General features: G+C 33.4%; 2 protein-coding genes and 2 pseudogenes across 4 annotated transcripts; all 4 read left to right on the top strand.

Annotated features, from left to right (window-relative positions):
• The first annotated feature begins 16,197 nt into the window (after nt 1–16,197).
• LOC107929437 (DNA (cytosine-5)-methyltransferase CMT2) lies at nt 16,198–27,528 on the top strand. 3 transcript variants are annotated; one of them, XM_041074411.1, is made up of 23 exons: nt 16,198–17,055; nt 17,656–17,690; nt 17,815–18,562; nt 18,943–18,977; nt 19,113–19,224; nt 19,421–19,525; nt 19,613–19,732; nt 19,902–19,995; nt 20,178–20,374; nt 20,466–20,531; nt 20,621–20,869; nt 21,042–21,100; nt 21,172–21,238; nt 21,344–21,673; nt 21,861–21,929; nt 22,036–22,122; nt 22,211–22,298; nt 25,106–25,224; nt 25,328–25,432; nt 26,612–26,655; nt 26,756–26,825; nt 26,908–27,011; nt 27,124–27,528. In XM_041074411.1, the coding sequence occupies exons 1-23, from the start codon at nt 16,606–16,608 to the stop codon at nt 27,299–27,301; spliced, it is 3,531 nt and encodes a 1,176-aa protein (XP_040930345.1). In that variant the 5' UTR covers nt 16,198–16,605; the 3' UTR covers nt 27,302–27,528. The 3 variants fall into 3 exon arrangements, with proteins under 3 accessions (XP_040930345.1, XP_040930344.1, XP_040930346.1); XM_041074410.1 differs by having other exon boundaries at nt 19,421–19,732; XM_041074412.1 differs by lacking the exons at nt 26,756–26,825; nt 26,908–27,011; nt 27,124–27,528 and adding an exon at nt 26,482–26,508 and having other exon boundaries at nt 16,253–17,055; nt 19,421–19,732; nt 26,612–26,648.
• Nucleotides 27,529–29,773: 2,245 nt separating this feature from the next.
• Nucleotides 29,774–33,340, top strand: LOC121205071 (uncharacterized). The gene is made up of 3 exons (XM_041075997.1): nt 29,774–30,075; nt 30,212–30,949; nt 33,241–33,340. The coding sequence occupies exons 1-3, from the start codon at nt 30,050–30,052 to the stop codon at nt 33,338–33,340; spliced, it is 864 nt and encodes a 287-aa protein (XP_040931931.1). The 5' UTR covers nt 29,774–30,049.
• On the top strand, nt 33,025–44,720 carry LOC107929439 (DNA (cytosine-5)-methyltransferase CMT2-like; annotated as a pseudogene).
• Nucleotides 44,721–49,834: 5,114 nt separating this feature from the next.
• On the top strand, nt 49,835–50,506 carry LOC121205070 (DNA (cytosine-5)-methyltransferase CMT2-like; annotated as a pseudogene).
• Nucleotides 50,507–72,089: the final 21,583 nt, after the last annotated feature.

Raw genomic sequence — 72,089 nt, 5'->3', positions numbered from 1 at the left:
GGGCTTGTTATTTGCCGATGAAGCCTAACAATTTCACATTTACTTTTTACGAATAACAGTTTCTTATTTTTTTAAGCTCGCAAGTCTAAGACTAGTAAGGTTAAGGATATTTTTCGACAGTATGACGAGGCTTCTGGACATGCAATTAATTTTTTGAAATCAGGTATTATGTACAATTCCAACACTAAGTAACATACTAGGTAAGTCATCTATAATGTTCTTGGTGTTACTACACCCCTACATCATGGTAGAAATTTAGGTTTGCCTTCTCTCATTTGTCGAAAGAAAAATAAGTTTTTGCTTTTATTAAAGAATGTTTGTGCAAGTGTGTCATTAGTTGGAAGAATAAATTTCTTTCAAGGGCAAGGAAGGAAGTAGTGATCAAGATGGTCACTCAGGCGGTTCCTGTTTATAGTATGAATGTTTTTATGTTGCCTCACAACTTATGTGATGACCAACATATGATGATGAATTCTTTTTTATAGGGTTCTGATGGTTATTGTAGGAGAATCCATTGGGCTATTTGGGATAGGATTTGTGTTCCTAAGAAGTTTGGCAGTATAGGGTTTCACCCTTTATTTTATTTTAATTTAGATTTTCTCGGAAAGCAAGGGATATTCATTACTTTGCCTAAGTCTCTTTCGTGCAAAATTTTTAAAGCTCGATATTTCCTGGAGGGTGGATTTCTTGAGTCATTGGAAGGGTGTAATCCTTCTTTTATTTGGAAGAGTATTCATAAGGCTAAAGCATAGCTAGTGAAGTTAATATTTTTAAAGATCATTGGACTAACTATGATAGCAATTTTTATGTAGATATCGTTCCAATTTAGGGGTGTGCTCATTTAAATGTTTGTGAGTTATTTCATCCTAGTGGAGGTTCTTGGGATACTGATCTGATGGAAAGGCTTTTTGTGTCGTATGATGCGAATTGGGTCATTAACATGCCAAATCACTTTATATGACATTTTGCTTCTAATGGATGTTATTTTGTGAGGTCTAAATATCAAGTGACTCTTCGCATAACGACTAATATTGTTGAGTATCATGTTGTAAGTTATTGGAAATATTTTTGAATGAGTTTTTACCCCTTAAGATTAAATTTTTTTTTGGCGATTACTATGAGCTTTTGTACCTGTTAAAAGTAACTTTATTGCATATGGAATTTATATTGATAGTGTTTACCAAAGATGTTGACAAACCGATGAGGATCTTAATCATATGTTCATTTATTGTCCGTTTGTCGTTGTTGTTTGGCAGGAAGTGGGCATTGTGCTATCTTTAGTTTCAGTGGAGGAGTTTGTTTCTAGTTTGCTTGTCGGGAAGCAAGATAACAGAGGGAGGCAGGCGTTGGGCATGCTTTGGGGGATTTGTTTCAGTAGGAACATGTTGCTTTGGAAGTATAAATCTATTACTACGAATAAACTTGTGAGTTATGTGGATGAATTTCTACAAGGATGGTCGAGGACAAGGATGGTTCATGGCTCTCAGATGATGGCTAAGAGGTTGGATGAGGGTGGTTGTGATTGTTAGAGACGACCACCAGGGGGTAAGCTCAAATGCAATTTTGTTTGAGCTGTTTTTATTGATACTAGGTATATGGGATGGGCAACGATTGTACGTAATGAGGAGGGGGATTTTGTGCGTTGTATATTCGATTTTATGAAGAGTAAGATGGACCTTTTCATGGTGGAAATCTTGGCTGCTCGTGAGGCTCTATCTTGGCTCTAATCTTGTTACATAGATGACATTATTATTGAAATTGATAGTCAAAGGCTGTGGTAACCTCTCTCTTTTGGTGCTATAGATGTTTCTACTTCTGGGATTTTATTATTGGATTGTCGTCATATCGTTACATATTTCCATTCGTTATCTGTCCATTAAATCCGCAAGGATGCTAATAAAGTAACTCATACCTTGGCACTAGCGACTTTATTTAAAATGAACTGCTTAGAGTATGTGTTAGTTGTCTTTCTTCTATTGTTTGTATTAACAATGCTGATAAGTTGGATCAATTGGGTGAAACTAAGGGGTTTAGGTAATGATGTATGGAGTAAGCTTATCAGCTTGGGTTTAGTTGAGTCCTTTATTATTTTCACCTCTCTTTGTCCCTCCAATTTCTCTGATTTTTAATGATTATGTTTTCTTTTAAAAAAATACATTAAATAAGTAATAGCCCGTTTTTCAGTGGTGTTAGAAATAGTGGTTTTAGGACCACAAAACTGACATGATAGCCCGTAAATATTAATTATTTAACATTTATGAGTCAAGTAGAGTATTAGATTGAATTTTTAATTTAACAATTTTTGCTAATAGAATAAATAGTTAAGTAAGTGGTTTGCCCCTAAAGTCAAGTAATTTTAGAAAATGAGGTATCGAGATCTCATTTCTGTAAACCAAGTCTATAAATATTTTTTAATAAATATTATGAATTTATTATATAAGTGTATTGAAATTTGGTCTAATAATTTTGATGTTTGTCTAATTAATTAAAGAAAAATGACTAAATTTTAAAGAGAGCAAAAATCAACTATTATTAGTTATTTGAGTTAAATGGTATGGAAAACATCATCGCATGGTTTTAAATGATAATTAAACCATTCTTAAAATTTAGTGGGCGGCCATGTGTTGTTAATGGATTATTTTTAGTTAAAATATTATTAAAATTAATGTTTAAATAGTAAAAACAAAAGAAAAGTTCCAATCGTCTTCTTTCTTCTTCATTTGGCAAACCGAATACCATTTTTAACATCTTTGAGCTTCGGTTTTTCTATTTCCTTGCATGGGTATATAATTTTAGCCCGTTTAGTAATTTTTATATTTTTGAGATCGTTGCAATTAAATCCAACTAATCCGTACATCTATTTTTCAAATTTTTAAATATTTTAAAAATGTGTCTTGGATGAGTTTGAGTTATTTGTGAAAAATTGTGATAGATTACTAAGCTTGCTTGTTTAATAGGATTATTTTGTAAGTATTTTTTGTTGATTTCATATTAAATGACTAAATTGTTTAAATGTCAAAATCTCAAGGTAATATTGTGAAATTATGGTGTATAGAAGGCTATATAAGGTCCTTAAATATTCGGATAGAATGGGTTATGTTCAAATAAGGTTAAATTTGCAAATTCGAGTTTAGGGTCTAAATTGAGATAAATGTAAAAATTTAGGGAAAATATGTAAATAATAAAAATTTAAGGGTCATATGCATAAAATTGAGTTGGGATGTGTATTTGATAAGATTGAATTTAATTATTATATATTAAATTTTGATTCATACGAAGGATAATCATGGAAAAACTAAATTAATGGATCAGTCGTCGACCTTGTTTTTACAACCGTTTTAGTCTAGGCAAGTTCATATAATATTGTTTTGAGTACTTTTAGTATGTTATTATTTTGAATTATACAATTTGATGAAATTGGTCATATTTGAAATATTGTGATTGTAACACCTCCTGAAAATCAGAACTTTAGCACGAGACCGTAATTCCAAACTCTTTCATAATTAAGTCCTAAAATCAATTTCCATCAATTTTACTTGATAAAATCATCATACATCAAAATTAAAACTTCAATTCTATATTTATTTATCATATGCTTCCAGCACTCATCCATAGCAACTTTAAAAATTAGCCATGGAATCAAAAACTAATGACATAGTAAGTTGGACCCAATTGTAAAAGTTCAAAATCTTAGAAAATTCAAGGAGAAAGCAAGAATTAAACTTACATTAAGCTAGAGTATGAAAAACAGCTTGAACCATCTTCAATGGCTATTTTTCAGCTGATGAAAATGAAGAGAAATGAAGAGGATTCTAGATATTCCATTCTAGCCCCCTTTTATTTAGTAAATTTTGTTATTTTTCCATTTTGCCCTTATTTCCTCAATTTTCCTGATTTTTCTCTGCTTGTGCCGCCCAAAGTATCTCCTTTAGGCTTATTTACAATTTAGGTCCTTCCTCATTTTACAATTGAGCTATTTAATCCTTCTCGCAACATTTACACATTTTTCAATTTAGTCCTTTTTATTTAATTAATCATCCAAACGTCAAAATTTTCTAACAAAATTTTAATACTACCCTATTGATACTCCATAAATATTTATAAAAATATTTATCGCTCAGTTTATAACATCGAGATCTCGGTACTTTTTTTTCTTAATTTCTTGACCAAATAAATCTTTATAAAACATAATTTACTATTTCAAAAATCTTTTAAAAGCTACATTTGGCTCATAAATATTAAATAAAATAATCTACGAGTTCATTTTTTGGATTTAGTGGTCTCCAACCACTATTTTCGACATCACTGAAATTTGGGCTATTACAACTCTCCTCCCTTTTTAGAATTTTCATCCTCGAAAATTCCTTCAGAAGAGAGGTTCAAATATTTTTCACTAATTAATAGTATCACCAATTTTCAAAGCTGAAACATTAACTGCCACTTCTAACTCATATATCAGGTAATTCTTTTCATACAATTTTTAATTGTTTAAAAGTGCAGACTATTACTTTGTCTTACTGCATCAAAACACAGTTTACCCATTCAATGATATATTACTGTACCGATTTAGGCTGAACCAGAACTGATACTTCGATCAACAGAACTTTTATCTGGTCAAAATTTTGCTAACATTTATTAAACCATTCAAATCTTACATCTTTCTGTAATAATTGTATCATCAATATAACTATCAATTATTAACACCGAAGCTTTAAATTTTCCGAAGTTGTAATCATCATACCAATTGAAACCATAGTACCATAATAAGGTCAGCGTCTCAACCTTAGAAATAAAATAATACTTCAATATCAATAGTACTTCCAAAACAGAAAAGAAAATACTAAAAATAGTTCCAATAACAACCAAAGCAATAACATGATATCCACAATCTGTGATTTATATTACTAAACTTCCATATTCGAATCAAGAATTATAACAGTAAATGTAATGGTCTCCAACTAATAAATATCTTTCTCGAATATATATATTATATTATATTTACAATTCAGAGCTTCAATAAATAGAAGTAGAAAACAACATCATATGAATCTTTTTATCAAATCTTCTCCCAAGTATAATTTATTAGAAAATCAGAGAAAAGATAAGCAGTACCACTCATATTTTAATCAGACTTTCAACAATTCCATTTAACATCATGATCAACCAACCTTTCTATAAAATAGTAATCACATTTGAAAATAAACAATTACATAGATAATACTTTACCTTGTAACGAAAATTGTTTACCTTTTTAACAGAGGCCAAATAGACTAAACAGAACATTTAGAATATACAGAACTGATATAGAGGTGCATTATTATGCACTATTAAACAGAGAGCACTAAAGTGTTATACAGATAGCATAGATGTGCTAAACGGAGAGCACTAATGTGCTAATAATCAAAGAGCGCGCTAGAGTTCCTTAATGGCATGCCACTAATATTCTAGTAGTTGTAAATTCCGTCTACTTGAGCATTAAAATTGAATTTCATACATTTAAATACTTTACGATTTAATCCTTGTACCAATAATCCGTATATTTATATATTCTCTATCTTTAATTCATGTAATATATTTCAAAATTCACTAGTCATTCGTAATTTACTAATAATTCTTATCATGTACTTCATATATCACTATCCAATTCCAATTTCACTTTCAATTCATTCGCAACTCAATTTAATTTCTCTTTCTCATCAATATACAATTCAATACTAATATTTATCCATCACTCAATTCAATTTCCATTCAATTCAACAATAACACTTACCTCATACTTCACTTACCATGCACATAATTTAAATTTAACATTTAACAATAAATCATTTGAATTATAGTAATATAACCGTATATTGGGTATGTCGATACTCAGTGGTATTACCATAATTCAAATTATAAAAACTATAATAAATAATAGACATTAAACATGTAACATTATAAGTCATATGTGTTAATTTATATTTAATTTCATATCTCAACAATAGTCTTCCATCAAAGGGCACCACATATCATCTATATTATCTTTAATCAATTCATGAACCTTTAGTTCAAGCTTTCAATCTCATATCTCAATTTCAATTCACATTTCAATTCATAATTCCACTTTTTCATACTTTCAATAATTCAATCGATCAAATTCATTTGATTTTCTCATTTCATTTATTCAACCCTATTAACAAAACTCGGACTCAGATAGATATACGGATCCAACCAAACACACCAGTACGGCACATTGTGCCTAAAACGGTATATAGTACCTGATCAGTATACGACAAATAAGTGTTTGAAACGACACACGAGGTGCTTGATACGATACAGAAGGTGCCTGATACGTCACACAAGGTGCTTGAAATACGACACATAAAGTGCTTGATATACGACATATAAAGTGCCTAATATTCCGTACTCTTCCAAATCTTATGGCATGCCAATTATATCCGACTAGCCCGACAAGTTAATAGATTATTAAATTCTCATTTCAATTTCACCTAATATTCATATTTACCCCTATTAACAAGACTCAAATTTTGGCGGATACACGGATCCAACCAACACACCAGTATGACACTCAGTGCCTCATCGGCTTTGCTGAAGTATAACAGTAACAGTACGGTACTCAGTACCTCATCGGATTAAACCGAAGTAACAGTAGCAATACGACACACAAGGTGCCTCATCGACTCGAAGTCAAAGTAACAGTGCGACACTTATAGTGCCTCATCGACTCAAGGTCGAAGTATCCCTAAACACTTCCAATCCTATGGCATGCCAACTATATCCGACTCAGCCCGACTAGTTAATAGGGTATTCGATTCACTTTCTAGTTTCCAATCAATACACATTTCAATTAATCACATATATTCTCAATTCAATACAGTTCAATTTATTTTTCAATAACAAATATTCAAATTTCGTAATAATCACATATTCATATCAATTTCATCACATTCCCAATCAATAAATTTTTTAAATATAACATATATCCAATATTCTATTTCCACATCAATCACATATATCCATACAAATTCAATTCAATATTGATACTTACCTTAAAATTTTACTTACTATACACATAAATTTAAATATAACATTTATTCATACCTTTATGAGTTACGACTCATCATAATAAACTTTTACTCATACATTTGAGTATCACTTTCAACATAACCGGAATTAGCCGGTTAGGAAAGCATATCTATCTTTAACTAAAACAAATCTTATCAGAGTGAGAATATATCACATTATCACAGGTTATATAATGGCATGTATTTCTAGACTTCACATATGCTATGTTTGGTCTGAGAACTAACTAAACCGTAGCTCTGATACTAATAAATATAATACCCCTTGAAAATTAGAACTTTAGCACTAGACCTTAATTCCAAACTCTTTCATAATTAGGTCCTAAAATCAGTTTCCATCAATTTTACTTGATAAAATCACCATACATCAAAATTAAAGCTTCAATTCTTTATTTATTCATCATATGCTTCTAGCACTCATCCATAGCAACTTTGAAAATTACATGGAATCAAAAACTAATGACATAGTAAGTTGGACCCAATTATAAAAGTCCAAAATCTTAGAAATTTCAAGGAGAAAGCAAGAATTAAACTTACATGAAGCTAGAGTATGAAAATCAGCTTGAACCATCTTCCATGGCAGTTTTTCAGCTGATGAAAATGAAGAGAAATGAAGAGAATTCTAGATATTCCATTCTAGTCCCCTTTTTATTTAGTAAATTTTGTTATTTTCCCATTTTGCCCTTATTTCCTCAATTTTCCTAATTTTTCTCTTGTTGTGCTGTCCAAAGTATCTCCTTTAGGCTTATTTACACTTTAGGTCCTTCCTCATTTGAAAATTGAGCTATTTAATCCTTCTCGCAACATTTATACATTTTTCAATTTAGTCCTTTTTATTTAATTAATCACCCAAACGTCAAAATTTTCTAACAAAGTTTTAATACTACCTTATTGATACTCCGTAAATATTTATAAAAATATTTATAGCTTGGTTTATAACATCGAGATCTCGATACTTTTTTTCTTAATTTCTTGACCAAATAAATCTTTATTAAACACAATTTACTATTTCAAAAATCTTTTAAAAGCTACATTTAGCTCATAAATATTAGATAATATAATATACAAGTTCATTTTTTTAGATTTGGTGGTCTCGAACCACTATTTCCGATATCACTGAAATTTGAGCTATTATAGTGATTGAATTGGTGAGAAATGGATTGAATTGGAAACAGTTATATGGTTATGTGTATTGAACCCGGATGAACATAAGATAAGATACAATGGCATGCCAATAGGTTATATTACGCGATGTGCGGGTCTGACTTGAGATGGGATGATGATTCTTGATTTATTCCTGTTCATTGAATATACCGGAGTCTAGCATTTGTTGCAGACTATTGTGTTATATTTAAGTGTTTTTGGCATGTTATTGGAAGCGGATGTAAAGCCTTCAGGCTTGACACTTGCTAAGGTGTGTTTCTGGAGCGATGTTAGCCTACAGGCTAGGCACTTGGTGCGAAGGCTTGTTCTTGGTTGGTTAGGCTCGTTATAGCATTTTGGTGTGTTTCAGTGGATAATCACGTATCCATATATGTTATATCATTCATCGAGCAGATTTAAAATAATTAAATGACTTGCGTATTGAATTGTACAAATATTTGCTTGATTTTTTATAGTATATCGTAAATTGATATTGATTGAATTAGTATGATTGAACGGATTATGTAACTTGTATATTTGTATAACTTACCATTTACTGATTGTGGTTGGAAGGACTAATGTTTATTGATTTTTATTAAATGATTTTTTTATTCGGTAAGTTTTATCATTTTAACCTGTGAACTTACTAAGCATATTTGTAACAGCCCGATTTTGGGCTTGGTCAGAATAGTGGTTTTAGAACCATTAACCCGAGGTCAGAGAAATTATTTTTAATATTATTTTATGTGTTATAACATGTTTATATGAGTGCATGAAAATTTTGGTAAAATAATGTTAGCGATTTCATGCTCAATTGCGAAAAAGGACTAAAATCGCATAAGGGACAAAAGTTTTATTTCATTAGCTAAAGGTGTCAAATAGCTATGAAACATTAAATTAGAGGTATTTATTGAGAAAATAGACCATAAATTTGTTAATAGCTGATCATAGGGACAAAGAAATTATAAGGTCAAAGTTAAGTGAAATTGGGTGACTAAATTGACTAGATTTATAATAAAATCAAGAAAAAGATATCACCTTTCATCTTTCTCCTATCCACCGAAAATACCAGAAAAAATAGAGGTTTTGGAGCTTCAAAATTTCAGCCACTCTTTACCCATACAAGTAAGTGATTTTGATTTCTCGATAATTTTTGAACTTTTGGGACCCTTATAGCATAATCTAGCTAATGAGGGGACTATTTTGCAAAATGTTTGAACGTCTAGGGTTTTTCCATGAGATTTTTCATGTTGTTTTCTGAATTTTTATGGAAGAAAATGAATCATGGTTGTTAAACAAACAATTTTTGTGAAGTAGTTTTCATGGAAACCCTAACTAAAGACCATTTTGCATAAGTTATAAATTATGAGGTAAATATGTGAAATAATGGGAATTTTGGGCTACTTTTAGTATAAAAATAATTCAGCTAGGCTTGAGTAGTGAGAAAATTTGATAAAAATCGATTTACGAGCCTAGGGGTAAAATAGTAATTTTGTGAAAGTCTAGGGGCAAAATGGTCATTTTTCCAAAATATGAATTATGAAATGCACTAATTAATATGATGATTAAATTAGTGAATTTTTATCATTTTAGATCAAGAAATACGAAATTTAGACCTAGACCGAAGAAAGGCCAAGCTAGTAGACTAAAGCCAATTAGTTGTCCACTTTTTGTATACCGAGGTAAGTTGTATGTAAATAAGGTAACTTTATCATTATTATGTGTTGAATGATCAATTTTGCATAATATGGTTGAAACTGCTTATGAATAATGCATGATGAAATTCAATGTAGTAGATTCTCAGTTGAACTTAGGAATAGATTGGATATCCATGCCATGCCATTTGGGTGATATGTGTGCTAGTGTAAGACCATGCCTGGGACATGGCATCAGCCATAATATGAGAGCCAGTGTAAGACCATGTTTGGAACATGGCATAGGCGACGTTGTGAGAGCCAGTGTAAGACCATGTTTGGGACATGGCATCGACACTGATATGTGCGCTAGTGTAAGACAATGTTTGGAACATGGCATCGACCAAGGTATGAGAGCCAATGTAAGACTATGTCTAGGACATGGCATTGGCCTCGACATGTGAGCCAGTGTAAGACCATGTTTGGAACATAGGATCGGCAATTCACCGTCTTATGTGAAGCTTGTCAGATATCCTTTAGTATTCCAAATGGTTTCATGGGTTATTTTAAAAGTTTATAACAATGATATAGAATGATATAATCATGTTATGAGTGGTACATGTTCTTATTTGAAAGTCATGAGATATGAGTCTACTTAGGTTGCCTTGATGGTAAGAATGACATGAGTAAGTTCTAGCTAAGATAATAGTTTTGGGACGATATTGAAATCTTTGGTTTATACTTGCGATATATATATATATTTATATAAGCATGTAGTGATATTTACCCATGTTCACTCAAGAATGTTGTGGATTTATAATATGCATGGTTGATGTAGTTACTTATTTATATGCAACTTACTAAGCTTTATGCTACTAAACTTTATGCTTACTCCCTCTCATTTCCATTTTCTTATAGTGCCGCCAAACTAGCATCAGGGATTCAGAAATGTCGGAGGCATCGATCACATTATCACCTAAAGCTTTGGTATAGCTAGTTTAATATTTTGATTTTGGCATGTATAGGGACTTGACTCTTTTGTTTAGTGTCTTATTAGTTTGACCATAAGAATTGGCTCATATGATGGATGTGATATTCATTTTGTATAGGCTATTAATGTTGGCTAATATTTATTATTATTAAATGAATTTGATGCAAATTTCTCATGGTTGTGGTTGATTTGGTTATATGTGTTATGCTTGGGTTGGTTTTGGTTGATATTGTGTAGGTTGGTGCAAGTAAGGGTGGCAAAAAGGGCTTGGTAAATAGCATTATTTTTGTCCACACGAGCAGACACACGGGCGTGTGTCTAGGCCTTGTGTGACACATGGTCTACTCTGCACCTCAATTTTTACAAGTCAGTATGCATGGTAGTAAATACAAGGGCAGAGACACAGCCGTGTGTCTCAACTGTGTGGATGACATGGCCTAACACAAGGGTGTGTGCCTTGGCCGTGTGCCATTAATTGGTTGTTGACGTCAGAAACAGAATGTCAAGGTTTTTGTACACAAGCGTGTCATGGCCGTGTGAAGAATACGGGCCACAGACACTAGCATGTGCCAGGCCGTGTGAAAACCCCTGTAGGTTCAAATTAAAAAATAAATTCGCACGGGTTAGGGACACGGGCGTATCCCGATATGTTTAGGTTGTGTGTGTCACGCGGGCCTTTAACATGGCCATGTTAAGAAGACACACGGGCGTGTCGCCCTTTCACACGGGCGTGTGCCCCTATCAGCTTGAAATTTTACAAAGTTTTCTAGATTGCATAGATTAGTCCTGAATTAATTCCAAGGTGTGTCTGGGGCCTTGTAAGCCTATAGTAAGGACACTAAGGTATTATGAAAAGTTTTAATTTGGAGCAAAATTTCATATCTAGAAAACGTATATTTGTATGTGTTTAAGTCCGGTAACACATCGTATCTTGTACCGGCATCGAACTCGGGTAAGGGGTGTTACAATATTAAAGCTTACTTGTGTTATTTTCCTGTTTCATTGTAGACAATATTTTGCAGAATTGAGCGATTGGATCAACGCGAATATCACACTATCCAGATTCTTTTTGGTAGATTTTGAAAACGTTAATTTTGGTATATGTGGCATGTAATAGGAGTATGTACTGAATACAAGTGGTATTTTCTATACTTGTGTGATAAATATATATATTAGTTACTAATTCATGATTTGGTATGAAATTTAAATATAGTAAGGAACTTGTCATGTAATAGATGTCGTGTAAATATTTTGCATATATTATTAATTGTGGTGCTTGTTATACTTGAAAGATGTTGCCTTAGATAGATTTTTGGTGCTTGTATATGTATGCTTTTAAGGTTTAGCTTGTAAAGGCTCATAAGTACATATTTTGGTTATATTGTTCTATAATATAGCGAATGATGTCCCATGGTGAAATGGTATAAATGAATGTAAATGCACAAATAGAGAAATGTTAAGGTTTGTCTTGATTGTAAGATGATTTAGGTGGTCAAGTATAATTGGTTGATATATGTGTGTGACTTGAGAATCTAGCATTGGTTTTGGGTTATTTTGATGTTTGAATTGTGGTGTCAATGGAGGCACATTGGTTAGGCACATAAGTTGATTGTTTTTTTTGATGTTTTGAGTGTATTTGATTGTGTTTTGAAGGCTTGTAAACATGTGTTTTTGGTATGTCATGGTACCTAAACAATTGGGTTGAAAATGGCTTGTTTTAGGGGCAAACTTTGTAGCACACGGTCGTGTGTCTTTATTATTTTAGGTGCAAGTTTCATACGATTTGAGACACAACTTGCGTCACAGCTATGTGTCTCAAGTCAGTATGTAACACTGTCTGGCACATGACCTATGATATGGTCGTGTATCTCAACATCAATGCACACACAGTTTGGCACAGGACCGTGTAGCCCTATTTCAGATATTTACACGAGTGGAAGCATGAGCTGAGACACGGTCGCATGTCCATATTTTGAATGTCCACACGATCTGGGCTATGTCACACGGCTTGACGATATGGCCGTGTGACCTCTGTTTTTAGAATTTTCAAGTTTTTCTAAAATTTTTTGATTTGTTTCGAATTGATCCCAGAATGTTCCCAAACTGTTTTTAGGGCCCCTTAAACTCAATTTAAGGCCCGTAATTGTATTTTTACTCTGATTTATATGAAATTATTAATTATTATGAGATAATTTGTATAATTGTTTTGGTTTGAATTTAAATGTTCTAAAATGTATGAAAATACTCTGTAACCCTAATTCAGTGACGAAGACGAACTAGGGATGTTATAAAATATATCACTTAAAAAGAAAACAAATATTTAACCTTTTTTTTAATGAAACATGCAACCTAATTATTTTAAAGACTCGTTTGCAATTAAAATTGAAATTAAAACGATTTTGTAAACTTAGTTCTAGAGACTCGTTTACAATTAAAATTGAAATTAAAATGATTTTTTCAAACTTAGTTCTAAATATGAATTCTAAGTTGACTAATCAGTCATCACCTGAACTAACTATTTTAAAACAAGTTTATTATGAATCTTAAAAATAAAATTACATTTTCACACTTAAAATATTAAAATATTAATTTAATTGTTTAAAATTTATAAAAGCATAGCCTATTAAAATGATAAATTTATTTTTTTAATATCTTACTAATATACAATTTAATTTTAACTCCTTTAAAAAAATTCAAACTTGAAAATTAATAAAAATTAAAAAAAATACATATTTAGCAAACAGCTGGGCATATGTCACATAGAGAATCGCTTGAGGATATTTTTAATGTATAGAATAGATTTTCAAATGTGATAAAATAAATTTAATTGATTCAAATATGACGGCCAAAAGAAATTATTTGAACATTAAATTATAAAGCTCACTTTGAATTTTGAACATTCAAGATCCCGCCAAAAGTATAAAGCCAACATTTATATTAGGTTGATGTTATTAATAAATTTAATTACTTTTGATTGTAAAAATAGGGGAGAGATTTTACACTTTTCCCATGAATTTATTGGTTATAATTGTAAAATTAAAGTGATTTTATATTTTTCTTTATTTTTATTGATATTTTATATTTTATATTCTATTTATATAGATTTTTTATGTTAAGTTTGACAAAAATTAAAATTTCAATCTACTTTTTATGTAAAAAATTTTAACCGTTAAATGTATATACTAATATAAATAATATTTTAGATCAATATGATAAAATATTGATTTGATTTAAAAATTTATGTGCAAGTCAAGTATAATTATACTGATAAATTTAACGATTGGATCGTTAAAATATTAATGGTATGAAAAAAGATACTTTTTTGGTACCATGCAAGTCCGTTTTATGGTCAATATTTGGAGTTTGTGACTGTCTCTCTCAACAATATCATCTCCTAAGATCAAACCTATTCAACCAAACTGTATGGAAAAATATAAAAAGGCGTAAAACAATTTTAATTTTATTTATAAATATTTCAACAAAGTATCATATTGAAATTTATTATTCATATAATTTGTTATTGATGTAGAAAAATTATAAATTTATATTATGCGTATATACAATTATTAATTGATTTGTTTGAGTTGGTTTTATAAATTAATTAGATATTAATTCAATTAGTAAATATTATTTTGAGTGATTTTATTTTTATATAAAATTTATGAAAAATAATTTAAACCCATAGTTAATTTAGAAAAACTCATATGTTAGAGACTTGAGAGTAGAAAATATAGATATTTATAGATATAATTTTTATCATTCTAAATAAAAATTATATTTATACCATTTATAAAGTAATTTATTAATTTGGTGTGATCTATTCGGATCTCAATTCAATTAATAAATTATATAAAAAATATTTGTAAAGTAATTTATATAGTTTTGTGAATATTTTTGACTTTTTATAAAAAAAATTGTCCATAATGAGGTTTTTTTAAAAAATAAAGTCCATAATGATATTTGAACCAATGACACATGCATATAATTTTTTTTGTAGAAAAGGACAATATTAAGCGGTTACACTAGATAAAACTATAATCAATAGTAAATAGACATATCGCAATCTCTTTTCAACAAGTTTATAACCGAAGCCCGTGGGGATCTAAATAAACGTATCAAAGAGCTACTTGTATCAACACATTTAATCATGTGATCAGCAATACCATTAAGAGTTCTTGGGATATGTCGGATACGAATCTCCCATTTCTGACGCAAAACTTGATGTAACAGCCGCAGTTCCACTAAACTACTACTAGCTCCCCCACTAAACAAAAGTATATGAAACTTTAGTAAGTATATTTGTTATATAAAATTGTTAAATATTTGTATATGTCGTACATATTTCATATATTATTAATTGTGGTTTCCACCTACATCCACATGTGATTAGGGGTGAACAAAACTTAATTCGATTTAAAAAAATTTGAATTTTGAGTTAATTGAATCGAGTTATTTAAATTATTAGAGTAAACTCAAATTAATAATTTGAGTTTCGAGTTTGAATCAAGTTGAATTTTAAAATTTAAATAACTCAAATAATTCAAATAACAAATTGGTCTAAATACCCTTATGGTCCCTGTCAAGTTTTAAAACGAGAAAATTGGTCTCTCTTGACAAAAATTACAAAAAAATTTAAAATAATTTTTAAAATTCAAAATATTTATAAAAATTCCAAAATTTATATTTATTAAAATATTTTAAAAATTCTAGAATAATAATTTTAAGGACCTAAATAAGTAAATTAATGATTCAAGTTTATGATACTAAAATATTTTTTTTATTTTGCTTTGAAAAAAGTTTTTAAATATATATTGTTTCAAATTTATGTGCTATAACATGAAATTAGTTATACTATAACAATATTTTAATTTGACATGTTCAATTTTCTAATTCAACTTGAACAATTTCACTTGATTCGATTCGACTCGAAAAAATTTCAAATAAAGTTAGAATGATAAAATAAGAATCGTTAACTCAATTAACTCAAATTTTTTTTACTCAATTCGGTCAAACATTCACCTCTACATATTATAGGATTTTTAATTATTATTTAAATGACTGATTTAATTGATATCACTCATTAACTAAATTCTAATTCAATTGATGAACTATCAAAAATTATTTTTTTATAAAGTACCAAACATTACTATAAATATATTTTATTCATTTTATATTTTTACCTAAAATCTTAAAAAATTAAAATTAAAATTAATACATCATAGTTTTTTATACTTACCTTCACCATTTCAACAAAATCTTAATTTTTATAAAAAAATTTAAATATTTTTATTATATAATTTTTTTGTCGTAAATATTATATAATTTATTTTTTCTATTTATCATAAATGGCGTAACGTAGTTAAAAATAAATTCGATCATATCTAAAGTGACCAATGCGTGCTTGCTTTTCATAATTGTGCGCTCTGATTGATCTGATAACCCATTCTCAAAACGTACAAGCCTTCAACAGCACAGATTTAAACACATCAATCCCGTAATTTATCTTTTTCAAATAAAAGAAACAACGTTTTTCCTTGTCTGAACTCCCAAAAGCTGGAGTGCAGTGTAGATCGTATGGAGTGAGGAAAAGTGAAGTCAGTTTCTGCACTTATCGATGCAGTGGCCTCCCGCGGTTCCCCTTATGCTCCACCATCACTCCTCCATCCACATTTGAATTTTTTTTGTTTTTCTGTTTGGTTTCAAATATTGTTTTATCTTCGAAATTATCGAAATTGCCTTTTTTTTTGTTGCATTTATGGAGCCAACAGAAAATTCCGACTCTGATTCCAAATCTCAGTCTCTTACTTTGGTCACAACCGGAGACGATAATGTGGAGCAGCCATTGCCTCTAGAGATTTGCGTCCCGGAAGAAATTGCCGCCGGCGCCGATGATAACAAGCTTCTACCGAGAAGATCCCCCAGTATCTTTCAGTTATTTCCAATTCGGAGTGTTTTTTCGAGGAAATCCGATATAGAAACGGTGCTTAAGAGATGCCTGAGAAGGTCCCCCAGAAATTCAGCGTTGGTCGTTAGGGAGAGCGCAAATGTGAGGCCCAAGGCCATTGTGAGTTTAGAAACTGAAGGTTATAAAAGGAAAATTAAGGAAAGTACGACTGTAGAGGGTAAGAATCTTAGAAGGTCGCCAAGATTTACTACCATTTCAGCTGCCGCTGAAAATAAAAAAGTCCTCTCTCTTTCCTCGAAGGTAACGCCGTTGCTTTTTTGTTTTTCCACTAACTTTAGAATTTAATTTTCCGTCGAGATTTTCTAAATTTATTCTGAAAATAAAGAAGAAATATATTTAACACATTGGGCTGTAAATTACGGTAAGCTAGGAGGTCTGCCATAGTTGTTGCCTTAAGGGATTATGCGTCCAGTCTCCTTTGGTTGGGTTCGGTAAACAGGCACTAGATATTTCGGCGTAGTAAGTTTAGCAGCTAGGTGTGTTGGCCCCTATTCATCGAGCTAAAGCAGTAGTCTTTTTTTTTTCCCCGGTAATCAAATCTTCCTCTATATTTTTTGGAAGGATTTCTCTATTTTTATATTATCTAAGAAGACGGTTTCAGTTGTAATTAAGGCTTTAATTGTAGTTCTATTTCGGTCAACGTAAATTAAAAAATAATACATGTAAACGTGGGTCACATTTATGGCTTCTTAATTCGTCTAATAAATGGCTTTGATTTTCTGCTGCTATATTTCTTGTGGTTTTTTTTTCAAATGCTTTACAAGTCAAAGATGAGGCTTTTTTAGAGGTATGCAACTTACCTGTTTCATTTGTGTGGATTCTTGTTTATGGGTTATGCAGAGTCGAAGCTCAAAAAGTCAACGGTTCAAGTTAAAGTGAGTAGCAATTGCTAATTTCTTTCATTGTTGCATTTTAGTAATATATTGCAGACATGGTCAACCTTGCTCTACATTGTGTGTTCCTGATCTTTCTTTTTATGCTATTTTTTTGTGTCGGTAGAAATAAAGGGGCAAAAATCATGAATATTGAAAGAACCAATGGAATGGGGTTGAGGAGATCTCCACGATTGACTTCGGCCCCACCTGAAACCAAAGGTCGCTCATCAAAAACTATTTTTAAATCCTCTGACAAAGGTTCCTACTCTGAAACAAGATCTTCTGGAAAGTTGAACGGCAAGCGATTATGTCTCTCAAAGACCGAGGAAGCGGATAAAGGAACTTTTCCTTTAAGGCGTAATGAGACAAACTTAAGGCTTATTATTGAAAGGCAGTTAAGAAGATCTCTGAAATTTAGCCAGGCTACTAAAAATGGTAGCAGTGATATCCCTGTTAGAAGATTGGATATGGATGAAGTGGTCTTTTCTGAAGAGAAGCTCTTGGGAATTTCTCCCAGTTCCATGCACGCAACAGAAAATGGCGGCAGTAATGCATCTTTTAGAGAACATAGGAGGGAAATTTCTGATGAAAAGCAGTTTTCTACATTATTGGCTGAAGGTGATAGTGCCGAAGTAAACTCTTCTTCCAATAGATTATCCAATTCATGTGATGAACAGCCTTCCAAGAAATTTAAGATCTCATCAGCAGAATCAGATATTGGAACCTCAGATGAAACATTCTCAAAGAAAGCCAAGGGCTCGTCTCTTTCAGGAAAGAAGAAGAGCCAATCCAAGACTGATGTTATATTTATAGGCAATCCAATCCCGGATGACAAAGCTCAAGAAAGGTGGCGTTGGCGATATGAAATGAAGGTGGTTGATATGAACTACACTGTCAAATGCTATTTCTTTGATTGATTAGGCTGATTGAAGCAGTGACCATAAGTTTTTACTTTATTTTGCCTCTCTTTCCTTTTCTGTCCATTCTGATATCCCTTTATCTTGTTTGAGCATTATCTGGCATGCATTAAAGCATCTTCAGTATTCAACATTGATACATCGGTAAGTAACTATGCATCTAGCTTTTGCTCCTTTGGAGTCTGGACTATAGTGCATGTAGTTTGCTGCTATAGTGTTCATAAGCACTTAGTTTTAATTTTTAAAGAGAATGGTTTGGGGATGAGCTGGAATAATAGTAATTTGAGCGCACTAGTATTTTTCAATGCTGATTGTGAATATCTTGTACTTTGCAGAATGCAAAATCTAACAGAAAACTCATCTCATCGGAGTAAGTAACCTCTTATGAGCTCTGCCTGCTTAGTGGTTTAGTTATCTTGATTTAGCTTTTATCTCAAAATTGCTATTAACCTTTTTATCTTCATATTCTTTCTTGGGCTCATAACCCCTGTTCCTATTGTGATAGTGATGATGATGATGATGATGAAGACAAGGTAGTTTGGAATGTGGAATGCCATTATGCTCAAGCTGAAATTGATGGATGTACCATAAATCTTGGTGATTGTGTTTATATTAAGGTAAATATGATCAACACATGGTATGTTTTAAAATTTGTATATATACATTTAGGTTCTCTTAATTAATGTTGAGCAAATCAAGTTTACGTGGTCTCTCATCTAATCCTTTTCTTCTTGTCTGCCTATGGCACTTCTAAATTTCAATAATATGGCAATTGAAGCAAGCAAATTCTCATGGGATAAAAATTTTTTGCAGGGTGAAGAAGCAAAACACCACATTGGCAAGATATTAGAATTTTTTAAAACAACAGATGGAGAAAATTATTTTAGAGTCCAGTGGTTTTATAGAGCTGAAGATACAGTAAGTACAGAAATTAAGATTTCTTTTAGATCATGCACTATTTCTTATCCTGACCTTTGTTGCTTCTGTTCTGCACATCATGCAAAGGTTATGAAACAAGAGGCTGCTTTTCATGATGAAAGACGTCTATTTTATTCAACTGTAATGAATGATAATCCCATAGATTGCATTATTTCAAAAGTTAGTGTTACTCAAATATCACCTAAGGTAAGCTTCTTGTGATCTTAATTTACTCCTGTTTTTGGCCTTTTTACTATTCTAACTGTTTATGAATAGCTTTTATATATGTATTTTTTTATATTTTGTCTACTTCATTTGATATTCTCAGAACTCTGTTGTTGGAAAATTTGAATTTATGTATTCTAACTTGTTGCAGTTAGGTTTAAAATCAAATTCTCTTCCCCGATCTGATTTCTATTTTGACATGGAGTATTGTGTGGATTATTCAACATTCCGCAACTTGCCACCAGGTAAGCTTCTTTTTGTGCTGAGAATGGAGTTTAACTGCTGTATTAACTCTATTTGTGTTCCCTAAGAGAGGAGAGGGATGGTGATCATGGAAACTTAACCTGGTAAGTGAAAGGTTAAATATTCTGATAAATTAATAATAGTGCTAATATATCTGTCTTTATACATATAAATATATATTCAGATAATTCTTTCAAGAGCTACAGTTCCTCAAATTGCTGCAAGGAAGTTTTCCCTTCGACTCCTGCCTTTTCAGCTAATATTCCTAGTTTTGGAACTTACCAGGCAGCACTCACACTACTAGATCTTTACTCTGGTTGTGGCGGAATGTCAACTGGTTTATGCCTTGGTGCAAAAGCATCTTCCATTGATCTAGTGACGGTATTTTCCTCCAATCAATGATAACCTCATATTTCATGATTCATTCAACAAAAAGATTATCAAATTTTATATCTTACATTCTGCATTTTAGAAATGGGCAGTTGACAGTGATAAGTCAGCAAGTAAAAGCTTGAAATTAAATCATCCAGAGGCACATGTGAGTGTCATTGCCTTACAACTTCCATTTGGCATGCCCCAAAACCTTTAGAGGTAGATAATGCGATGTTTTTGCTTTCACTTGTATAGGTCAGGAATGAAGCTGCTGATGACTTTCTTCGACTACTGAAGGAATGGGAAAAGCTTTGCAAACGATATGTTGTTGACAATTTAGAAAGAACATATCCGTCAAGATCCAGAGCCTCAGAAGCAGTCATGAAGAATGCAAGCCCTGCAAAAGATGCTGATGCCTCTGCTGATGAGCTCGAGGTCTCTGGTCTTGTTGATGTTTGTTATGGTGATCCTTGCAACACAGGCAACCGTGGACTAAAGTTTAAGGTGGTCTATTTCATCTATACGATGTGATGGTAGTTCCTTTCATGCCTTTTGTGAGTTTTTGTTTGTAATTGATTTTTGTTTGTGTCAATCTATTCTCCTGTTATTCAAAGTCGTTTTTTGTTTTATGTCATAATTTGGGGGGGATGTCTTATGCTCATAGCTCTTTTGTTAGGTCCGCTGGAAGGGATATGGCGCAAGTGATGATACGTGGGAACCAATTGAAGGCTTAAGGTATAATAATTGCTGCCATTATTCTATTCTTCATTTTGGTTATTATTTACTTACTCATTTGAATCTGTCAGCAATTGTCAAGAATGTATTCAGGAATTTGTAATAAAAGGATTCAGGTCCAAGATCTTACCCCTTCGTGTAAGTTTTCCTTTATCAAATACACTGGTGAATGCTTAATATGGGGAATCTTCATTGTTGGGGATTTGTTATGAGTGACTTCTCTTCAATGATTAATGTAATCAGGGGGATGTTGATGTTATTTGTGGTGGCCCTCCGTGCCAAGGGATAAGTGGCTATAATCGCTTTAGAAATGTTGATTCTCCATTGGATGATGAAAGAAATCGTCAAATAGTGGTCTTCATGGACATAGTTGAATACTTAAAACCTAAGTTCGTTTTGATGGAAAATGTGGTTGATATTTTGAGACTTGATAAGGGTTCTCTTGGAAGATATGCTTTAAGTCGGTTGGTACATATGAAATACCAAGCAAGGCTTGGAATAATTGCAGCTGGTTGTTATGGTCTTCCTCAATTCCGGTTGCGTGTTTTTTTGTGGGGAGCACATCCTAGTGAGGTTAGTGTTCTAGATTTTTGCATAAAATTGAATTATAACACTCCTTGGCTGTCTCTGACCATAAGGTAATGCTATCACCTATCTGTTCAATGATTTGGTCTTCCTGTTGATCTAACTGCCCCTTTACTGTTTTTCTTTTTTGTTTTGTTTTTGGTTGGGGTGTTGTGTGGTAATTTGGTGTCTGCAGAGGCTTCCACAGTTTCCACTTCCTACTCATGATGTTATTATCAGATATTGGCCTCCTCCTGAGTTTGAGGTTTCTATTGTTGCTGTCTTTTTTTGTTTTTGTTTTTGTTTTTTTTTCCTTTAGAATGATTTTACCAGCAATGCTCCATTCTTATAATTCTCTTTGTCTTGTTCAGCGCAATACAGTTGCTTATGAAGAAGGCCAACCTCGTCAACTTGAAGACGCTCTTCTTCTCCGTGATGCCATTTCTGATCTCCCACCTGTAGTTATCATATTTTGATTTTACTAATGTAGCCACTTCTTAGATTCTATGGTATTTTGCTCCTTTAATTTAGTTAATTGCTTTGTAGGTTTCGAATAATGAAGTTCGCGAAGAAATGACATATGAAAAGCCTCCTGAAACGGACTTTCAAAGATATATAAGATCTAGTAAATATGGTAATTTTTTTCATTTATCCTTGGAATCATCTCTGATTTAATGACTAAATTTCTTGTGGTATATGGCTTCTTTTTCCTTCTTTTTTCGTCTATATATTTGATTATTTAGTGGTAGTTCTCTAATGCCAAAATAATGGATCATTTGTTCAATGGTCTCTCTTTATGACCTTTCTAGATTGTTAAAAATAGAGAAGATTTAAGCAAAGCTGTGTCGATTACTGAAGACTATCATGGTATTTATATTGACGTAAGATCCATGTACAAAGAAAGAAATAGAATTCTAATTGATCCTACAAGTTTGTTACATTAATCATGGGTACTTACGTTAATCACCTACTGCTAACATACTCGTTAATAAAAACTATATCCTATAGCTAAATAAAACTACATACTGTTAACATTCCCCCTGAAGCTATAGCATAGATATGATATTGATCTTAGTCTTTTAATAAAACTTCTTGTTAATAAAAACATCTCTACCCCTAAGAAGTATTTCAATTGATCTAAGTCTTTCGTATGTAATCTAGTCTGCAAAAAAGACTTGAGAGAAGATATTCCTACACCATCATCTCCTATAATAACAAAATCATTGACAGATAGTACAAGAAGAATAATGCCAATTATTGATTGTTTATAAAAGACTGAGTGATTATATTTGCTTTATTTCAGCCCAAACGCTTGAACTACCTAGTTGAATTTGCTTAACCAAGCACAAAGACTTTGCTTCAACCCATATGGAGATTACTTTAGACGACAAACCTTCCCAGACCCCCTTTAAGCAACAAACACAGACGGGTGTTTTATACATGCATTTTTTTTTCTAGAGATCACCATGAAGAAAGTCATTCTTAATATCTAACTAATGTAAAAGTCAATTATTAGAAATAATTACTGAAATAACTAGCTGAAGAAAAGTTAGATTGGCCACAGGAGAGAAAGCATTTGAATAATCCAACCTGGAAGCCTAAGTATATCCTTTTACAACAAGTATGAATTTAAGTCTATTTACAGTCATGGATTAACTTCGACTGCAAAAATAGATTTGCATCTTATGGCATTTTCACCCTTAGGTAAATCCACTAAATCCCATATGTGATTGTTCTCAAGAGTCTTTATCTCCTCAAGCATAGCATCATTCCAACCAGGATTTAATAAAGCTTCTTTAACAGTCTTTGGAATTGCATAGAGTTAAGAGATGCAATCAGAAAGCTAGATAAAGGAGATATGTGATTAGAAATTGGATTAGTAGATTTAAGAAGGATGCATTGATGTTTAGCTTTCTGAAGACCAAAAGGCATGCCAGGGTCCTTTAGTGGAGGACCAACTGACAAAGGAGGTACTGCATGACGTGTATCATTAGTCTCTTGGAATAGAGTTGGAGAATCAATGGTTTTATTGTTGCTATTGGAACACTAACGATTGATTGCTCTAGGGTGAGCAAATGGTTAATTCGGTTGGAACAGAGTAGCGAGTAGAAATATTCAGGGAGTTGAGTATATACGAACAAAATAGAGTAGATGCTTGATGACACATGGCAGCATGATGACATTGTTGCTGAAACCAAAACCCACGTGTTCGATCAAATGTGTGAAGGAATAGATCAAATAATTGTTGGTAAAAACATTAGTTTTCTATGGTTTATAAGAATGTAGACCCTCCAACTGAACAAAATCAACCATGGCAGCTTCTACCTATCTCTTTTTCTTATCTCATGCACCAAACACTCCTAAACTCATCTCGACAAGAACAATGGCAGCTTCTACCTATCTCTCTTTCTTATCTCATGCATCAAACACTCCTAAACCCATCCCGACAAGAACAATGGCAGTCACAACCAACTTCACTCTCTTTTCTTGTTCATTAATCCCTTGTAAACAAATCCATTGGCCTGTGGTTTTCTTTCAAAAATTGGTCTGAAAATCCTCCTAATCTGTGTTACCTAGTGAAAGGGATATTGGAGATGATAAAGACTAAATTACTAGTTCCTTTTTTTATTACTGAATAAAGCTTTATTCAGTGGTATTAATAAATGAGAGTAAGTTTATGAAGATTCATGGTCTTTACCAATTTCCACTGTTAGTAATGGGAAGGAATAATACTCAGGTAGTGGTCAGTTTACTTGAAAAAGTTGCTCCTGGTTCGATTATAATGATGATCAGCAGATCAATAACTCTTGAGCAAGGTGCCTTTTGCCAAGTTTAACTTGGCTTAGAGCTTGAGGACAAGCTCTTTCTCTAGGAGTGCAACAATGTTATGTGCCAGACCCAAAAAGGAGAAATATCATTAATTTTGATTCTCGAGTTAAGGTTTATATTACAATTTTATTCCTTTTTTTTGTTTTTTGGTTTCTTGTTTGTGATTTTAGTTAACTTATTGTCTTATATTACAATTTTATGGTTAAGAATGCACAATGGATATCCTTTCCTTAAGTTTCTTATTTATGTAATAAGACTGATCCTTATTTAAAGGATAGTGTGAAATAATAAACCCTAAGCAGAATTTGTATAAAAAAAAAACCTAAAGAAATCTGAATCCCACTCTAATGAGTCCTAAGGTTTAAATCTCTCTTTGATGAGCTGAACTACCACTAATTCAAGTAAACATGACCACAAAGTTGGGCATAAGCAGCATATCTAGTAAACCACCACTGTTTCTGTTAAAATGCTTTTCCTGTTTTGCCTTTGAGTGAACCAATGTATTTTAGTCACATGTATGAGTATCACAAAAGAGAGGGAGCATAGACCCTTTGTATTGTTTCCTCTAATTTTGTCTTCCATTTATATTTTTCCTTTTTCCTGGCTTTGCAGTGATGACTGGTTCTGCATTAGATGGTGCCACAAGAATAAAGAACCTATTGTCTGACCATCGGCCTGCTCTTTTATCTGAGGATGATTATACAAGAGTTTGTCTGATTCCAAAGAGAAAGGTTCTATAACTCTCAGTTGACATTGCCGCTTTTTTGCCCTTCTGGTTTCTTTCTAATTTTTTTTTGGCCAGATACTTTCTTTCTAATTTAGAAGTGTTTGTAGGGGGCAAATTTTCGAGACCTCCCCGGTGTAATTGTTGGAGCAGACAATGTGGCTCGGAGGGATCCAACACGGGAAAAGCAGTTTTTACCTTCTGGAAAACCATTTGTGAGTTTCTTCCTTTCTCACCAGAGCAACAGTAAATCATCTTCTTCCGTGTACTGCATACTCATATGTAAATGCATGCTTGTTTGAGTTTGTACCTTGATGAGTATTGTAGATAAAAGTAGAACTGCAAAATGACTGCATCGCAACATATAGGACATTTTCTTTGATGGCGCTTCTTTTTCATCTTCATTTTCCTTTGCAAACTTGACGAAACAACTATTGTCTCTAAGTTATATCTCTTTAATAGGAAAGCATGTAAATGAATCTAGTGCAGAAAGGGAATGTAATGACAATGCATTGTCTCTACACTGAAATACTACAGTCAGTTCTGTCTATAACAGCCATCTGCTGTAACAAGATTTTGCTATAATAACCAAGTTTCTAGAAGAACCGATTTTTTATGTTTTATTTTAACCCTCTATAACAGCTTTTCACTTATAACAACAACATCCATAGTTATGAAGTACATTATTTATTAAATTAGTTCTCTATAACAGCATATGGTCTAAATTTTGAAATAAAATTATAGTTGTTTCATATAAGCAAGCCTATTAATTATCATTTATTAAATGAAAATGATATTAATTAAAATATTTTTTCAATAAAATGATTAAATTTCACATGAAGAAATCTATTAATCATATTTTATTAAATGAAAATAATATTTAATGGGAGGAACCAAAAATATCAATATAAGAAACTAGAAATTCCCTAATTAAATATTCTACTATGAATTTGGAACATCATAAACTTATAAATTGACTGCTTGAATTTAGTAACTCATGATAAATTAATTAATTTAATTTGATAGCTCATATTGATTAATTGAACTTGTTAGATTTATAAACTTTATAATTAATCATGTGAAAGAATGTAAAATAAAAGATGCATAAGAGCAATAGTATATGTACCTGATATACGCCTTTTAATTTTGTTGATTTGATCCTTACTTTTTTTATTTTTTTGAAAGTAATTCTCACTTTCTTTATTTGATAAAAATTCACGATTATTTCTATGTTAAGCTTACAACGATTATTTCTCTATAACAGCATGCTGTTGCCACCTCTCTATAATAGGTAAAATCTAAGTAGATAAATGTGGCTGTTATAGAGAGAGGGTCGAGTGTATATCTAAATGGCAAAATTGATTGCTGATGTTAATTCTTTTTCAATTGCTTAGGTACCAGAATATGTATTTACCTTTGAACAAGGAAAATCTAAAAGGTTTGATATTTTTGGCAGCTTTTCTGATTTCAACATCCTCATCCTCTAAAATAGAAAAAGAGGGGAAAAGAAGGAACTAATGTTATCAATATATGTGCAGACCATTTGCTAGATTATGGTGGGATGAGACTGTGCCAACTGTTGTAACTTATCCTTATTGTCACAGCCAGGTTTCACTTTAAACTAGTTTAGTTTGGAAGATTACAAAATTACTAGTTCTTGGATTGCATGTGAGTTTTTGGACTTGTATAGGTAATATTACATCCAGAGCAAGACCGAGTTCTCACAGTCCGGGAATGTGCAAGATTACAAGGTTTTCCCGATTATTATAGATTCTGCGGGACAATTAAAGATAGGTATGATACTTTGGTTCTAAATATTATTTTTGTAGGATTTTTAATTTGTGGAGATCTGAAGAAATTAACTATAATGATCACCTTTTAAGATTATGTTTTTTGTGTTTCATAGGTATTGTCAAATTGGGAATGCGGTTGCAATTCCGGTTGGTCGAGCCTTGGGATACACAATGGGAATGGCATTTCAGAAAGGAAGCGGGAATGAACCACTGATGATCCTTCCTCCTAAGTTTTCTCTTTCCACCAATATCCAGTTAGCAAAATCATTGTCCCAAAGCACTGATGATTGAACCAAAACTGATTTCTTAACTTTATATGTGTATCTCTGACATAAAGTTTTCATGCAAAAGCTCTTATGCTTGCATCTTTGTATCCTTGACCTGCCAAAGCTTGCAGCCTCTACTGTAGTCTCTCAAATGTAATGAAATGGTTTCATTTCTCACAGCTCCTATTTTCTAATAGTTACATGTTTTGTGAAATGTTTTGCTGGTAAAGGAATGAAATGGAGTTTATGGTATTTTTGATGTTATGATTGAAGTTAATTTTGTATTGGTAGCCAAGTTTGTTGTCATTATCCAATTATGTAAAGAAATCTTAATTTAGGACTTAAGGAGTTACATTTAAGTGAGAAAAAATAAGCCAAAAGATCAATCTTTTTCATTAAAATAAGCAGGACTTAAGTTTTTCCTTGCATTTACAAAGAATGCTACAAGCCGAAGAGATAATGGCACCCGTGCCACTGCTACTAGCGTTCTCTATTCAACAACTGTCCATATTCCGTTTGGTGTCCATTCACCATGCTCCATGCTTGTAATATTTAAACATATAATAATATGTTTTAAATGTAACGTATTCGTATCTTATGTATATATATATATATAATATTTACAGTGCTTGCTTTCTCTCATCTATTCTTTTCATAATTGTAGGGTCGAATAAATCCCGTCTCACACAACCTCAACAATACCATAAATAAGATATGCTCTCTACGCTATTTGAGTTTTAAATAAAAAAAATTTCAGATTTAATTCGATAATTATTAAGTTAAACTCGACCTCGAACAACTTGAATTGTAAATCAAATCAAATTCACATTTAATAATATTTGACATAAAAATTCATAAATTTTATCAAAATTTTTATATTATTAAATTATATTACGAGTCTAAACTTGAACTTAAATATAAAAATAATAAAAGAATTATATCTCAAATTTAAAAGAATATAAGCTTCACCCATCAATTACACCAATAACCACATATTGAATAACAATACCATCATTTTAGTTCTTTGTTTACTTATTATACAATACAATCATTTTATTATATCGAGAAAAGCAAGACAAATAAGTAAACTATCAAAATACTCATTTTTGTTTATTTCACGTTACATTTTAGTTACTCTTATTTAAAATGTTATGTTTTAGTCATTTACATTAATGTATTGTAACATTTTTGTCATTTAGCCGTTAATTGCTGTTAACGGTGTAACGGTAAACTAACGTGCCACATTAAATCAACATTTTAAATGAAATTTTTTGGTTAAATTATACAATTGGTCCCTATATTTTTTCATTTTGAGCAATTTAATTTTTTCTTTTATGTTCTTTTAACTTTTTTTCCCTTTTTTTTCATTCTCCCTTCTTTTTTCCATTTGTTAAAACTTTTTTACATTTATGAAAAAAGAGAAGCTGAAAGTTTAAATTAAAATAAAACTTACTTCGCATTTTGTCACCCCACAATTACAAACACTCATCGTCTATCATCGCTTTAACAAACCAATTTGGATCTCTTAATGACCTAGTCCACAAGCTCGCCTCACTTGAAGACCTCGCCAGTCGTGACTTCTGGTAGTCCACCCTCAACAAAGTTTCTTGAGCCGATTCCCTTAACCTCCTAACCAACCCCTACGACCACCTTATCTATCTTACCTACAACATTCTTGCCCTCTCAAAACTATGTTGTTTCACGAATTCCTCAAATGAGCTCTACACTCTCAAAGACTAAAATGACCATCATTCGAAACTTATCCAAACCAGTTTGGTTCCATACTCTTTTTCTTTCTTCAGTTTATCCATGTTCGACTTTCAATCAAGCTTGCTTGGGAATATCCAAAAAAGTTTAGATCAATTTTATCGTTTCTTAATTTTACTCGTTAGAAAATAAAAGAAAAGAGAAGGAATAATTTATACAATCCTGTAAAAGCTTAAAATGGAAAAAAAAATATTTTGAATATAAAGAATTCAATTTATCTTTAGATTTGATTAATGATATAGTTTTTTATATTAATTAGTTAGATCTAATTTTACTTTCAACTAGGTTATATTCAAATTGAGATTTGATTAATAATTATTGATATTCGATTTTAAGTGAAATTCAATTTAAGAATAATGTAAAAGAAACGGACTTAGTTTATTTGGTGGGCAAAAATTATATTTTTGCAGTAGAGAATATGAGAAGAGAGAAAAATAATGGAGAAGAAGAAAAAGAAAATAAATAAATAAAAAGAAAAAAATTTAAATTGCTCAAAATGAAAAAAAATATAGGGACCAATTGTATAATTTAACCAAAAATTTTTGTTTGAAATAATGATTTAACGTGCCAGGTCAGCTTACCGTTACCCCATTAATGAAAATTAACGCTTAATGATTGAAATGTTATAACACAATAACGTAAATGACTAAAACGTAACATTTTAAATATAACTTGATACAAATAAAAATAACTATTTAATATTTTAGCCTAACAAATACAACTACCTTTTTTATCTTCCGCGAGCCGGAGCGTGCACTGATGTCAGATTCCACGCTTTTACCATTTTCCTGTTTTTGAAAGACGGTTACACTTGTAAGTGAGGTTTCCATTGTAGTTGTTTTTGGTCAATGTAAATGACAAAATACATTGCTTCTTTAATCTACTTATAGATTGCTTTGATTATCAGCTGCTATCTTTCTGGGTGGGTTTTTCAAATGTTTTACAAGTGAATGATGAACGTTTTTTTAGTGGTAGTTTCATCTGTGTGGATTCTTGTTCATCGGTTATGCAGAGCCAAAGCTTCAAGTCAAAGTGAGAAGCTGCATTTTACTAATATTACACATATGCTCAATCTTGCTCTACATCGTGTGTTCCTCACATTTTAAATTTTTTTCTTCTGGCGTCATTGTTAATGGAGTTTTGATTGCTTTTCTTTCTTCTGCGGCAGTGGAAATAAAGATGCTAAAATCATGAATATTGATAGAATCAATGGAATGGGCTTAAGGAGATCTCCAAGATTGTGTTCAGCCCCGCCTGAAACCAAAGGTTGCTCTTCAAAAACTATCTTTAAATCCTCTGAGAATGGTTCCTACTCTGAAACAAGACCTTCTGGAACGGATAAAGAAGCTGTTCTTTCAAAGCGCAATGACCCAAACTTTTCTGATGAAAAGCAGAGGAGAAAGTCTCCTAGATTTGTTGCAGGGACTGAACATTGTGGTGGTAATGGGTCTTTGAGAAAATTTCAAGATCTTAACTCGAGGCTTTCCATTGAACCGCAGTTAAGAAGATCTCTGAAAATTAGCCAGGCTACTAAAAATGGTTGCCCTGATGTCTCTATTACAAGATTGGATATGGATGAAAGGGGCTCTTCTGGAGAGAAGCGGTTGGGACTGTCTGCCAGTTCCGTGCACGCAACAGAAAATGGCGACAGTAATGCATCTTTTAGAGAACATAGGAGGGAAATGTCTGATGAAAAGCAGTTGAAAACACCTTCCTCACTTTCTACATTATTGGCTGAAGGTGATGGTGCTGAAATAAACTCTTCTTCCAATAGATTATCCAATTCATGTGATGAACAGCCTTCCAAGAAATTTAAGATCTCATCAGCAGAATCAGATATGGGAACCTCAGATGAAACATTCTCAAAGAAAGCCAAGGGCTCGTCTCTTTCAGGAAAGAAGAAGAGGTCCAAGACTGATGCCATATGTCGAAACCTTTTTTTTTGAAAATGGGATTGACTTGATTTGAAAGCGAAAATTAAAATAAGAGTCGCCACCGATCTTTATTAGGTGTGATCGGATCACCTTTGTTTTAATAAAACAATTTTAGTTTACTAAAACGGCATTTTTGGTCTACGAAATTTAAGAGAATAAGTTCGAGAGTCGGTTACGTGCGGGGAAGGATTAGCACCCTCGACACGCTTAAAGATTGGTACCGAATTGATTAGTTAATGTCTTAATGTCAAAAGTTAAAAATCGAGAATGGATTTTAAAATACGATCTTTTTTATTAACATCGTTTTTTTAAATGCTTGAATTAGCTCAAAACAATTACTAAAGATTTATTTATCTCGAGATATCGGAGTATCAAATCCCATAAATTAGGACACAATACCATGAATTACCGAGCGCAAGGTCGTCTTTAATTTTAATTAGAATTCCGTGTATTTTAAAACTCAAAAGGATATTTAGCTATTTAGAATCAACGAGAGAACTAAAACCCCGTAAATTAGGGCACAATTCTTTGATGTTCCAAAATGCGAAACATATACAGCATTTAAACGACGTATGTTATTTGTTTGGAATAAAAAATCAAGCGATCCAAGTCGGGCAAGTATGTTGGGTTAATGTATGATATGATTTAAACTAGATAAAACAAAAATATAACATAGAGTACGGAATTACAACACGAATACAATATTATACAAGCAAATGGCAATAACGAAAATACGAATAAACTAATTATATTACACACAATGGCAATAATCACATAACATATGTCACTTAAATACTAATCATTAATAATCAAAGACAAATGAATTAAAAATATTATAACGCAAACTAAAATGACTAAAACGTAAAATAAATTTTAAAATGATAAGAAATGAATTTAAAATAAATAATGAAAAAAGAAATTTAATCAACAATGTACAAAATAATTTAAAAATAGAATATATGTATAAGAAATTTTAGAATAAGTAATATAGGCGAAAGTTTGAAATAAATAATATATGGGAAAAGTTTAAAATGAATGATATGTAAAATAATTTAAGATAAATAATATATGAATGAGTTTAAAATAAATGTTATGTAAAAAGAAACTTAAAATAAATAATATACAAGACATCTAAGAAATAACTAGTATATATGTAAAAAGGATATAACGATTTGAAATTGATAATATATATAAAATTTTAAAGTAAATAATAAAACAATTTAAAATGAGAAATGCATAAAGCAAGTTTAAAATAAATAATGTAAAAAAAATTTTAAAATCTATATTACACAAAGCAAATTAAAAAAAGATTCCTATAAGTAATTTTTAAAATAGATAATATATATAAATAAAAGTGTAAAATAAATAATATGGAATAAGTAGAATGGGTTTAAAATAAGGTATATAAAATAATTTTAAAATAAATAATATATAAGTTAATTTAAAAGTAATAAATAAGAAGTTTAAAATATATAATACGTAAAAGAATTAAAAATAGACAATATAAATATATTTTATAGTAGTAACAGTTCAAAGGTAATAAAAAGAGAGTTATTTAAAATACATAATATACAATAACTTAAAATATAAAATAATTTGAAATAAATATATAACAAAAAGATTTTTAAAGAATTATAAATATATAAAAAGCTTGAAATAAACTATATGTATACATATATAATAGGTAAGAAATAAAAATAAATAATACATATAAAATAGATTAAAGAAACATATATACACAAAGCAAGTTAAAATAAATAATAAGAATTTGAATAAACAGTACATTAAAATAAGTTAGAATAGATATAAATAAATAACATATAAAATATTTAAAATAATATATAAATGAAACATTTAAAAAAGGGTTAAATGAATTAAATAGATTTAGGACATGGCTAAAAACAAATTAAAATTTGGGGTATAAAAGTATAAATACTGAAAAGTTAATTAGGGATCAAAAAGAAAACCAAACAAGATCTGAGGGCTAAATTTAAAAAAAACAAAATAAGACAAAGAATAGGGCCTGATTGAATGGGGGTTGCAAAGGAGAAGGACCGATCACATAAATATCCCTTTTAGGGAGAATGAACAGACTCCCCCATTACACCAAAGGGCGCCGTTTCATCATCATCATACTAATGTTTGAAACTTTATAATCGAATACAAGATTCGGTTTTTGTCCATATTCGTTTTGTTTTCTCTTTTTTTTTTTGTCTTTTTCTTCGTTGTTTCTTCTTGCTTGCGTGTTCCTCTTGCTTTGCAGGTGTCAGAGGAGCGTGGAGGAGCGGTGGTTGGCGTCGGCGCGCATAGGAGGAGCGGCGGCTGAAGAGAAGGCTAATTTTTTGTTTGCTGAAAATGTTTAAGATAGTGGGCTAGGATTTGAGCTAGGGTTTCATTTTGAGTTTTAAATTTTAGACTGATGTGAGTTTTGTAAATGGACATTTATTATTTAGACTTTATTATTTATATATATTTTTATTTATTTCTCTGGGCTAAAATTAACTACTACACCATATTTATAGGCAATCCAATACCTGATGGCAAAGCAAAAGAAAGGTGGCGATGGCGATTGAAATGAAGGTGATTGATATGAACTAAACTGGCTAATGCTATTTCTTTGATTGATTAGGCTGATTGAAACAGTGACCAATGACCATTCTTCTACCAATCGTTTCTGATGTTGATTGATATCCCTTTATTTTGCTTGAGCTTTAACTGGCAAGCATTATGACATCTTTTAGTATTCAACATTGATAAAATGGTTAGTAACTAACTACACATTTAAGTTTTGCTCCTTTGGAGTCTGGACTATCAGTGCATGTAATTTTCTGTTATAATGTTCGTAAGCAGTTAGTTTTACTGAGAATGGTTGGGGGATGAACTGGAAATAATAGTAAATAGCACCCACTTTGCATTTTTCAATGCTGATTTCGAATATCTTGTACTTTTGCAGAATATAAAATCTAACAGAAAAGACAAATCATTGGAGTAAGTAACCTTTATGAGCTCCCTCTGTTTAGTGGTTTTTGTTATCTTGATTTAGCATTGATCTCAAATTCTTTCTTGGGCTTCTAACCCCAGTTCCTATTGTGATAGTGATGATGATGATGATGAAGACAAGATAGTTTGGAATGTGGAATGCCATTATGCTCAAGCTGAAATTGATGGATGTACCATAAATCTTGGGGATTGTGTTTATATTAAGGTAAATGTGATCAACACATGGTGTGTTTTAAAATTTGTATATATACATTTAGGTTCTCTTAATTAATGTTGAGCAAATCAAGTTTACGTGGTCTCTCTTCTAATCCTTTTCTTCTTGTCTGCCTATGGCACTTCTAAATTTCAATAATATGGCAATTGAAGCAAGCAAATTCTCATGGGATAAGGATTTTTTGCAGGGTGAAGAAGCAAAACACCACATTGGCAGGATATTAGAATTTTTTAAAACAACAGATGGAGAAAATTATTTGAGTCCAGTGGTTTTATAGAGCTGAAGATACAGTAAGTACTGAAAGTAATATTTATTTAGGCCATGCACTATTTCTTATCCTGACCTTTGTTGCTTCTGTTCTGCGCATCATGCAAAGGTTATGAAACAAGAGGCTGCTCTTCATGACGAAAGACGTCTATGTTATTCAACCCTAGTGAATGAGAATCTCATAGATTGCATTATTTCAAAAGTTAGTGTTACTCAAATATCACCCAAGGTATGCTTCTTGCAATCTTAATTTACTCCTGTTTTTTTTGCCTTTTTACTATTCTAACTGTTTATGAATAGCATTTATAAATTTTCTTTATATTTTGTCCACTTCATTTGATCTTTATCAGAACTATGTTGTTGGAAATTTTGGATTTATTTATTGTTATTCTATAACTCGTTGCAGTTTGGTTCAAAGTCAAATTCTCTTCCCCGATCTGATTTCTACTTTGACATGGAGTCTTGTGTGGATTATTCAACATTCTGCACCTTGCCAACTGGTAAGCTTCTTTTTGTGATGGTAATGGAGTTTAACTTCCATATTAACTATGTTTGTGTTTCTTGAGAGAGGAAAGGGTGCTGATCATGGAAACATAATCTGGTTAGAGAAAGGTTAAATATTCTGATAAATGAGAATCATAATGCTAATAACTCTCTCTTTATATATATATAGATATATTTTAAGATAATTCTTTCAAGAGCCACAATTCCTCAAAGTGCTACAAGGAGGTTTTCCCTACGACTCCTGCCTTTTCAGCAAATATTCCTAGTTTTGAAACTTACAAGGCACAACTCACGCAACTAGATCTTTACTCTGGTTGTGGTGGAATGTCAACTGGTTTATGCCTTCGTGCAAAAGCTTTGTGCAATGATCTAGTGGCGGTATTTCATCCAGTCACTGATAACCTCGTATTTGATGATTCATTCAGCAATAAAATTATTTTATCATGTACCTTACATTCTGCATTTTAGAAATGGGCAGCTGACAGTGATAAGTCGGCATGTGAAAGCTTGAAATTAAGTCATCCAGAGGCACATGTGAGCATCGTTGCCTTACAACTTCATTTGGCATGCCCCCAAATCTTTAGTGGCAGATAATACTATCTTTTTGCTCTCGTTATATAGGTCAGGAATGAAGCTGCTGATGATTTTCTTCAACTACTGAAGGAATGGGAAAAGCTTTGCAAACAATATAGAGTTAAAAATTTAGAAAGAACATATCCATCAAGATCGAAAATCTCCGAAACTGTCTGGAATAATGCTAGTTCTGCAAAGGGTTCTGATACTCCTCCTGATGAACATGAAGTTTCCAGTCTCGTTGATATTTGTTATGGAGATCCCTGCAACACAGGCAACCATGGTCTAAAGTTTAAGGTGGTCTATTTGATCTATATAATGTGATGGTAGTTCCTTTCATGCCTTTTGTGAGTTTTTGTTTGTAATCTAATTGATTTTTGTTTGTGTCAATCTATTCTACTGTTATTCAGTCATTTTTTGTTTCATGTCATAGTTTAGTGGAGATTGGCTCGTGCTAATATCTCTTTTGTTAGGTCTGCTGGAAGGGTTTATACTGCAAGTGATGATACATGGGAACCAATTGAAGGCTTAAGGTATCGTAATTGCTGCCATCATTCCATTCTTGAATTAGGCTATTATTTACTTATTGTATTCAGGAATTTGTAACAAATGGATTCAGGTCTAAAATCTTGCCCCTCCGTGTAAGTTTTCTTTAATCAGATGTGCTGGTGGATGCTTAATCTAGAGTATTGTAATAGTTGGAATATTTGTTATGAATGATTCCTCTTTAATGAATTAATTCAATCAGGGGGATGTTGATGTTATTTGTGGTGGCCCTCCATGCCAAGAGATAAGTGGTTATAATCGCCATAGAAATGTTGATTCTTCACTGGATGATGAAAAAAATCGTCAAATCGTGGTCTTCATGGACATAGTGGAATACTTAAAACCTAAGTTTGTTTTAATGGAAAATGTGGTTGATATGCTGAGACTTGACAAGGCTTCTCTTGGAAGATATACTTTAAGTAGGTTGGTACTTATGAAATACCAAGCAAGGCTTGGAATAGTTGCGGCTGGTTGTTATGGTCTTCCTCAATTTCAGTTGCGTGTTTTTTTGTTTGGAGCACATTCTAGTGAGGTTACTACTCTCAAGTTTTTGCATAAAATTGAATTACAGCACTCCTGACTGTCCCTGACTTTGGATTAGTGTTATTATCACCTGTAGATTTAATGATTTTGGTCTTGCTGGTGATCTAACTGCCCCTGGTTTACTCTTTTTTCCCCCTATTTGGGTGGGGGGTGTTTGTGGTAATTTGGTGTCTGCAGAAACTTCCACAGATTCCACTTCCTACTCATGATGTTATTGTCAGATATGGGTATCCTGCTGAGTTTGAGGTTGCTGTTTTTTCCCTTAGAATGCTTGAACCAGTAATGTTCCATCCATATAATTCTGTTTGTCTTGTGCAGCGTAATACAGTTGCATATGATGAAGGCCAACCCCGTCAGCTGGAAGATGCTCTTGTTCTTCGTGATTACTTTTCTGATCTTCCACCTGTAGTTATCATATTTTTGTTTTACTGATTCAACCTCTTCTTAGATTTAGCAGTATTCTGTTCTTCTTAATAAGTTAGCTGCTTTGCAGGTTGCAAATAATGAAGCCCGCGAAAAAATGACATATGAAAAGCCTCCTGAAACTGACTTTCAAAGATATATAAGATCAAGTGAATATAGTAATTTTTCTTTTAAAATTTCCTTTACCCTTGGGATCATCTCATATTTCAATGGCTAAATTTCTTGTTGTATAACTAGCTTTTTTTCCCTCGTATGTATATCTGAGTATTTTGTGGCAGTTCTCTAAGGCCAAAATAATTGGCCATTTGATGGGGTCTTAAAAGATTTTATGCCCGATGATCTCTCTTATATGTCAGTTCTAGATTAATAAATTTGTACTTTCTTTCTGTTTCTTTTTCTTTCTTTTGGTAAAAGTGAAGGGTCTTTTGATGGAAATTTTTATTGGTAATGCAACTGATTTGGGCCTTAATGTCTGCTTTTGAATGTGGTGCTGATATAGATGTTTTCATTGGAAAACAATATCAACGGAGGAATAGGAATTAGAATTCTACATTTATTTAATTTCTTTAGAAGTTTTAGTTTTACTAGGTTTTTTATTTCCTTATAAACTTTAAATTAGGAATTCTATTAGGACTTTAAATTAGGAATTAGATTAGGATTTTCCTTTGTAATTAACAGCCTATAAAAAGGCTGCCAATATGAAATAAAATGGGAGTTTATTTTTTATCACAAACGTTAGTTTGGGAAGGGGGTTCAGTCAAAGACGAATCTGCTTTTGAGTAACCATAGGTCAAAGCAATGATACTTTCTCGTCTAGACCTGTGACTAGATCTTACACCAAGGCGCATAATAACTTGGTATCAGAGCCAGCTGTCATGGGTGACGAAAAAACTTTGACAGCCAAGCTGGAGGCATTTATGGAACAAATGGCTACAAGACAATAAGCATTAGAGGAGTAGATGGCGATTTTATCTCTTTCGGTCCAAAAGATAACGAAAGAGAATTTAGAAAAAAATAATGAAGAACAAGGCAGCAGTGGAGGCAAGAAAAGAAATTCAGATTCATAACACGGTGGGGGCATGGTGCCAAGATACTCCAAGATGGAATTTTCCACTTATGATGGTGTTGGTGATCCTTTAGGATGGTTAAAAAGATGCGAAATTTTTTTTGGCAATCAGCGGACCAACGAAGAAGACAAAGTCGGCTTAGTTTCATTCCATCTCTTAGGAGAAGCACAATTGTGGTTTGATCAAATCGAGGAAGAGGAGGCAAATCTAGATTGGGAGCGCTTTAGAGAGTGTTGTCATGTCAAGTTTGGACCACCTATGAGTAATAACCCCTTGGGGGAACTTGCAAACTTGAGACAAACTGGGACGGTAGAAGAATATCAATGTCAATTTCAATCACTACTGGCTAGGACTACTGATCTTAAACCTCGACAACAAGTAAACCTTTTTACTCCCGAATTAGTAGAGGAACTTAAAATTGATATCGAGATGCAACAACCGGGAAATCTTGGAGTTGCAATGAATATGGCTCGAGCTTTGGAACGAAAACAAAAAGTCTCTTCCAAGATGTTATCTCAAACCAATCTAAACTGGTCAGCTTCCCAAAACACTGGTAGCAATTCCATTATTCTAACAACTAAGAGCTTTGCAAAGGGAGGAGGACAAACAACGAAACCAATGGGGAATAATAGCAAAATAGGTTCTTCCGCACCATTTATCAAAAGATTGACACGAGCAGAGATGGCAGAGAGAAGGGCTAAGGGATTGTGTTATAATTGTGACGAGTCTTACTCCATGGGGCACAAATGTAAAATGCTATTTTAGATAGAAGTACCAGATATTGAAGATGAGCAAAATGATAAGGTAGATGATCTTGAAATTTCCTTACATGCCATTAGAGGAACTTGCAATTCATCTATTATGCAACTACCAGCAAAGGTGTCAGGAAAAACAGTGTTAGTTTTCGTTGATTCAGGCAATACACATAACTTTCTACGCGAAGGTCTAGTGCCAAGATTGGGACTGAAAATACAAAAGAAAATGGGGTTGCAAGTATGTGTGGCAAACGGAGAACGGGTTATGTGTGGCAAACGAAGAACGGGTTCCTAACATTGGCATTTGTAAATCAGTACAGTTCGTTGTGGCCAATGACAACTTTCAAGCTGATTTTTATACAATACCATTAGAAGGGTTTGATATGATTTTGGGGGTTAAATGGTTGTGTACCCTTGGTCCAATTTTATGGGATTTCAGCTCCTTAATTATGCAATTTGTAGTAAACAAGAAGAAGATACTCTGGCAATGGCAGCCCCCAGAGGAAGTTCCACGACTCAGCTTGATACAGGGACAGGATTTAACTAATATAGTATTAGATAAGCTACTGGTAGAATTTGCGCATTTATTCCAAGAACCGTCTGGGTTACCTCCTAATCGCAAATGTAACCATCGTATAACTCTCAAACCAGGAACGAGACCAATTGTAGTCGGGCCTTATCGATATCCACATTTTCAAAAGGATGATATTGAGAAGCAGTGTGACCAAATGTTACAACAAGGAATCATTCGACCCAGTAGATCACCATTCTCTTCTCCAGTACTATTCGTAAAGAAGCATGACGGGTCATGGCATTTTTGCATCGATTATCGAGAGCTTAATGCTTGCACTGTTAAAGACAAATATCCGATTCCTGTCGTGGATGAATTGTTGGACGAACTTCATGGGGCAAAATATTTTACAAAATTGGATTTACGATCGGGATATTTTCAAATTAGAATGTCAACTACTGATGTGGAAAAGACAGCCTTCCAAACCCACCATGGAAACTTTGAGTTTCTTGTCATGCCATTCGGGCTTACCAATGCCCCTTCCACATTTCAGAGTTTGATGAATGACATTTTTCGCCCTTACTTGCGTAAGTTTGTTTTAGTCTTCTTTGATGACATATTAATTTATAGCAAAACATGGACTGAACATATGCATCATGTAAGATTAGTTTTTGAACTTTTGCGGGATAATATATTGTTCTTAAAGAAATCCAAGTGTTTCTTTGGAGAGTCTCAGGTAACCTATCTCGATCATGTCATCCATGGTGAAGGAGTCGAGGTTGATCACACTAAAATTAAAGATGTCACCGATTGGCCAACTCCTAAAACTACCAAGGCTCTACGAGGCTTTCTTGGGTTGGCAGGATATTACAGAAAATTCATCAAGAATTATGGACAAGTGGCTGCACCCTTAACATCTCTTCTAAAGAAAAATGCCTTTAACTGGACTAAGGAAGCCGATGTTGCTTTCACCCAATTAAAAACTTCTCTTTCAGCAGCCCCAGTTTTGCAATTACCCAACTTTATAGAGGAAATTGTGGTTGAATGTGATGCTTCGGACAGCGGGTTTGGAGCTGTACTACAGCAAAAGGGACACCCCATTGCCTTTTTCAGTTGCAAGATTGCAGATCGACACCTTAAGTTGGCTGCCTACGAACGTGAATTAATTGGTTTGGCAAAGGCAGTGACTCATTGACGACCCTATCTTTGGGGAAAGCATTTCCTCATCCGTATTGATCACTTCAGTCTTAAGTATTTGTTAGACCAACGACTTACGACATCCCCACAACAACATTGGATCAGCAAGCTAATGGGGTTTAATTTCTGAGTGGAATATAAAGCAGGAAAGTTGAATAGGGCTGCAGATGCTTTATCTAGAAAAGACGAAGACTTACCACACCTCATGACTGTTTCATTCCCTCAAGTTAAAATTCTTAAAGCCATCAGACGAGAAATAGAAGCTTCCCCAGAATTATCACAACTCCAGCAAAGAATTCTACAATGAGAGTTGGGGCCCGATTGGGTTGCACAAGATGGGTTGATTTTTTTCAAAGGGAGGTTGTACCTTTTACCTACCTCACCAATTATTCCCACTCTTATCTCCTCTATACATGCTATGGCACATGAAGGGGAATTGAAAACATTGCATCGTCTTCGCCAAGATTTTTTTTAGAAATGAATGAAGCTTGCAGCCTCAGAATTTAAGCAACATTGTTTAGTATGCCAACGCCACAAATGGCAAAATTTACAGCCCGCAGGTTTACTTCAACCTCTTCCAATACCACAACATTTTTGGGCTGATATTTTTATGGATTTCGTGGAGGGTCTTACCCAAGTAAAAGGGAAATCGGTACTTATGGTGGTTGTGGATAGACTGTCGAAATACGCTCATTTTTTACCTTTGTCCCATCCATTTACTGCTATATCTGTTGCTACTGTCTTCTTTGCAGAGGTATTCTGACTTCATGGCTTGTCAGAATCCATAGTTTCAGACCGTGATAAAGTTTTCCTCAGCCTGTTTTGGAAGGAATTATTTCGTCAAAGTGGTTCTAAGCTCACTTTTTCCTTAGCATACCATCCCCAATCTGATGGTCAGACAGAGGTAGTTAATCGAACAATAGAAATGTACCTACGATGCATATCTAGTGATCGTCCACGACAGTGGGTCGATTGGGTTCCATGGGCTGCGTATTGCTACAACACCTCATATCACACTGCCCTAAAGGCCACTCCCTTCTAATTAGTATACGGTAGGGATCCACCTCGACTTCTCTCCTATTCAGCTGGTTCTACAATGATTGAAGCTGTGGATAAGGCTCTACAATATAGGGATGCACTTTTACACAATGCTTAGGATAGACTCTTGCAAGCTCAGCAACGAATGAAAGCCACTTATGATTTGGGGCACAAAGAGTTGAATTTTAAAGTCGGGGATTGGGTTTGGTTACGGCTTCAACAGTATCGACAATTGACGATAATTAAACAAAAGCATCACAAGTTATTGCCAAAATATTTTGGTCCTTTTAAAGTCTTGAACAAAATAGGATCAGTGGCCTATCAGCTTAAATTACCTACAGGCAGCAGAATACATGATGTATTTCATGTTTCTTTCCTAAAAGAATATAAGGGACCTCAACCAGATGTAGTAGGAGACTTGCCCTTAGTATATGATGGCAAGGCCTTGCCTACTCCACAAGCTATTATTAATACCAGGCTTAATTGGGGTCGGCGGGAACTATTAGTGCAATGGGCAGGATGTCCTCAAGAAGATGCCACTTGGGAACCAATTGATAATTTTTGAGCAGCTTATCTTGAATTTGAGCTTGAGGACAAGCTCAACTCCGAGAAGGGGAGTAATGATATAGATGTTTTCATTGGAAAACAATATCAACGGAGGAATAGGAATTAGAATTCTACATTTATTTAATTTCTGTAAGAGTTTTAGTTTTACTAGGTTTTTTATTTCATTATAAATTTTAAATTAGGAATTCTATTAGGACTTTAAATTAGGAATTAGATTAGGATTTTTCTTTGTAATTAACAGCCTATAAAAAGGCTGCCAATATGAAATAAAAGGGGAGTTTATTTTTTATCACAAACGTTAGTTTGGGAAGGGGGTTCAGTCAAAGACGAATCTGCCTTTGAGTAACCATAGGTCAAAGCAATGATACTTTCTCGTCTAGACCTGTGACTAGATCTTACGCCAAGGCGCATAATAGGTGCCTAATATGAAGTTTATAAGAAATGTGGTATAATATGTAGGAAATCCAGTGTGTTACAAGTTTTTGCTTGTTTATTGGAATAATTCTAATCCATGTCTATCAGAACGAAATGAATAATTATAGTATAGTTGCTTATATGACCTCTGGAAAATCTGAGAATAGGTACTTAGGTTCTTAAGTGTTTCTTTTTCTGTATATGGAGATGTAAGCTTGCATCAACTGGTAGGCGAAGTGGTTGGATGTTGTAGGATCAACAACTGGTGGCTATTAAGTTGCAGTCTTTGCCAGTTAAGTTGAAGATAACAGCTCATAATTTTACTGTGAAACAAGGACATTTTACTGTCAGTGGGCTGTAATCAAACTGCTTTCTGACCAAAACTCAATTTTGGCATGAAGAACTAATAGAACAAGCATAAGGAAAGTCATTGGAATGTGAACCTAGGTTAGGTACAATTTTCACCAATAACCATCCCAAAACAAGTGTCTGGTAATTGTAAGACACAAGGAAGTTGCAAAACTATAGAGGAAAACTTGATTGGAGCCTAGAACTAAAAGCAAGTAAAAGTTTGATACTTGTGTGCAGTCTCATGTCTGGTAATCTATAGGTTTTTAGTAGGTATGCTGGTTAGTTAATTTCTTGACAACCTGTACAACATTTGTTGTTGGGAGTGAAAAACTTTACACTGAAGTCTCAGGATGAAAAATTATGTACAAGCATGCATCGTGGATCTTGGGTCTAGAATTTGGAATTCTTCGGACATATGCAAATTCATGATGCAGCATTTTGGTCAGCATTTCAAATGCTAATTCAAGTAAGCGTGGCCATAGAGTTGGACATATGGAGCATATCTAGTAAACCAGTATTTGTTTCTGTTTAAATGTTGCTCATGTTCTTCTTATTGTGAACCAAAGAATATTAGTCACATCACCCATTTGTTGTATATCACAGAAGAGAGGGACACAGAGCCAAGCACAGATCCTCTTTATTGTTACCTCTAATTGTCATCCATTTACATTTTTTCTTTTTTCCTGGCTTTGCAGAGATGATTGGTTCTGAATTAAATGGTACCAAAAGAATAATGAACCTATTGTATGACCATCGGCCTTCTCCGTTATCTGAGGATGATTATATAGAGTTTGTCTGATTCGAAAGAGAAAGGTTTTGTAACTCCAATTGACATTGCCACTTTTTTCCCTTCTGATCTTTTTCCCCTAATTTAGATGTGTTTACAGAGGGCAAATTTTTGAGACCTCCCTGGTGTAATTGTTGGAACAAACAATGTGGTTAGGAGGGATCGAACACAGGAACAACAGTTTTTACCATCTGGAAAGCCATTGGTGAGTGTCTTCTTTTCCCATCCAAGCAACAGAGCTTCCACTTCTTTGTTCATCTATGTACTGGATATTCATATGTAAGCACATGCTTGTTTGGGTTTTACCTGGATGGCCTTTTTATCTTTGTTCTTTGTGAATGCATCTCAACGCGTGGGACATTTTCTGTAGTGGTGTTTCTTTATCATCTTTCATTGTCTCTTTGCAAACTTGATGAAACAGCTATTTATTCTATGTTATCTCTTTACTAGGAAAGCACAAAAATGAATCTAGTGCAGAAAGAGAATGAAACAAGAATTCATTTTCCCAACACTGTAATAAACTATGCCTAAATGGAAAAACTGATTGCTAATGTTAGTTCTCTTTCATTTGTGTAGGTACCTGATTATGTCTTTACCTTGAAACAAGGAAAATCTAAAAGGTTAGGCTTTTTTGGCAGCCTGTCTTATTTCAACAACCCCTCATACTCCAAAATAGATATATACATATATATATATATAGAGAGAGAGAGAGAGGAAAATAGAGGAACTAATGTTGTTGATATATGTGCAGACCATTTGCAAGATTATGGTGGGATGAGACAATGCCGACTGTTCTACCTGCACCTTTTTGTCACAACCAAGTTTCACTTTGCACTAGTTTAGTATGTAAGATTACACATTTACTAGTCCTTTGGATTTGCTTGTGAGTTTTAGGAGTTGTGTAGGCAACATTTATTGCCGGAAGCGTGTGAAAGAGTAAAAATATTGTACTGAAAAATCACACTAAGTTCAATTCTCAGGAAAGAAAGGTAGATCACAAAGATCACTTAAATACCAAGTCTTTCCTAGCCAGAATATCCCTCTATCGTAATTTAATAGCACAATAAATCACTATAATCACATTCACAAAATATGCAAAATAAATAATAAAGAACACCAGAATTTTAACAAGGTTCAGTAAATTTTGCCTACGTCCTCGGGCACTACCAAATATATTTCACTCCAAAAATTACAAGTGAAATTTACAAATAGTGAGAGAGAATAATGCCTTAAGTAGAGAATGACAATTATGGGATGAAGAAAGTAAGAAATGGTTAGGCTTATTTATAGTTGAGGTTCAATGATCAACTTGCAATGTCCTTATACAATTAGGGACCAAAATTGCAATTATCCCATGCTAACTTTTAACCCAACTTGTGAACCAATCTTACTTTCTACTTTCGGTGCCCACCCCTTTTGACTTTTCAAACAATTGGTGGGTTCCAATAATCTCCACATTGAAGATTTGATTAAGATAATCTTATCTTCACACAATTCTTTCTGCCTTTGACAACAATACTTGATAGTGCCTTCTTCAACTGTTAAACTTGCAGGATATTAATCAAGTTCAAACAATGTTCAAACTTGGTTACTGTTACCACATTGGTCATCATATCTGCGGGATTATCTGCAGTCTTGATCTTCTAAAGATAAATTTTCCCCTCATCAATAATTTCTCGCACAAACTGGAAGCGTATGTCAATATGCTTTGTACGTGCATGATAAACTTGATTCTTTGCTAAATGAATAGCACTTTGACTATCACAATACACGTTAATATGCTCCTGGACCAATCCCAAGGTTTTAGTCATACCTTGTAACCAAATAGCCTCCTTTACAGCCTCTGTTACAGCCATGTACTCGGATTCTGTGGTTGACAACGCAACTGTAGACTGTAGTGTAGACTTCTAACTTATTGGTCCTCAAGCAAGTGTAAACACATAACCGGTGGTTGATTTTCGCTTGTCCAAATCACCGGTATATTCAGAATCAACATACCCAATAACACCTTTATCAAGTGTATTATCCTGCTTGAACAGTAATCCAACATCCACGGTCTTCTGAATATACCATAGAATCCATTTCACAGCTTGCCAATGTCCTTTTCCAGAATTATGCATATACCTGCTCACTATACTAACTGTCTGTGAAATGTCGGGTCTTGTACACACCATTGCATACATCAAGCTACCCACTGCATTAGAATACGAAACTTGCAACATGTATTCTCGTTCTGTATTCGTCGAAGGAGATAGTTGTGCAGAAAGCTTGAAATGAGAAGCCAACAGGGTACTTACAGGTTTTGTCTGTTCGTTCATGCCAAACTGCTGTAGTATCTTTTTCAAATACTGCTTCTGAGACAAGCTAACTCTATTATGAGCTCTATCTCTCTATATTTCCATGCCGAGAATCTTTTTAGCTTCTCCTAGATCTTTCATCTCAAATTCGAGATTGAGTTGAGTCTTCAATCTTTCAATCTCAATTTTGCTCTTAGATGCTATTAGCATATCATCAACATATAATAGCAAGTATATGAAAGTTCCTCCTTGTAGCTTCTGAAAATACACGCAATGATCAAATTTACTTCTTGTGTACCTTTGCCCTTTCATGAATTGATCAAATCGCTTGTACCACTGCATCGGAGATTGCTTCAATCCATAAAGCGACTTTGTCAGTTTGCAAACCCAATTTTCTTTTCCAGCAACATTGAATCCATCTGGCTGAGTCATATAGATTTCATCTTCCAAATTACCATGTAAAAACGCAGTCTTCACATCAAGTTGAACTAGTTCGAGATCATATTGCGCAACCAAGGCTAGCAAAATCCGTATAGATGAATGCTTCACAACTGGAGAAAACACTTCATTATAGTCTATTCCTTCTTTTCGAACGTAACCCGTTGCTACCAATCTAGCCTTGTATCGAATTTCATTTTTACCAGGAAATCCTTCCTTCTTTGCATATACCCATTTGCATCCAATTGCCTTCTTTCCCTTGGGTAGTGTCACCAACTCCCAGGTCCTATTTTTATGAAGAGACTGCATTTCTTCATTCATTGCTTGCTTCCACTTTACACCATCAGGGTTACTTATTGCTTTTGTGTAAGTAGAAGGAATATCATCATCTGCAATTGGAAGTGCATAGGCCACTATATCATCAAAGCGAGCAGGCTTACGAATCTCTCTTCTTGGCCTCCTATATGCAATTGAATCTTGTTGCTGTAGAGGTTCTTGGGTAGGAATCTCTTCATCATTTGTCCCTTCAATATTAGCTGGATCATCGTTAACCTTTTCAAGCTCCACCTGTTGCAAAGTACTACTGGTTTTGTCATCCTTTTGTGAATCCTTGTACTTTAACATGGTTGATTCATCAAAAGTCACATCTCTACTGAAAACAATCTTGTATCAGGACACCAGAGACGGTATTCTTTTACTCCATCAGTTATACCCAAGAATAATGCTTTCTTTGCTCTTGGGTCTAACTTAGATTCTTTTACATGATAATATGCAGTGGAACCAAATACATGTAAAGAATCATAATCAGTAGCAGATTTACCAGTCCACATCTCCATAGGAGTTTTTCCATTTATTTCAGCTGATGGCAAACGGTTAATTAGATGGCACGCATATGTAACTGCCTCAACCCAAAATTCCTTGCCCAATCCAGCATTGGACAACATACATCGAACTTTCTCCAGTATAGTTCGATTCATGCGTTCTGCCACCCCATTCTACTGTGGTGTATCCCGAACAGTGAAGTGTCGCACAATGCCCCCATCTTGACATACTTGTAGAAATGGATCATTTTTGTACTCAGTGCCATTATCTGATCGAAGTTGTTTGACCTTTCGACCAGTCTAAGTCTCCACCATCTTTTTTCATTTCAGAAATACATCCAAAACTTCACTGTTTCTTTTCATTAGATATACCCATACGTTTCTTGAATAATCATTAACAAAAGTAACAAAATAGTGCATACCTCCTAAAGAAGCCACTTTGGTAGGTCCCCACACATCACTGTGAACGTAGTCCAGAATTCCTTTCATATTGTGAATTGCTGGACCAAATTTTACTCTCGTCTGCTTGCCCAGAACACAATGTTCAAAGAATTTCAATTTGCACCTTTCAACAAGCCTTGTTTCGCCAAAGTCTGCAAAGCTTTTTCACCAGCATGTCCCAATCGCATATGCCATAATCTGGTAGCCTCTGAATCTACATCTTTTGTAGAAACTATTGATGTTGATCCAATAACTGTACTTCCATTTAAAAAGTACAAGTTATTTCTTCTTGTGCCTTTCATCACCATCAATTGCACAGCTACTACTTTTAGTAATATATCTCTCAAAGTGATTGTGAGCCATTTAGATTCTAGGGCCCCTAATGAGATGAGATTTTTCTTCAAGCTAGGTACGTAGCGAACATCTGTCAAGACTTGGATTGAGCCGTCGTGATTCTTCAATTGGACTGTACCCACTCTCATTGTCTTACAAGCACTATTATTGCCCATAAGAACAATTCCACTTTCTAGCTCTTTAAGACTAGAAAACCAGTCCTTATTAGGACACATATGGTAAGTACATCCTGAATCCAAAATCCACTCATCTATTTGACATGCCATTGCCATGCCAACCAAGCTAAAGTCTGATTCCTCATCATGCTCCGCTACACATGCATTAGAAATAGCATTGCCTTTTTGTAGCTTAGGACAATTCTTTTTCCAATGCCCTTTTTTACGGTAAAATGCACATTCATCTTTGGCGGGTCTCCCTTTGGACTTTCTCCTTCTACCAGATTTGCTGCTGTGTGAACGACCTCTTACTATTAAGACTTCTGCAGTTGTATCTCTGTGATCTCTTTTATCTTTTTTTTGAGTCTCAGATCTATACAATGCACTACAGACTGCATCAAATGTGATCGTGTCCTTCCTATGAAGCAATGTGGTGGTAAGATGATCATAATCATCAGGAAGGGAATTTAACAACAATAATGCCTTGTCTTCATCTTCAAATTTCTCATTCAAATTTAGCAAGTCTGCTAAAATTTTATTGAATAAGTTCACATGGTCATTCATCGACATACCGGGTACATACGTAAATCGATAAAGTTTTTTTTTCATGTAAAGCCTATTTTTAAGACTTTTCATTAGAAACTTTTCTTTCAGTGTATCCCATAACATCTTCGCTGATGTCTCCTTCATGACAGAGTACTTCTGTTCTTTGGCCAAATATAGGCGGATTGTACCACACGCATGTCTATTGATCTTGGCCCACTCCTTGTCATCCATCTTGTCAGGTTTTTCTTCAAGGGCTATATCTAGCTCTTGCTGAAATAAGACATTCAGGATCTCACATTGCCACATACCAAAATTATTGGTACCGTCAAATTTCTCTATTTCAAATTTTGCATTTGTCACAGTAGTCCTTGCTGATGACAATGCTGCTGCCATTTTTCTCCTCAATCCTAACTACTGTATACGTGAACAGTACTGTATACATAATAGTACCATATACGTGAATAGTATCGTATACGTGAATAGTGTCGTAAATGGTCATATTCCCCAAGTACGAATCTGGCTCTGATACCAATTGTTGCGCAGAAGCGTGTGAAAGAGTAAAAATATTGTACTAAAAAATCACACTAAGTTCAATTCTCAGAAAAGAAAGGTAGATCACAAAGATCACTTAAATACCAAGTCTTTCCTAGCCAGAATATCCCTCTATCGTAATTTAATAACACAATAAATCACTACAATCATATTCACAAAATATGCAAAATAAATAATAAAGAACACCAGAATTTTAACGAGGTTCAACACATTTTGCCTACGTCCTCGGACACTACCAAATATATTTCACTCCAAAAATTACAAGTGAAATTTACAAATAGTGAGAGAGAATAATGCCTTGAGTAGAGAATGGCAATTTTGGGATGAAGAAAGTAAGAAATGGTTAGGCCTATTTATAGTTGAGTTTCAATAATCAACTTGCAATGTCCCTATACAATTAGGGACCAAAATTGCAATTATCCCATGCTAACTTTTAACCCAACTTGCCAACCAATCTTACTTTCTACTTTCGATGCCCACCCTTTTTGACTTTTCAAACAATGGGTGGGTTCCAATAACATTACATCCAGAGCAAGACCGGCTTCTCACAGTCCGGGAATGGGCAAGACTGCAAGGTTTTCCTGACTATTATAGATTCCGCGGGACAATTAAAGAGAGGTATGTTAGCTTTGTTCTAAATATTATTTTGGTAAGCTTTTTACATTTGCTGAAATCTAAAAAAATTAACTGTAATGATCTTTTAAGATTATACAGCTATTTGAAAAGAAGAGAATAAGCTCTTATAAGCTACGTATTGAACAGAGAAATTCGGTCTTAAAAAAGCAAGGGAACTTTATGAACATTTTGATTTAGCAAGTTATACAAATATAATCTTTGTTTCTATGTTTCTATATTTATAGGTATTGTCAAATTGGGAATGCTGTTGCTATTCCAGTTGGTCGAGCCTTGGGATACACAATGGGGATGGCATTTCAGAAAGGGAGCGGGATGAACCACTGATGATCCTCCCTCCTAAGTTTTCTCTTTCCACCAATATCCAGTTAGCAAAATCATTGTCCTAAAACACTGATAGATTGAATTGAATTCTTACTTTACATGTTCAAAAAATGTAACATCACGTAGTTGTGTATTTTGGTTGGAAAAATACCCAAAAAAAAAACACATTTAATATGAACAAATGCTATGCATCCGAGTAGTTTAGGTTCCAAAAAAGTGGTTATTTGGTAAAATGTTGGAAATTTGACAACTGTAGAAATGAGATAAGTTGCAGGCTCTTCAAAAATGCTTCTGTGGAGAACATAATAGCTTAAGACGTGGGGGGATTGGAGAAACTAAATACTCAACTGATTGCTAAGGCAATTGTCCCCGCTGGTCTTTACAAATATATTTAACTTACTAAAATTTTATTTGATAAATTGAAATTTCTATCTTTAGATTGAAGGCAATTCAAGGAATGATTGTAAACTCCCTTTCCTTCAAATTTTTTAATATTTCTTTTTTTTTGAAATAAAAATCGACCGATGCATTTAATATAGGGGAAATTAAAATATAGAGGCCTGATCCCATATTTGGGGGATCGGTACAGAGTAACTATAATTTATTTTAAATTTAATTTTAATTATTAATTAAATAAAATCTTAATACGAAGGTGTCACAACTCTAGTTTTTGATAAAAATATACACAAATGCTTATTTATTATTAATTTTTTAAAAAATATTTTTATTTTAAATAAAACTGATTAACTTTCATTTCTTTATAAAAGAATTAAAAGATATTTTATTTTTTGTTTTAAAATTTCAATAAGTTAAAATAGTATATTTAGTTGTTTGGTTAAATAATTATATTATTATTTTTTTACAAACATACTTTTTTTTTGGTAGAGAATGACAGCATTAAGCGATTACATTAAATAAAATCATAATAAGAGTAAATAGACATGTTGCGATCTCTTTCCAACAAGTTCATGACCGAAGCCATTGGGAATCTAAATAAACGTATCAAAGAGCTACCTATATCAGCACATTTAGTCATGTGATCAGCAACATCATTAAGAGTTCTTGAGATATGTCAGATACGAATCTCCCATTGACGCAAAACTTGATGTAACAGCTACAGTTCCATTAAACTACTACTAGCTCCTCCACCAGACAAAAGTAATTCAACCAACAAAGCATTATCACACTCAACTTCAACTTTCTGAAACCCTTTATCCCAAGCTAAGAATAATCCTTTCAACATCGCTCTTGTTTCAACTTTAAAGATTGACTCGTTATCGAGACTCATCGCATAGCCCTATGAACAATTTGCATTTGAATATCTAAGAACACCCCCAATAAATGCCTTTCGTTCCAAATTCGACATAGCTCCATCTGAATTGAGTTTTATCCAGCCCGTTGCAGGAGGAGTCCAACTCGAAAGACTCCTCATAATCCCAAAGGATTTCATCTGCACATCCAAATCCCGATAACTTTTAACCCACATGTAGCCAGTATCCACAATAGCCTCGATATTCTTGTGACTATTAGAGAACACACACTCATTTCTACTCTTCCAAAGTAGCCAACACAAGATTACAAACAGTGTTTGCCACTCCATTCCTTCATAGTGAAGATTACCTTTATCCTACAAGTTCCAAACTAACCATTCCTTCATTGACAAATAAAAGAAAATATTATGGGCTTGTCAAGGAACTACTATTTTCCATACAGTCTTAGCAAAAGCTTAATACCGAAAAGAATGAATCCTTGTCTCTAAACTATCAGTACACAAAGGATAAATACCATCCTCTGTCATATGCCTACCTCTTCTCTTATTAATTGTCAATAATCTAAAATGGCATAAAAGCCATAAGAAAACACGTACCCTTTGAGGCGCCAAAACTCTCCAAATCATCTTCCAAATAGCAGCATCATCAGAAGCTCGACTAAAGAGATTCTTATAAGTCACAGATAATAAGAAACCCTCATTTCTATCCATTTCCAAGCCAAGCAATCTTGTCCTACAACATTAGATGGGGGTATGATTGTTACGATCTATTGAATAATGAGGCGTGGAACGAGATTAGTAAGACGATCCCAATCCCAAAGACCATTCTTAGTCACTAAGTCACAAACACGCAATGTGTTATCAGGTTAATCCGATCATCTAAGAATATATTGCAAGGGACCCCATCTGCCTAACCCATACATCATTCCAAAAATTCATCATATAGCCATCACCAATTGACCAAAAACATTACCCACAACTTCTGATCAAACTCGTGTTAATGACTTCCATATGAATGAACAGTTGCGTCGAGAGATAAAGTTTGGAAGTGTAACAACCCGATAGTCACGGGTATCGAAAAGCATATTTTCAGGTCTTCATTTTCGTAAAACTGATTCGTAAATATTTATTAAAAATATTTACGAAGTCAGTTGTGTGTTTAATTAGGTTTTGGTTAGGCGAATTAGCTTGAATTAAGAGTAATTAGATAAAAGGACTAAATTGTATATAGGGTGAAAGTTTAATTATAGATTAAAGAAAAATAAAAGGACTAAAGAAGTAATTAGTCCTTATTTAACAAGTGTATGGTAAAAGTAATTCCATGTGTACAAATAATATACTTATGTATATAATAATATATGTATACTTAATATTTAAGTATATATATTATATTATTTATATTATTATAATAATTAAAGAATAAAACAAAATAAATAAAAGAAAAAGAAACAAAGAAATTGAAACGAAACAGAGGGAAAAAAGGGAGAAAAGAAAAAGAGAAAGAAAGGAGAAAAGTTAGGGTTTTCAAGTGTTCAAAGCTTAATTAGTAAGTCAATTTAGTCCATTTTCTTATAATTTTTATGTTTTTAGAATCCTGATATTGAATATTACTTAACCTATTTTGAAAGTTTAGAAATTATTAAATTTTTAGATGTTGTTCATGTTGAATTATTTAATATTTGGGATTAAATTGATAGAATTTTAAGTTAGAAATGAAAAAGGGATTGAGTTGTAAAATAAATTATAAGTTTTGAGTAATAGGGACTAAATTGTAAAAATTTTGAAATTTAGGGATTTAAGTGAAATTAGAGAGTTGAATTTAGTCTAAAACAGAAATTGAATGAAAATATGGAATTAATTTTGAAGAAATAAAGTTAGTCTCGGTTTAGGGACTAAATTGGAATTTAGGTAAATGCTGAATAAAAATTAAAATATTCAATGTGAAATTGAATTGTGTCGTATTGATGAATTTTAATTGTTTTAATTCTGTATCTAACGTCGTACTGGATTCCTCGACTAAAAAGAGAAAGGATAAAGTCGACGGGGAATAGCTCAGAATTTCTGGTTTGTATTTCTATAACCCGAACTTAGTTATTAATTGTTTTATTTTGATTAAATGTTTATGGTAAGTGATTGAGGTGAGTATTTTTCATTTTGATATTGAATTGAATTTATATGTGTGATTATATGAAAAATTGATATTGGATATTGATTGCTTTTGAATTGTGAAATTAAACCCTATTAATTGTATTGGGTTGAGTCGGATATAGATGACATGCCATAAGATTGAAAGAGTTCAGGTATTTCTTCGACTTCAAGTCGATGAGACACTGGGTGTCAATTTACAACTTCAGATTAATTTGATGAGGCACTAGGTGCCAATTTACTTCGGTTTAGCCGATGGGAAATTGGGTGTCAATTTATTACTTCAAATTATCTGATGAGGCATTGGGTGCTAAACTGGTGTGTTTTGGTTGGATCCGTGTATCCGTTCGAGTTCAAGTCATGTTAATAGAAGTAAATGAATAATAAAGTTTTATAATTGATATTGAAATGGCACGGTATGAGAAATAGAAGTGAAATAGTGAATTGAAAATGGAATGTGAAATATGTTGCAAATATATGGAATATATGAGTTATATACTCATGAAATGATTATGGAATGGATAATGCAATTGTATAATGAACTGTGAAATAAATTGTGAAAAGTTATTTATATAACAAGTATGAGAATTGAAATATTTGTGAAACAAATGAAATATGATATGGTTGTTGTAATAATTAAATATTAATATGTGTTAATATTTCAATTGTGTATTTGTAATTTCTCACCTTTAAATATTCGGATTATAAAAATACCACTTAGTTTTACTCAGCGTACAGTTTTATTTTCTGTGCGTAGGTTAGGTACTTAATTTTGATTGCCAATTTAGCATTTAATAATGATCCCGAACTCAAACGTGGTGATGTTTCTCCTTTTGTGTTGGCATGTACCTAGGGTGTCTAAATATTAATCATTTTGTAGATTGATTGTAAATAAGATAATAAATTAATATTGGATAATTATATAATATAAATATGTGTTTATGTTTGAGATCACTTATGACAAGTTTAAGTTAATGTTTAAATGAACTTGAAATAGGTAAAATAGATTGAATTTGGCATGTTTACAAATTGGATTTGAATGATGTTTTATTGATATGTTTTGATGATATAATTGTGGTACCTATGAGGGTACAGTGGTTAGACACCTAGGATGATTGTTTTGACATATTTTGGATGTGTTTGATTGTGTTTTGAATTGGTCAAACGAATGATTTTTGAGTTGCTTATTGTTCAAGCTTGCAGGGAATGGTAAACTTGTTGTTAAAGGTACATTTTGAGTCCACACGGCTAGACACACGGGCGTGTGACTGGACCGTGTGAGACACATGGCCTGACCACACGGGCGTGTGAACCTTGCAACTTGAAAATTTTTTAATATTTTCAAAAAATTCTCTGAGTTTCCAAATTAGTCTTGATTTATTTCTAACGTGTATTTTGAGCCTCGAGGGCTTAATTAAGGGACTATATGTATGAGTTGAATTTAATTTTGATATGATTATAATATGATAAGAAATGTTTGTAACTTAAGTCTATTTGATCGATAAGCTTCAGTAATGCTCCGAAACATTATTCCGGCGACGGATGTCGGTTATGGGTGTTACAGGAAGCGTCCCTTGTACATTATATTTCTTCCTTAACACTTGAACCCATAGAGACTCAGTATTCACAAGTAGACGGTGACCAAGCTTCATTAAGAAAATCTTGTTCTGATCCCATAACTTCCACAAACCCAGTCCACCACTATCCAAAGGTCGACAACAATCTTTCCAAGAAAGAAGCGCAGTTTCCTTGTATTATTAGTTGCTTCCCAGATGAAATTACAAGCAAGTCTCTCAATTTCATTGCATAAAGAAAGAGGCATCTGAACAACAAACATAAAGTAGTTAGGAATAGCAAGAAAAACTGATCGAACCAAAGTTATTTGTCCTGCTAGCGAAAGTTTCCTCGCATCCCATCCAGATAGTTTTTGCCAAACCTTGCTTACAACAAAGGCAAAAGCATGCACAGTAACTCTGTTATGAAACAATGGCATGCCAAGGTAACATTTAAGATCATCCACTTGGCTGAATCTCGCACTCTCGCAAATCACCTCAATAACCGAACTAGGAGTATTAGGGGAGAAAAACACCTTCGACTTGGACTTGTTAACCTTCTGCCCAGAAAAGTAATAGAAAGTTTCCGGTATACTACTCACCACAATAGCTTGATCCCTACTAGCTTCACAGAACAACATAAGGTCATTAGCAAAGAAAATATGAGACAAGGCAGTCCCTCTTCTTGAGAGGAGCAAAGGCTTCCAACTCCTATTCATGGTTGCCTCCTCAATAAGGTGCCCAAGCTTCTCCATACAAAGGACAAAAAGATAGGGCGATAAAGGGTCACCTTGCCTTATACCACATGACGGTTGGAAAGCTTCAATAAAAGTTCTATTCCATAAAATCTAGAGTGAAGTAGAAGAAACGCAATGCAATATGACACTAATTAACTACTCAGGAATTCCTGCCATTAACAAAGTATCTTGTAGGAATTCCAACCTGATTCTATCATAAGCCTTTTCGAGGTCTATCTTCATGATCATACCACATTTGTTTCCTCAAAAGTTCCTCAAAGAGTGCACCACTTCTTGAACCATTATAATATTATCGACAATATCTCTGCCTGGAATAAAGCTTGATTGGTTCTGACTTATCAATTCACCATCAAAGGTCGTAGTCTGTTAACAATCATCTTCGTAAAAATCATCTTCGTTAAAAACTGCAGCCCACCCAAACTATGTCTAACAGAAGAACACACCGACGGTCCCACAATTTCCCATTGAGTCTAAAAGAAACTAGCCTGAAACCCATCCACACCGGGGCCCTTTAAAGGAGCCATACTAAACACTGCTCTACGTACCTCCTCATCCAAAACCACTGAAATAAGAGCCCTCGTCTCATCACAAGAAAGCACAAGAAATTTACCTCGACAAGGGAAAACACCACTAGTCACATAGTCCATGGTATAAAGTGCAAAAAGGTGCAATTGTGTATATATTTTTGTCACTTGGAATTTCGATGTGATTAAATAACAAAAAAGTGATTTTCCATCTCAACAAAAATTTTCCACTTTGATAATGTACCAGTAATAAACTAATGACTTCTATTTGAATCTACGTGTTTATTCTTTAAATTTATTAAACAATATATTTATAATTTTTAAAATTATTTTATTTTCCAATTACATGAAATTAGTTCAATTTATAATAAAAATATGACTTAAAGGTGCAAAAAACTCTCAATTTAAAAAAATATTAAGCTCTTGCTTTTTTTTTGCACTTATTTTGATACTTAAACTTTCAAAATGCAACAAAAAAACCCTCAAACCTTTAAAAAAAAGTAAGCCCCTACTTTTTTTTGGCACTCAATTAGATACTTGAACTTTTAAAATGCATCAAAAAGACTATTAAACTTTAAAAAAAAAGCAATTAAACCCCTACTTTATTTAAAATTATGAAAAATTAAATTCAATAAAACCTATAAAAATTATTAAAGTTTAATAAAAAATTTTCAAATATTAAAATTTTATTAAAAATTAGAAAAATATAAAAATCGTAAAAAAAATATAAAAAGTTGTAAAATTTTCTATAAATCATCAAAAAAATATAAAATATATAGAAATACAAAATTTTATAAAGTCATAAGAAAATTATATAAAATGTAAAGAAATATAAATTTTGTAAAAAAATTATAAAAATTATCGTACCAAAAGAAGTATTTTATAATTTTTCTATAATTTTTATTGATTTTTTATTTTTTTTATCATTTTTCGTCACATGTCATGCTGTGTTGCGACACGTGATGACTTTAATTGAAAAAAAACTAGGTGTTGGTTAATTTTTTTATGATTTTTTTTATAAAATTTTACATTTTTTTATTTTTTTATGATTTTTATAAAAAATAATTCTAATTTTTATTAAATTTTAATAATTTTTCTAAAATTTATTTTTTATAATTTTTAATAAGAGTAGGGACTTAATTGCTTTTTTGAAAAATTTTGAGAGTCTTTAATGCATTTTGAAAGTTCAAGTACCCAAATGAGTGAAAAAAAGCAGGGGCTTAATTGCTTTTTTAAAAAATGTTTGAGGACCTTTTTGGTACACTTTGAAAGTTCAATGCTCTATTGAGTGCAAAAACAGGAAGGGCTTAATTGATTTTTTTGAAAAAGTTTGAGCATTTTTTACACCCTTAAGTCTAAAAATATTAATTTTAAAAATAAAATTAAAAAATTAATATTATGAAAACTAAAAATAAAAAGAATTAAAAAATCTAAACGTATAAAGTAAAAAGATTAATTACCTATCATTAACAATAATAATTTATCTTTTTACCCATCCTACTTTTTTTTTTCATTGAAAAAGTTAGTTTGGCATTAAACCACACTAATAATGTCTAGAAAAAAAAACACAAAGTAAATAATAAAATTTTAAAGTTTACTAAAAGTAAATATATATTTAATACTAAGTGAAAAATAAATTTTTATTAATTTGCTTGCGCATGTGTTCTTTTAGATCAACAAAAGAAATAAAATCATAAAATAACACACAGTGTGCTTTGTACCCATCATGCTTTTGTTTCCTTTTTTTTTCATTGAAAAAGATGGTTTGTGACACCCTCTACCCAACTCGTCTGTCAGGTTTGGGTATCGGGTGCCATATTAACCCAAATGACTTAACAAAATTTCTAATCTGGTTTAAATTACATACTTAAACAACTTGTATTAAATTAGTAATAAAACTTTAAAGCTTTATTTTCATGAGTTCATCACAAAATTTCTAAACAAAGATTCGAAAACATAAAATGACAACTAAACCTTGATGCGGAGCCTCTACAGGTGCCCCTCTATGCACATGCACATCTGTTGCATTTTGCCTAGCTCCTAGCGAAGTCTGGTTTGGTCCCTCTCGATTTCTAAACCTTTAACTAACTTGCATTCAAGTAGAAAACTTAAAAGTTCAAGGGAACTTGGTGAGATCCACAAATAAAGATTTAGGAAAAATGTAAGACATCCAAGCTCAGAATTAAACTTTCTAATAATCATCTTCATTATTTTTTGGCGAGTTACGCCTGGCGATTGCCTAAGTAATTGCTACATCTACAGTTTTTTTATTTTATATTTTAACGTTTTCACTACCTTGGAGTATTAGAGCTCATTAACAACACCGAAGCCCTTACTTTATCAATTTATTTCCCAATGAGGCTTCTTAGGACATGAAACCCCTATCTTTGGAATTCAACAAGATCTCTGCCATTCTACATGACTATGTCTAACCTCCACTTTCTACTATCCTCTAACAGACCTTTTGGCCCTTTAGCCACGGGCGTGCATTTCCTCCCATGAAGACCCTAATTTGCCTATTAAACCCTTCAATTTATTTTTCGTCAACTTACAATATATAACATTTTCACACAGACTAATTCGTGCCTATTTAGATAGTGTGGAAACCAAAGTTTCCCTCGCGGACTAGTATTTGCATGTACTACGTATACCTCCTTATTTAAGGGGCATCTTTTCCCTTTTTCACTTTTTCTAGAGGTAACAGCTCGATTTTGGGCCTAGTCGAAACAGTGGTTTTGAGACCTCAAATTCGAAGTTAGAGAAATCATTTTATCATTATTAATGGTGTTAGCATGATTATATTAGTGCATAAAAAATTTGGTGAATTAATTTTAGCGTTTGTAAACCTAATTGCGAAAAAGAACTAAATCGCATAAAGGAGAAAAGTTGTGATTTGCTAGCCAAAGGTGTTAAATAGATAGAGAGCCATAATTAGAGGCCTTTAAAGTACAATTAGACCCCCTTAAAGAGGCAATGCCGGCCATAGGGACAAGAAAATCAATAAGTCAAATGGTTAGGTCAATTGATTACCTAATGTATGATAAAATAATACCCTAAGAGTCTAGCCTTCAACTTTTTCATTTTTCCTTTCTCCTCCACCGAAATTTTCAGCCATTCTAAAGGTTTTGGAAGCTTGAACTTTCAGCCATTCATCTCTCTCTCAAGTAAGTGATTTAGATGCCAATTTTTGATAATTTTGGTACTTTTGGAACCCTTGTAGCATAAGCTAGCTAATGGCGGGACCATTTTGCAAAATGATTGATAGTCTAGGGATATGCCATGAAAGGATTTGTGATGTTTACTGAGCTTTTATGGAAGAAAATGAATCTTAGTTGTGTAGTAAACAACTTTTGTGAAAGAACTTCTCATGAAAACCCTAATATGACCATTTTGTAATGACTGTAAAATAGATAGTAATATGGTGAAATAATGGGCATTTTGGGTCACTCTAAGAGTAAAAAGGGTTCGGCTAGGCTTAAGGTTTAATGAAATTCGATAAAAATCAATTTATGAGCCCAAGGGCGAAATCATAATTTTTGTAAAAGTCTAAAGGCAAAATGGTCAATTTTGCCAAATTATATATTGTCAATGTTTTTATCAATATGGTGATTAAATGAGTGAATTTTTATCATCTTAGACCAAGAAGGACAAAAACCAGACTTGGACGGAGGGAAAGTTAAGCAAGTAGAGTAAATCGTCTAGTCGTCTATATTTTGTAATCCGATGTAAGTTGTATGTTAATAATGCAACTATATTGCTATGATGTATGAATGAATTGATATTGCATAAATTTTTTGATTGTGATTATGAGAATGCATGTCGAGAAATTAATGTAGTAAAGATTTTCGATTGAACATTTGGACTATACTTAGATATTCGTACCATGACATTGGGTGGTATGTGAGCTAGTGTAAGTCATGTCTGGGACATGCATCAGCCGCATTATGTGTGCCAGTGTAAGACATGTTTGGGACATGCATCGGCCTCGAGATATACAAGCTAGTGTAAAACCTGTCTGGGACATGGCATCAGCTTGTTATGTGTCAGTGTAAGACCTGTCTGGGACATGACATCGACACTGATAGATGAGAGCCAGTGTAAGACCTATCCGGGACATGGCATCGGCCTCGTTATATGAAAGTCAGTGTAAGACCTGTCTAGGACATGGCATCGACTTGATGTGCTAGCCAGTGCAATACCATGTCTGGGACATAGCATCGGCGTCTTATCCCATGTTTGGGTTTATTGAGTATCCTATAGTATTCCAAATAGTTCAACAGAAGATTCATAATTTATATCAAGACGAGAAAAGTTATGACCATGTGGTGAGTGGTACAGGTACCTACTTGAAATGTGTGAGATGTAGATTCAATACATGCTATATGAATTGTATTTGATGGTGATGAGTAAGTTGTGCTTATGTTTATTTATTGTATTCAAGAACAAGCTATGAAATGTTATGAGCATATTATTGTATGATAAATAGTTGATGTTTATTTACATGCAACTTACTAAGCTTTATGTTTACCCCTTTTCCTTTTCATTTTCTTATAGTGCCGCCAAAGTAGCTCGTGGATCATCGTCTTACGTCGGAGAAGCTAATCACATTATTATTTGAAGCAGTTGATATAGTTAGTTCTTTTATTTTGATTATGGCATGTATAGAATCTTTTAATCTTGTTTTAGTGTCACAATGTTTTGGGCCAAATGTGTTGGCTTACTTTAGTATTTGACTCATTTTGTATAAGGCTATGAAAAATGGCTAATATTGAAAGTTGTTATATGAATACAAAAAGGTCTTTCATGAATGTGAAATTGTTGGTATGGTTAAACGTGTGAATTTTAGCGTATGGATAGGAAAGTGCATAAATTGGTTGTTCAAGCATATGTGAAATGTGTATAGGCCTTAGTTAAGGTTGTTTGGTTTAGAAACCATGTTACGTAAGACTTTGGCATGATGGAGGGTGTTATATTGTGTTTTAGGGTGGCAAAAAGGTTTGGTAGATAGCCTTATATCGTCCACATGGGTAGACACACGAGTGTTTGTCTAACACACAGTCAGTCCCATGGGCCTGTTGTTCGACCATGTGTCCTCTGCACCTTGAATTTGTAAGTCAGTATGCATGGTAATAAACACATGGGCAGAGACACGACCGTGTGTCTCAGCCGTGTGGAGGACACGGTCTCTGACCACAGGTGTGTGCCTTGGCCGTGTGACCCTAATTTGTTGCTAAAGTCAGAAACAGAATGTCAAGGTTTTTAGACATGGGCTAAAACACGGGCGTGTAATGGCTGTGTGAGGGATACGGGCCATGGACACGAGCGTGTGTCAGGCCATGTGAAAATCCCTGTAGGTTCAAATTTGGAATCTAATTCACATGGGCTCGGGGCACGGGTGTGTCCCCTTATGCTTAAGCTGTGTGAACCACACGGGCCTTTGGTACGGCCAGGTTAGCAGGGCCACACGGGCATATTTCCCTTCCATACGGGCATGTACCGTGTTTCGTGTGACATTTTCCAAAGTATGATGTACGCCTCGTAGACCCATATTAGCAATCAACAGACTATGAAAGGAAAGTTTTAATTTGACCTAGTTTTTACATTTCAGAAAAGATTGAATGCATGCGTTTAAGTCAGGTAATGTCTCCTACCCAGCTCCAGTCTCGGACTCAGGTAAGAGGTGTTACATGGAGTTTAGATATAACCTTAACACCAACCATGTAACACCCCTATACCTGATTCAACCCAAGGAACCTGATATAGGAATATTACATTTGGTGCCACAGTGACTTTGACTAATCACTAATAAATTTGGACATAAAAAAATTAAAATTTTTACTAAATTTGTAACACCCCAAACTCGGCCTGGACGTTATGGTCGAATCTGGCGAAGTCACATGAGAATGTATTTAAAATCGTGTTTTACCCAAAACCGTTCCAGTTACCACCTTTATCTTAACTCAGAAAACATATATATATTGATTAATTCGCTTGAAATTATTTTTTAGTTCGCGAAAAATTAAGAACAAATAAAGCAGCAGTTTCAAAATCCATAAACAGTATTTCGAAATTCTAAACTTAAACCAAACAGTTTGAAACCAGAAATTACATAATTACTCCAAACTAGCAAATAAAATAATAAAAGCATTAAAAACCTTTAAAACCAGGGTGTATGTAGTAGTGGTCTCCGTCGAGCCCTCCGCTGCATCGATCCACCTACTGCTGAGGATTACCTGACAGATAAATAAAATAAGGGGTGAGTTTTCGCAAACTCAGTGTGTACATCCCCACAGTAAAACATGCATGTAAACGGTCATAATCAAGCCTGAGCTCTTAACAGAATCAGTGTAGCCTTAGCCCACTCAGAATAGTATCAGATACATTTGGGCCTTAGCCCATACAGACATACATGCATATCAATCAAAATAGTAATGCCCACTAACCCTACACACCATCTCCATCCAACCCAACACAGTATGTGGGGATATGATCACCCCACCTAGCCCTACACACGAAGTCTGGGGATAAAATCAACCCATCCAACCCAACACACCAAATGGTACCGTAAAACGGCACATATCAATAATTGTAGCGAAGCTGCCAGATAAGCAGCTATAGAGCTTTTCAATCTTCCTTCTCTTCAATATCAAACCCAACCCAATACAATGCAACATAAGTAATATAACATGCTCACGTGTAGATATCAAATCATAACATCGTCATCAAATCAGAGTAGATACACATGCTTAAATTATCATGCTTTCACATACATCTTAGTATCAGATTAGAGTATAAGGGTCTAAGTAACGCTTATCGACCCTACAAACAAGTCACAGTTGACTTGAGCAACCCGATTAACCTTACAGAACATTTCAAGCAAGTTAGGCTCACACGCCCGTGTGCCTTACTCGTGTGAGGGCCCACACGCTTGTATGGCTCACACGGCCCAGATTGGCCTTGCCCGTGTGGATCGCACGACCTGGCCCAAGATCCCACACGTCCGTGTGGTTCACTCGTGTGGGCTCATACGCCCGTGTGACCCGTACAGTCTAATTGGTCTAGCCCGTGCCTCGCACATGGCTTAGCCAGCCTCACACACTTGTGTCCATCGTGCCTGTGTGGCACGCGCACAGCCTTCTTCGTAGACCACACAATCGTGTTTCGCTACACGGCCTTCACACGGGCCACTAATCAGGGTAGTTGGGAGGAGTACTTGCCATTAGCAGAGTTCGCATACAATAATAGCTATCAGTCTAGTATTCAGATGGCACCGTATAAGGTATTTTATGGTCGTAAGTGTCGCACTCCTTTATGCTGGACTGAGTTGGGTGAGCGACATGTTTTGGTCCGGAGTTGATCTCAGAGACTAAGGATAAGGTTCAGTTGATTCGAGAGCATCTGAAAGCGGCTTCCGATAGACAGAAGTCCTATGCTGATTTGAAGAGGAATGACATTGAGTATTCTATGAGGGACTTGGTCTTTCTTAAAGTTTCACCGTGGAAAAAGATTTTGAGGTTCGGACACAAAGGTAACCTGAGTCATCGGTTTATTGGGCCGTATCGAATTCTGAAGCGAGTGAGGCCAGTAGCATATCAGTTAGAGCTACCTCTCGAGTTGGATTGTGTATATGACGTGTTCCACGTCTCGATGTTGAGACGCTACCGCTCTGATCCCTCACACATTGTGCCAGTGGAGGAGATTGAGGTTAGGCCAGATCTAACTTTCAAGGAGGAGCTGGTTCAGATTCTTGATCGCGACGTTAAGGTTCTGCGTAGGAAATCTATTCCTTTAGTGAAGGTGCTGTGGCAAATCATAGCACAGAAGAGGCCACTTGAGAGCTGGAGGATTCGATACGTCAGCAGTATCCTCGTCTTTTTTAATTAGGTAAAATTCGAGGATGAATTTTCTTTAAGGGGGTAGAGTTATAAAGCCCCAAATTTCTATAATTTCGGCTTTTGTGATAGTTGAGTATGGAAATATCGAAACTCCTGTTTTGTTTCTTTTTGGCATAAAATAAATGTAGGTTTAAGTGTTTATGTACTCTGAGGTGTGTTTGGGAAGTCCCAAGTTCAAGCTTTAACTTGGGCTAAATTTTGGTTTTATTTGAATAAAGCCTGACTTTTGGTTAGTGGGCTTATAAGAATTTATTGGTAGGAACTTAACAGAATAGGCTTGCTGGTCTAGTGGTTAAGTGGCGAGGAATTATACTTAAGATCCCGAGTTTGAGTCATGGGTAAAGGGGGTAGGGTTTATCAGATGTTGCCTAACCTGTTTTTCATTTTCTTTTTGCTCTCTCTGTTGTTTTCTTCTGTTTCTAAACCCCTTGCTGCCAAAGTTTTACAACTCTCATCTGTTTTTCTTTCTTTCAATTAGTTTGGTGTACTGTTAGTGGTTCCGTCAGCTCGGTAAGTATGGTTTTGATAAAATGTGAGGGTTCTTTTTAGAGATCGTTTAAGAAGGATTTAATTTTCTGTTTAGGGGATAATCAAGGTTCTGTGGATCACTAATCGGGGTTCTAAATAGCGAGAAATCATCGTTATTCGTTGAAGGTAAGTAGATCTCTTGTTTTAGGATTTGTCTATTCGGAACTATTTGAATTAAGAGACTGAAAGTTTGGCTTACAATTGACAATAGTAAGTTCTGGAGTGTTCGAGATTGCGTTAGGCTTCAATCAGAACCAGGTGTGTACTCCAATCGATCTAAAATAGTGTTTCAGTGAAAGCCAAAAACGCTACCGTCGGCGCCACATGGGCGTGTGGACTGCCCGTGTGGAGGCCATGTGGCGAGACACGATCGTGTGATCGACGAAGTAGGCCTTGCGCGTGCCACATGGGCACAACGGACACGGGCGTGTGAGGCTGGCTAGGCTGTGTGCGAGGCACGGGTTAGACTAATTAGGTCGTGTGGGCCACACGAGCGTGTGGGCCCACACAGGTGAACTATACGAGTGTGTGGAATCTTGGGCCAGGCCGTGTGATCCACACGGGCAAGGCCAATCTGGGCCGTGTGAGCCATACGAGTGTGTGGGCCCCCACACAGGTAAGGCATACGGGCGTGTGAGCCCGACTTGTTTGAAATGTTCTGCAAGGTTGCACGGGTCGCCCAAGTTGACTGTGACCTGTTTGTAGGGTCGATAAGCATTACTTAGACCCCTATACTCTGATCTGATACTAAGATGTATGTGAAAGCATGATAATTTAAGCATGTGTATCTACTCTGATTTGATGACGATGTTATAATTTGATATCTGCACGTGAGCATACCATATTATTTATGTTGCATTGCATTGGGTTGGGTTTGATATTAAAAAGAAGAAAGACTGAAAGGCTCTATAGCCGCTTATCTGGCAGCTTCGCTGCAGTTATTGATATGTGTCATTTTACGATGCCACTTGGCGTGTAGGGTTAGATAGGTTGATTTTATCCCCAGACTTGGTGTGTAGGGCTGGGTGAGGTAATTATATCCCCACACGGTGTGTTGGGTTGGACAGAGATGGTGTGCAGGGTTGGTGGGCATTACTATTTTGATTGATATGCATGTATGTCTGTATTGGCTAAGGCCCGAATGTATCTAATACTATTTTGAGTGGGCTAAGGGTACATTGATTCTGTTAAGAGCTCAGGCTTGATTATGACCGTTTATATGCTTGTTTTACTGTGGGGATGTACACACTGAGTTTACGAAAACTCACCCCTTATTTTATTTGTCTGTCAGGTAATCCTTAGCAGTAGGTAGATAGGTGCAGCGGAGGGCTCGACGGTGACCACTGCTACATACACGCTGGTTTTAAAGGTTTTTAATGCTTTTATTATTTTATTTGCTATAGTTGAGAGTAATTATGTAATTTTTGGTTTCAAACTGTTTAGGGTGTTACAAAATTAATTCTATATTACCATTAATTCTCAATGTTTTGGGACATTATTGAATATTTTACTATGCCTAGAAATATTTAAAAATATGACTTTTGTACAAAACAAGGGTAAAGTATCGATACCTTTGGCCTAAGTATCGATACTTTTCCTTCATTATCGATACCAACCTAAAAATAGATACCAAATGTGCATTCTGTTTTGGAATTTTTCAAAACCAAACTCTAGGTATTGGTACCTTACCCTTAGATATCAATACCTTAGGTAAATTTTTTGAACAAAAATACTTGGAAAAATTGCTAAAGACCCCCTGCATTGTTTTTAAGCCATTTCAAAGTTTAAAACCAATTCAAAACAATCCCAAATCAACCTTATTTAACATATATCCCATCAATTATATATGTATGCATTTAGATTTTTAACAATAAATGCAAATATCAGCAAAGTTCTTCTTTAGACTCTAAAATAAGTATATTTTTCATAACTTATATTTTAGTACCTACTACTTGGAACTCAATTGATCTTCCTAAGTACATGCCATTCTATTCCAAATTTTGAAACATACCCTTTTGGCACTTAGAGATGTGATGAGATGGATATCCACGATCTCAACTATGACTCTTCAAAATCATTGTACCTACGCATTGAAAATAAATGCATTAAGTTGGTGAAGACTTAGTAACTACCCATGATATTCAAAATCTATTAAATTCCTTAATTCCCAATATCACATTCCTTTGTTTATTTATCATATTACATCTCAATTTCTTATTATCATATTCATTTGTAACTTTTTACTTATTTCATAATTTAGTCCTTAAGTCCTCAAATCAACCTATAAAAATTACTACTCTTTTTTATACATGTATCATATTTCACCATTTAGTGTAAATTTTCATAGTCCCATCACTATTTCTTTCACACTTTATCTTTACATATGTAACTTATAACTTATTAGTCATTGTCTTTCTTATACTCCGTCAAATACATTCAATTTACTTATGTCTTCACTTTACTGATTCAATATTTCGAATATTAATCGGAGATAAACCTTTACCTTGTAACAAAAATTGTTTACCTTTTTAGCAAGGGCCTAATACACTAAACAGAACACTTAGGATATAAGGAACTAATACAAAGGTGCACTAAAGTGCACTAATATAACAGTAGGCACCGAAGTACAAATCACTAAGCACCAAAGTGTAAAACAGTAGGCATTGAAGTGCGGAACGATAGCACGGAAATGCGAAACGGTAAGCGCTAAAGCGCAATACGATATGCATGCTAAAATTTCCTTAATAGCATGACATCTATATCCCAATAGTTCTAATCTCGTCTATTTGGGCAAATTATATCATGCACACATATCATTTTACACTTTTACATGACACTTTTATATTTTTTTTATAATTTAGTCCTTGTAACTACAATCCATATACTTATATCTTCCACTATCTTTAATACATATAATATATCTCCAAATTCAATATTCATCTATAATTCTCTAATAATCCTTATCATGTATTTCACATCACTTTTATATATTTTGTAATTTATTCATTAGCACAATATTTCATGTAGCAATATATTTTACTTTTAATAACACATATAATGTAATTCAATACTTATTAATATTTCAAAATTCACTACAACATCAATTTTTTTTGATTCTTAGTGTTATGCGCTTCACTTTTCTATTTCTAATATAAAATTTTTAAATTTACGATTTAACCCTTAATTTCCACAAATTAGGAAATAATTTTAGTTTAGATTGCAAAATTCATTTATTCATTTATTTTTTACTATGTGCTTTATTATTAATATTTCCTTGTAAACTTTTATAACTTTCCTATTTAATCACCTTTTTTCATAAAAGTTCTCTATTCATTTGACATCTCACTTAATTCACATAATTAATTCCACTATCTCATTCTCCACATCAAATTTCTGTGTATTTCACTTGTATTATTTCCACCACATGTATTTCTCAAGTCTTTCAATTTAGTTATTGTTTCCATAAAATTTCACATTTTTCCATAATTTCACTTATCTAATACTTTGTATATTTTTTGCTAGCTCATAACTCAACTATTAGACTTTTATTATAAATTCATATTTCACACAATAAATTATTTACTATTTTTTTTCTTTTACTTAATTACCACTTACTTTACAAAGATCACATTTTTAATCCTTAAATAACAAGGAAGTTCATGGGTACTTACCTCTTTTCTATCAAAATCTATTGTTTTGCTCTTCTCCTATCACTTGATTCACTTACTCAACTTCTCTCTTCATCAACATGTCAAAAACACAATATTTTCTCATGAGAAATCTTTACTACAACACCATTTTTATGCTTTTCTATTACTACTAAACTTAAAAATAACATAAAACCTTAACATCCATACCTTATTCTCTTGAAACCAAACTTTAACTTGACTTTCTCTCTCCTCCAACTTATATTTTCTTGAATCTAACTTGATATTCTAGCTCCCCATAGTCTCATTATTTTTCTCTTTCGGTGGCTATGAAAATTCTTTTGATTTCTAAGCGAAAATGGTGGATTTTTGGTGAAAGGACTAAATTGTAAAGAAAACAATTTTTTTTCTTTCTTTTCTTCTTCTCACATTGGAAGCATGGAAAGATGAAGAGAATTCTTTATCTTTCTTTCCTTATATAATAAGTAAAAATTAATAAAATATAAATAAATATCAAATCAAAATATTAATAAACTAATATTTATTTAATTAATCTAAAATATCACCAACATCATCATTACTCTTCAAAATATATTTCTTGCTAAATGACCATTTTGCCCCTTATGATCCTTCAAAATTGCTCTATTGAATCATCACTCATTTTAGTAAAATTATGATTTAACCCCTTATACTTTTTCACTTATTCAATTTGGTCCCAATTCATCCATTTTCCTTAGTTTCTAGATCCTTCCACCCTTAAAATATTTGCACTATTAATCCTTCAACTTTTCCATATTTACACTTCAACCCCTCAAATTTTAAGTATTTACTCTTAGGCCAAAAAACTTTTCTCACTTTCGTGATTTAGTCATTTTTTGAATTAATACATCATTATATACTTCCTAAATAGATTTTTGTTGACATAACTCAAAATTTCCCTTTTTTGTTACTTTATTGCCTTATTTTACTGTATCAAGGAAAATATATCACTTTCTTATTGTAGTAACTTTCAGGGTGTTATAGCTTATTATCCCAGTGGTCTATGTTCTATAGACACACCATCTCATTTCTTCTAGTAACTTAGCGCTCCAGTCACACCGCAAACTCTACTTTCACCCTTGACATCCTTCATGAACAGTGAATTTTCCAATTGTAATCCACATTTTTAACATTCTAGAGGATTTCTCGCGTTTATCGTTTTAACAAACTAACCCATTTTTACTATCCTGACGAACTACATTAGACGTCGTGGCCGAGCTATAACCTTACTCGTTACGTTCCATGTTTAATGTCCTGGCCGACTCTATTGGCAGAATCTTAACAGAATTCCAATTTCCCTATTCCTCTTCCCATTCCTCCATTTTTCCATTCCTAACCTTGATGCTCAAACATCGCAGTGCCCACTCTGAAAGGCTTGGAGCTTTGCACGTCACAATTTGCACACAACAATATTGTATGATGATATCTACAAAAATCACTCCTTATTCCCAATCCTAACTTCGTCTATCCCGTCGATGATTCCCTCTCATATCATGCATACTATGCAAAGTATCGTTATAAGTACAACATGCTAGATAGCATTCAACAACTATCTACTATTAAACAATCAACACATAACTGATAAAATAACACAACAATGTATATCAGTCAAAAGGCAGGGTGTAGGAACTCACCTCTCTTCCTTATCCTTGTCAATTTAGCTTATTCGAATTGCCAGAGTCTCCTTTGTTCTGGTAGATAAACATGACAACCGTTTATCGGTTAATCTAATAGTGGTCAGCTCTTAGGAACCTAGAACCTTAAATCATATAGATGCTTTGAGAGTCTTATTTTACTCATTTCTTAAATCCATAAACACAGAGAGATAATAAGGCTTATTGGTTCATTAATTTCTCCACCCCCAAACTTAAATTCACACTTCTGTTGCAACATACAGAGCTTTCTACATCTGCATCCTTTATTCTTCAGAACAACCAAAGAAGATGATGCTATGGAGAGGAGAAGATCTATAAACAGAATTGAGAAAATTCTGTCTCCACTCACGCCTATATATACTTCTTGGGCACGGTCCTTATTGATCATTTCTACCATTCATTCTAAATCATTTTGTCTCACATTTTGGAACCACCCGATTTCAATCTAACTAAACTAGAATTGTGATCCAATTAATTACAATTCAACCCTTAAAGCTTTCGAATGTCCCAACTGGGTTCGATAATTTACTAGTCATTTCAATTTAATCCCACATTTCCCTAACTTTCGGGTTAATAATGGTAATCAGGTGTTACATGGTTTGACATTAAGAACCACACCAATAATATCTAGCAAAAAAAGAAGTAAATAATAAAATATTATAGTTTATACAAAGTGAAAAATATATTTAATACTAAATGAAAAATAAAATTTTACTGATTTGCTTACCCATGTGCTCTTTTAGATGATTAAATTTAGACTATTAAAAGAAACAAAATCATAAAATGAAACACTTTTTTGAATGAGAGAAGTTGCATATTTAACAATAGTATAAAAATTCAATGACAATTCATATTTATTATGAGCACTATTATTCTCATCATAAGGTTTTTTTTTACTACGGTAATTTGTAATTATATAAGTTTTTGTCATAGCTTCGTTGAATATCATTACTTGAATTTTAGTTCTTTGAAATAATTGAAATCAATAAAAAGTTAACAAATGTAAAATCAATAAAAAATAAGCATACTATTATATTACCTCATCAATTAAAATAAATTTTCATCTCTCTCTGGTGCAAGTGTTATTTGAATATCGTTTTTGGTGCCAGTGTTATTTGAATATGATTTGATATTGCCTATTCGAAGAACCTTTGCATTAATGCTCCATTCTTTTTAAAGATAATTATAACTTATTAATGCTAACAATCTCCATTAATATTACTTACAATTTTTAAGATGCAACTTGAAAATGTACTTAACTACTAGATGCTACTTGTAGACCTAAACTTCAATTTTTTTTTGAAACAAAATTCATATGCATTAAAAGAAGAAACGTGATACACACAAAATAAACGGCTAGCAACAACTGTCCTTACAACTGTCACAAATTCACTGGTAATTGAGGCGATGCCTCGAGCTTTCCTACAAAAGACAAAATGAAATAGTCTTAATTCCTAAAAAAATTAAAAAACCTAAAAACTAAACTACTAACCCTTTTGTGTTCCTAGACACATTTTCTCTTCTTTGCATCTATAACCATCACCGAAGCCCTCTGGTTTACTTCCCCTACCGTATTTCCTTTGAAGCACTATTCTAGAATTCTCCAAATCAAATCAAAAGGTGAAGTTTTGTTTGATACAAAAAGAATATTATATTTGGTTTTCCTTTATCGAAAACTTGAAATATTATATTATTATTAAAAATATGAATTGCGTATATGAATTAATAAAGAAACATAAATTTTGTTTTTACTAAAATTATTATTTAAATTAGGTTAAAG

This window comes from Gossypium hirsutum, chromosome A08 (assembly GCF_007990345.1).
Source record: "Gossypium hirsutum isolate 1008001.06 chromosome A08, Gossypium_hirsutum_v2.1, whole genome shotgun sequence".
NCBI classification, from domain to species: domain Eukaryota; kingdom Viridiplantae; phylum Streptophyta; class Magnoliopsida; order Malvales; family Malvaceae; genus Gossypium; species Gossypium hirsutum.
This window is presented reverse-complemented; position numbering and strand designations above follow the sequence as displayed.

What these genes read in the sequence shown, in the direction of transcription:
- LOC107929437 (XM_041074410.1), top strand. Translation starts at nt 16,606, where the DNA reads ATGGAGCCAACAGAAAATTCCGACTCTGATTCCAAATCTCAGTCTCTT. An exon ending in GTGATTGTGTTTATATTAAG is followed by an intron (nt 19,225 to 19,420) that starts GTAAATATGATC and finishes AATTTTTTGCAG; the next exon opens with GGTGAAGAAGCAAAACACCA. An exon ending in GAACCAATTGAAGGCTTAAG is followed by an intron (nt 21,101 to 21,171) that starts GTATAATAATTG and finishes TGAATCTGTCAG; the next exon opens with CAATTGTCAAGAATGTATTC.
- LOC121205071 (XM_041075997.1), top strand. Translation starts at nt 30,050, where the DNA reads ATGCAGAGCCAAAGCTTCAAGTCAAA. An exon ending in AGCCAAAGCTTCAAGTCAAA is followed by an intron (nt 30,076 to 30,211) that starts GTGAGAAGCTGC and finishes CTTCTGCGGCAG; the next exon opens with TGGAAATAAAGATGCTAAAA. An exon ending in CTTTCAGGAAAGAAGAAGAG is followed by an intron (nt 30,950 to 33,240) that starts GTCCAAGACTGA and finishes CTTGCTTTGCAG; the next exon opens with GTGTCAGAGGAGCGTGGAGG.